Source organism: Mesoplodon mirus, assembly GCF_964341445.2.
Source record: "Mesoplodon mirus genome assembly, chromosome: X".
NCBI classification, from domain to species: Eukaryota; Metazoa; Chordata; class Mammalia; order Artiodactyla; family Ziphiidae; genus Mesoplodon; species Mesoplodon mirus.
In genome coordinates this window covers 63,479,848-63,551,936 of record NC_138981.1, presented here as the reverse complement: position 1 = coordinate 63,551,936, position 72,089 = coordinate 63,479,848, and the positions used below count along the sequence as shown (strand labels likewise).

The following is a 72,089-nucleotide window of genomic DNA, read 5'->3' as shown; positions in this document are numbered from 1 at the left end:
CCACCATCACCTTGATACCAAAACCAGGCAAGGATGTCACAAAGAAAGAAAACTACAGGCCAATATCACTGATGAACATAGATGCAAAAATCCTCAACAAAATACTAGCAAACAGAATCCAACAGCACATTAAAAGGATCATACACCATGATCAAGGGGGTTTATTCCAGGAATGCAAGGATTCTTCAATATATGCAAATCAATCAACGTGATACACCATATTAACAAATCGAAGGAGAAAAACTATATGATGATCTCAATAGATGCAGAGAAAGCTTTCGACAAAATTCAACACCCATTTATGATGAAAACCCTGCAGAATGTAGGCATAGAGGGAACTTTCCTCAACATAATAAAGGCCATATGTGACAAACCCACAGCCAACATCATCCTCAATGGTGAAAAACTGAAACCATTTCCACTAAGATCAGGAATAAGACAAGGTTGCCCACTCTAACCACTCTTATTCAACACAGTTTTGGAAGTTTTAGCCACAGCAATCAGAGAAGTAAAGGAAATAAAAGGAATCCAAATCAGAAAAGAAGAAGTAAGGCTGTCACTGTTCGCAGATGTCAGATACTATACATAGAGTATCTTAAAGATGCTACCAGAAATCTACTAGAGCTAATCAATGAATTTGGTAAAGCAGCAGGATACAAAATTAATGGAAAGAAATCTCAGGCATTCCTGTACACTAATGATGAAAAATCTGAAAGTGAAATCAAGAAAACACTGCCTTTTACCATTGCAACAAAAAGAATAAAATATCTAGGAATAAACCTACCTAAGGAGACAAAAGACCTGTATGCAGAGACCTATAAGATACTGATGAAAGAAATTAAAGATGATACAAACAGATGGAGACACATACCATGTTCTTGGATTGGAAGAATCAACATTGTGAAAATGACTGTACTACTCAAAGAAATCTACAGACGCAGTGCCATCCCAATCAAACTACCAATGGCATTTTTCACAGAACTAGAACAAAAGATTTCACAATTTGTATGGAAACACAAAAGATCCTGAAAAGCCAAAGCAATCATGAGAACTAAAAACAGAGATGGAGGAATCGGGCTCCCTGACTTCAGACTATACTACAAAGCTACAGTAATCAAGACAGTATGGTACTGGCACAAAAACAGAAAGATAGATCAATGGAACAGGATAGAAAGCCCAGAGATAAACCCAGGCACATATGGTCACCTTATCTTTGATAAATGAGGCAGGACTGTACAGTGGAGAAAGGACAGCCTCTTCCATAAGTGGTGCTGGGACAACTGGACAGGCACATGTAAAAATATGAGATTAGATCACTCCCTAGTGTCATACACAAAAATAAGCTCAAAATGGATTAAAGACCTAAATGTAAAGCCAGAAACTATCAAACTCTTAGAGGAAAACACAGGCAGAACACTCTATGACATAAATCACAGCAAGATCCTTTTTGACCCACCTCCTAGGGAAATGGAAATAAAAACAAAAATAAACAAATGGGACCCAATGAAACTTCAAAGCTTTTGCACAGCAAAGGAAACCATAAACAAGACCAAAAGACAACCCTCAGAATGGGAGAAAATATTTGCAAATGAAGCCACTGACAAAGGATTAATCTCCAAAATTAACAAGCAGCTCATGCAGCTCAACAGCAAAAAAACAAACAACCCAATGCAAAAATGGGCAGAAGACCTAAATAGACACTTCTCCAAAGAAGATATACAGACTGCCAACAAACACATGAAAGAATCCTTAACATCATTAATCATTAGAGAAATGCAAATCAAAACTACAATGTGATATCATCTCACACCTTTCAGAAGGGCCATCATCAAAAAATCTAGAAATGATAAATTCTGGAGATGGTGTGGAGAAAATGGAACACTCTTGCACTGCTGGTGGGAATGTGAATTGTCACAGCCACTATGGAGAACACTATGGAGGTTCCTTAAAAAACTACAAATAGAACTACCATATAACCCAGCAATCCCACTACTAGGCATATACCCTGAGAAAACCATAATTCAAAAAGGGTCATGTACCATAATATTCATTGCAGCTCTATTTACAATAGCCCAGATATGGAAGCAACTTAAGTGTCCATCATCAGATGAATGGATAAACAAGATGTGACACATATATACAATGGAATAGTACTCAGCCATACAGGAAATGAAATTGAGCTATTTGTAATGAGGTGGATAGACCTAGAGTCTGTCATACAGAATGAAGTAAGTCAGAAAGAAAAAGACAAATACTGTATGCTAACACATATATATGGAATTTAAGAAAAAAAAATGTCATGAAGAACCTAGTGGTAAAACAGGAATAAAGACACAGACCTACTTGAGAATGGACTTGAGGATATGGGGAGGGGGAATGGTAAGCTGTGACAAAGCGAGAGAGAGGCATGGACATATATACACTACCAAATGTAAGGTAGATAGCTAGTGGTAAGCAGCCGCATAGCACAAGGAGATCAGCTCAGTGCTTTATGACCCACTGGAGGGGTGGGATAGAGAGGGTGGGAGGGAGGGAGACACAAGATGGAAGGGGTATGGGAATAGATTTATATGTACAACTGATTCACTTTGTTATAAAGCAGAAACTAATAAAAAAAACAGAACAAAACAAAAAAAACAAAATGTAAGATATGGCAATAAATTTTAATATAACAGGATAAAAAAATACAGATGACATTTTCCCCAGAACTAAAACAAATAATGTAAACATTTGTATAAAGCACAAAAGACCCTGAATAGTCAAAACAATCTTGAGAACGAATAACCTTGCTGGAGTTATAACCCTCCCAGACTTGAGACTATACTACACATCTACAGTAATCACAACCATATGGTACCTACATGAAAAGAGACATATATGTCAATGAAACACAATAGACAGCCCAGAAATAAATGCAACTTTTATGGTTAATTAATCTAACAAAAGAGGCAAGAATATGTAACAGAGAAAAGACAGTCTCTTCAATAATTGGCACTAGAAAAACTGGAAACCTACATGTAAAAAAATTGAATTAGAATACTCCACCACAACACATACAAAAATAAACTCAAAGTGGGATAAAGACCTAAATGTAATCCTGGAAACCATAAAACTCGTAGAAAAAAACATATACAAGGGAATCCTCTTAAGTCTATCTGCTGATTTTTCTGCAAAAACTTTGCAGACCAAAAGGGAGTGGCATGATATATTCAAAGTGCTGAAAGGAAAAACTTGCAACCTAGAATACTAGCTAACAAGATTACCATTTAGAATAGAAGGAGAGATAAAGAACTTCTCAGACAAGCAAAAACTAAAGAATTAGTCAATAATAAACCTACCCTAAAATAAATGTGGAAGGGTCTTCTCCAAATGGAAAAGAAGAATCTATGGAAAATGGAAAATCCCAATAGGAAAGGCAAATGTATATTAAAGATTAAAGATGACTTAAATAAGCCACCACATAGACTAAAAGACAAAAAAATTGTACAAGCAACTATAACTACAATAAACTATAAAGGTATAAGCATGAAAATATAAAATATGATACCAAAAATACAAAAAGTGGGGGAGGAGAGTAAAAAATGTAGATATTTTAGTATGCATTTGAACTTAAATGACTATCAGTTTAAGCTAATTAGATATAATTATGGGTCAACATAGATGAACCCCATGGTAACCACAAGTCAAAAACCTACAACAGAGACACAGAAATCAAAGAGAAATGAATGCATGCACACTATTAAAAAAAGTCATCAAACTACAATAGGAGAAACAAAAAGAAGAAGAAATGAACAGAGGACTACAAAAACAACTGGAAAAAATAATAAAATGGCAATATGTTGAAGTATGTTCACTCTACACCCACTTTCTGGAGAGTTTTCATCATAAGTGGATTTTGAATTTTACCAAAAGCTTTTTCTTCATCCATTGAGATGATCATATGGTTTTTATTCTTCAATTTGTTAATGTAGTATATCACTTTGATTGATTGGCATATATTGAAAAATCCTTGCATTGCTGGCATAAATCGCACTTGATCATGGTGTATGATTCTTTTAATGTATTATTGGATTTGGTTTGCTAGTATTTTGTTTCAGGTTGTCAACATCTATTACAAACCCACAGCTAACATCATCAACACTGAAAAGCTGAAAACATTCCCTCTAAGATCAGGAACAAAACAAGGATGTACACTCTCATCACTTTTATTCAACATACTTTTGGAAGTCCTAGTGATAGCAATCAGAGAAGAGAAAGAAATAAAAGGAATCCAAATTGGAAGAGAAGAAGTAAAGATAACATGATACTACCATACATGGAAAATCCTAAAGATTCCACAAGAAAACTAGAGCTCATCAATGAATTTGGTAATGTTGCAGGATACAAAATTAATATAAAGAAATCTGCCTCATTTCTACACACTAGCAATGCAATATAAGAGAAATTAAGGGGGAAAATCCTATTTACTGTTGCATCAAAAAGAATAAAATACCTAGGAATAAACCTACCTAAGGAAGCAAAAGACCTGTACTCCAAAAACTATAAGATGCTGATGAAACAAATTGAACATGGCACAAACAGATGAAAAGATCTACCATGTTCTTGGATTGGAAGAATCAATGTTGTTAAAATGGCCATAATACCTAAGGAAATCTACAGATTCAGTGCAATCTCTATCAAATTACCAATGGCATTTTTCACAGAACTAGAACAAATAATTTTAAAATTTGTATGGAAAAACAAAAGACTCTGAATAGCAGAACCAATCTTGAGAAAGAAAAACAGCTCTGGAGGAATCATGCTGTCTGACCTCAGACTATACTACAAAGCTACAGTAATCAAAACAGTATGGTACTGGCACAAAAACAGACACATCGATCAATGGAATAGGATAGAAAGTCCAGAAAAAAACCCATGCACTTATGAACAATTAATCTATAAGAAAGGGGGCAAGAATATACAATGGAGAAAAGACATTCTCTTCAATACGTGGTGCTAAGAAAACTGGACACTTACATGTAAAAGAATGAAGTTAGAACATTCTCTAATACCATACACAAAAATAAGCTCAAAATGGATTAAAGACCTAAATGTAAGATCAGATACTATAAAACTCCTAGAGGAAAACAAAAGCAGAACACTCTTTGACATAAATCACAGCAATAATTATTTTGGATCCATCTCCTAGAGTATTAAAATTTTAAGAAATAAACAAATGAGAACTAATTAAACTTAAAAGCTTTTGCACAGCAAAGGAAATCATAAACAAAATGAAAAGACAACCCATAGAATGGGTGAAAATATTTGTGAATGAAGTGACTGACAAGGGATTAATCTATAAAATATAAAAACAGCTCATGGAGCTCAATATCAAAAAAACCCCAAACAACCATATTACTTTTATGGTCAAAAAAACACAAACAACTGAATCAAAAAATGGGCAGAAGATCTAAATAGACATTTCTCCAAAGAAGACATACAGATGGCCAAAAAACACAGGAAAGGATGCTCAACATCACAAATTATTAGAGAAATGCTAATCAAAACTACAATGAGGTATCACCTCACACTGGTCAGAATGGACATCATCAAAAAGTCTACAAGCAGGGAATTCCCTGGTGGTCCAGTGGTTAGGATGCTGCACTTCCAATGCATGGGGCAGGGGTTCAATCCCTGGTCAAGGAACTAAGATTCCACAAGCTGCACAACGTGCCCCCCCCAAAAAAATGTCTACAAACAATGAATGCTGGAGAGGGAACCCTCCTACACTGTTGATGGGAATGTAAATTGGTACAACCACTATGAAGAACAGTATGGAGGTTCCTTAAAAAACTAAAATAGAACTACCATATGATCCAGCAAGCCTACTCCTGGGCATGTATCTGGAGAAAATCATAATTTGAAAGGATACATGCACCCCAATGTTCATTGCAGCACTATTTGCAATAGCCAAGACATGGAAGCAACCTAAATGTCCATTGACAGATGAATGGATAAAGAAGATGTGGCACATACATACAATGGAATATTACTCAGCCATAAAAAAGAATGAAATAATGCCATTTGCAGCAACATGAATGGACCTAGAGACAATCGTACTCAGTGAAGTAAGTCAGATATAGAAAGACAAATATCATTTGATATCACTCATATGTGGAATCTTAAAAAATTATACAAATTAACTTATTTACAAAACAGAAACAGACTCACAGACTTTGAAAACAAATTTATGGATACCAAAGGGGAAAGGTGGGGGGGATGAATGTAAATTAGGAGTTTGGAATTAACATATACACACTACTCTCCATAAAATAATCAACAAGGACCTACTGTATAGCACAGGGAACTCTACTCAATATTCTATAATAACCTATATGGGAAAAGAACCTGAAAAATAATGGATATATGTATATTTATAACTGATTTACTTTGCTGTACACCCGAAACTAACACAATATTGTAAATCAACTATACTCCAATATAAAATAAAAGTTAAATTAAAAAAAACCCACAGGGGAAGAAACTTAAAAAAATACAAAAGAACAAAGAAGTACACACGCACAAAAAAACAGAACACAGGTAACAAAATGGCAGTAAGTACATACCTATCAACAATCAATTTGAATGTCAATGGAGTAAATTCTCCAATTTAAAGATATAGGGTAGTTCTATTTTTAGATTTCTGAGAAACCTCCATACTGTTTTCCACAGTGGATGCACCAATTTACATTCCCACCAACAATGTACAAGGGTTCCCTTTTCTCCACACCCTTGCCAACATTTCTTATTTGTGTTGTTTTTGATGATAGCCATTCTGACAGGTGTGAAGTGATATCTCATTGTATTTTTTTTTTTTTTTTTTTTTGCGGTATGTGGGCCTCTCACTGTTGTGGCCTCTCCCGTTGCAGAGCACAGGCTCCAGATGCGCAGGCTCAGCGGCCATGGCTCACGGGCCCAGCTGCTCCGCAGCATGTGGGATCTTCCCGGACCGGGGCACCAACCCGTGTCCCCTGCATCGGCAGGCAGACTCTCAACCACTGCGCCACCAGGGAAGCCCTCATTGTAGTTTTGATTAGTATTTCCCTGATGATTAGCCATGTTAAACATCTTTTCATGTGCCTGTTGAACATCTGTATGTCTTCTTTGGAAAAATGTCTATTCGGGTCTTCTGTCCATTTTTGCTAGGGTTATTTGTTTTTTTGATATTGAATTGTATGAGCTGTTTATTTATTTTGGATATTAACCTCTCATCTGACATATCACTTGCAGATATTTTCTCCCATTTAGTAGGTTGTCTTTTTGATTTGCTTTATCCAGCCAGAAACAGAAAGATCACCCTGGAACCTCTGGACTGGAATATGTGCGTCCATAGGTCAAGGTTCTTGGAAGGGAGATGAGGTCAAATACTCTGCACTTTCCTTCCCTTTGTTATTACTTTTATGGTCAAAGCGGGGAGATAAGCACCTTTTTGGTACAGCCAGCTGCTACTTGTTTTTACATGGTAGGTTAGACTTTAGGTTTTACAGTGTTGGGTGTTTTTATTTGGAAAGGCCTCCTTTGCGCAGCCTGGCATTCTAGTCTTGGTCAGGTACACTGTCCCCGTGATCTTTCACAGAGCCCTCAGGAAGCCCGAGGACGTTTTGCAAGTTCCCAGAATTTAGGGATTGATTTCCTGACTGTAGTAGAGGCAAAAATTGCTAAGGAACCATGCTTGTTGTGAACCTTCACTGATAGGCAGAGGCTGGGGAAAATGAGCTGGGGCTTATGTATACTGTTATTCTTTGGGTGTTTCTAGGAATAAGCTGTGGAGGTTGAACAGGAAGGAGGAGAGAGGTTTTTTTGTTTTTTGTGTTTAAGAGAAAACAAATGATTTTCTCTTAGATGCATCTCGAGTTGGGGTTTCTGAGCCAGCACAGACTGCCAATGCTGTTTTTTCATTTGGGGAGCAGGGGTTGGACTGAAATCACTTTAGGATTTTTTTTCTGCAACACTGGTGAATTTTGCCTTTTTTAAAAAAAACACTTATGGGGGCTACCCTGGTGGCACAGTGGTTGAGAGTCCGCCTGCCGATGCAGGGGACGCAGGTTTGTGCCCCGGTACGGGAAGATCCCACATGCCACAGCACGGATAGTCCCGTGAGCCATGGCCACTGAGCCTGTGCATCCGGAGCCTGTGCTCCACAACGAGAGAGGCCACAACATTGAGAGGCCCGCATATCGCAAAAAAAAAAAAAAAAAAAAAAAAAACCACATATGGAGATATGTATATATATATATTTTTTTAATCCTTTTTATAAGAGACTCTCTTCATTAGGTGTGCACCTCCATCCTAGATCCTGTTAGAGACATTGTTTTGCTGTCAGCTGGGTTAAAGGGCTAACCCTGCATGAGTTTGGTTATAAGAGAGTTTTGAAGTTCAAAAAAAAATGGGCAGAAGGTCTGCATAGGCATTTTTCCCAAGTAGGCATGCAAATTGGCAACAGGTACATGAAAATATGCTCTACATTATTATTCATCAGTGAAACGCAAATCAAAACCACAATGCAATATCACCTCATTCTATTAGAATGGCTATATCAAAAATATTAACTAAAAACAACAAGTGTTGAAGATGATGTGGAGAAAAGAGAATTCTGCTTATTGATGGGGATGTAAATTTGTGCAGTTACTATGGAAAACTGTATAGATTTTCCTCGAAAAATTAAAAATAGAACTACCATATGATCTAGCGATTTCATTTTATTTCATATGCAAAGAAAACGAAAACACTACCTTGAAAAGATATATGCACACATGTTCATTACAGCATTATTTACAGTAGTCAATATATGGAAACAACCTAAGTGTCCATCGAGGGATGAATGCATAAAAAAAGTTGTGAGATATATATATATATATATATATATATATATATATATATATATATATATACACACACACACATATGTATATGTTTATATTTATATTATTCAGCCATAAAAATGAGGAAATCCTACCATATGCAACAACATGAATGGAACTTGAACACATTATGCTGTGTGAAATAAGTCAGGCCAAGAAAGACAAATACTGTATGATTTCACTTATAGGTGGAATCTAAAAAAACAAAAAAAAAACTCCCCCAAACCCCACCCAACTCATAGAAAAAGAGATCAGATTTGTAGTCACCAGAGGCGGGGTTGGGGTGAGGGATAGGGAACTGGAGGAAAGCGGTCAAAATGTACAAACTTCCTGTTTAAGACAAATAAGTACTAGAGATGTAATGTACAACATGATGACTCTAGTTAACACTGCTGTATGAGACATAGGAAAGTTAAGAGAATAGATTCTAAGAGTTTCATCACAAGGAGAATTTTTTTGTTTTCTTTTGTTGTATCTATATGAGATGACATATGTTCACTAAACCTATTGTGGTAATCATTTCACAATATATGTAAATCAAACCATCATGCTGTACACCTTAAACTTACAGAGTGATGCATGTCAATTATTTATCAATAGAATTGGAATAAAATAAGAAATGAAAGGGAGCCATTACCATCAACCTTACAGAAATTAAAAGGATTATGAGACTACTATGAAGAAATGTACACCGACTAGATAACCTAGATAAATGGACATATTCCTAGAAACACACAGATTACTTACACTGACTCGGAAAGAAACAGAAAACCTGAGCGCCTATGACAAGTAAGGAGACTGAATCAAAACCTCCTAACAAAGAAAAGCCCTAGAACAGGTGGTTTTATGGTGAATTCTACCAAGCATTGAAAGAAGAATTAACACCAATCCTTCTCAAACCCTTCCCAATAATTGAAAAGGAAGGCACTATTCCTATCTCATTCTATGAGGCCAGTATTATTCTGATACCAAAGCCAAATAAAAATATCATAAGGAAAGAAAATTACATACCATTATCCTTTATGATTATAGATGGAAACATCCTTGACAAAATACTGGTAAACTGAATCAAATAGCATATTAAAAGGATTATACACTCTGACCAAGTGGGATTTATTCCAGAAATGCAAGGGTGGTTTAACATGAGAAAACCAATCAATACCTTATATTGATAGAATGAAGAAAAAAAAACCACATGATTATCTCAATTAATGCAGAAAGGCATTTGACAAAATCTAACACTTTCATGAAAGAACACTCAGAACATTAGAACAGAAAGGAAATTCCTCAATATTATAAAGGGCATTAATGAAAACCCCCAAAGTAACCTCATATTCAATGGAAAAAGACTGAAAGCCTTTTCCCTAAGATCAGGGAGAAGTATTCCCACTTTTGCCACTGTTATTCAACATTGTATTGTAAATTCTAGCCAGAGCAATTAGACAAGAGAAAGAAATAAAAGGCATACAAATTGGAAAGTAAAAAGTAAAACTACCCCTATTTACAGATGATATGATCCTATATAGGGAAAACCACAAGGAATCCACAAGAAAGCTACTAGAGCTAATAAATGATTTTAACAAAGTTGTAGGGTACAAGAACAATACACACAAATCAGTTTTGTTTCTATAAATCAGCAATTAACAATCTGAGAAAAGAAATTCCATTTATAAGAGCATCTGAAAGAATAAAATAACTAGGACTAAATTTAACCACGGAGATGAAAGACCTGTACACTGAAAAACTACAAAACACCGCTGATAGAAATTAAAGAAAACCTAAATAAATGAAGAGACATCAAGTGTTTATTGACAGAAATACTTAACATTGTCAAGACGTCCGTACTACTCAAAACAATCTACAGGTTTAATATAATTCTATTAATATTCCAACAGCCTATTTAGCAGATAAGGAAAAGTTGATCCTCAAATTCATATGGAATTGCAAAGGGCTCCAAATAACCAAACAATCTTGAAAAAGAAGAACAAATTAAGAAGACTCACACTTCTTGACATCAAACCTTACTACTAAGCTGTAGTAATGAAAACAGTGACAGTGTGCTGCTAGGATAAGGATTGACATATAGACAGTGCAATAGAAATGAGAGGCCAGAAACAAGCTCATATGTCTATGGCCGGTTGATTTTTCATAAGTGTGCTAAGTACATTCAGTGAGGAAAGAATAGCCTCTCAACAGATGGTACTGGGATGACTGGATATCCACATGCAAAAGAATGAAATTGGACACTTACCTCAAACCATATAAAAATATTAACTCAAAATGGATCAAAGACCTAAACATAAAGCTACAACCACAAAATTCTTAAAAGAAAACATAGAGGGAAATATTCATGACCTTAGATTTGGCAATGGATTCTTAGATATGACACCCAAAGTACAAGCAACAATAACCAAAAATACATAAGTTGCATGTCATCAAATTGAAAAGTTTTTGTGCATCAACATATATTAGCAATAAAAGCAAAAATATTATCTACAGAATAGGAGAAAATATTTGCAAATCATATAACTGGTAAGGGTTTAATATTGTTTATATAAGTACTCCCACAACTGAATAGCAATCAAACAACCCAATTTAAAAATGGACAAAGAACTAGAATAGACATTTCTGCAAAGAAGATATACAAATGGGCAATAAGCACAAGAGAAGATGATCAAAATCCAGTCATCAGGAAAATTCAAATCAAAACTACAATGAGATATCACTTCACACCCATTAGGATGGCTATTATATATATAATTACAAGTGTTAGTGAGGATGTAGAGAAATTGGAACCCTTGTACATTGCTGTTTGAAATGTAAAATAGTACAGCTGCTGTGAAAATGTTTACCAACTCCACAAAAAGCTAAACATAGAATTACCATATGATCCAGCAATTCCACTCCTACATGTATGTCCAAAAAATTGAAAACAGGGACTCAAACAGATACTTGTATGTTAATGCCCACTGCAGCCTTATCACAATAGCCAAAAGGTAGAAGTAAGCCAAGTGTCCATCATCAGATAAATGAATAAACAAATACTGTTATTTACATACCATGGAATATCATTCAGCCTTAGAGGAATGAAGTTCTGACACATGCTAAAATGTGGATGAACTTTGAAAAATTATGCCAGACACAAAAGGATATATATTGTATGATTCCACTTACATGAAATATCTAGATTAGGCAAATTCATAGAGAGAGAAAGAAGATATAAGGTTACCAGGGTCTGGAGAGAGAGAATGGGGAATTATTGCTTAATGGTTAGGGTTTCTGTTTGGATAACAAAAGATGAAATAGTGGTTTGGTTGTATAACACTGTAAATATAATTAATGCCAGCGAAATGTGCACTTAAAATGATTAAAATGGCAAGTTTTATGTTATATATGTTTTACCATGATAAAAAAACAGAGAAATAAATACATTCCTAGACAAACAAGAAAGAGAGAATATGTTTCTAGCAGCCCTGCTTAATAAGAAATGTGAAGGGAAGTTCTTTGGTATGAAAACAAGTGACCTCAGACAGTAATTCAAATCCCCACACACAAAGAGTACCAGTAAAGGTAATTATAAATATATGTAATATAAATATATACAATTAAAATTCATAATATAATTATAAATGTATAAATGCATTTTTTTCTTTCTTAACTGATAAAAGCAATCGTACAAAACAATTTGTATACAATGTACTGTTGGACCTATAACATATAATAATATTATATATTTGGCAATTGAAGCACAAGGGAGGTAGGAGGGAGCAAAGCCATATCCGAGTAAGGAGATGATACAAGATAGTAAGTTGATCTATACAAAACAATGAAAAAAAAAGAAATGGTAAATAGGAAGATTAATATAACAAACTCTGTGACTATAATTTATTCTTTCTTAGTTTGTTTAAAAGACATAAAATTATACAAAGTAACAATTGTAACTATGAACTTCTGGGTTTGTAACATTTAGATGTAATATATATAACAATAATAGCACAAAGAGGGGGAAGAGGGAATAGAGCTATACAGGAGTAACATTTCTATAGGTCATTGGAATTAAGTTAGTATGAATATAAAGTAGATTCTGGTAAGTTGAGATGTATATGGTAAGCCCTGGAGTCTAAAGTAACCAATAAGAAAATAACACAAAAATATAGTGAATGATAATTAAAGTATAATATTATAAAACTTAATGCAAAAGAAAGTAGGGAAGGGAGAATGGAGGAACAAGAAAGATATAAGACATACGGAAAAGAAAAAGTAAAATGGCAGACATAAACCCAAGTATTGATACATCGATAATAATATTAAATGTGAATGAATTAATCAATACAATCAAAAGGCAGAGATTGTCAGAATGGATAAAATAATATCAAACTACATGCTGTCTACAGGAGAGACAGTTTAGATTCAAAAATAAAAATAGGCTGAAAGTAAAGACATATCGTGCAAAGAGCAACCTTAAGAAAACTGAAGTGAGTGTACTATTATCAGCCAAAATAGACTTCAAACAAAACATGTTAAGAGAGATGAAGAGGTATACATTTTATAATGATACTCAATGATGAAATTCTGAAATTATCCCACCCTAAGATCAGGAACAAGACAAAGATGTCTGCTTTCACCACTTTTATTCAACATTATAATGGAAGTTCTAGCCACAAGAATTTGGCAAAAAAGAAATAAAAGGCATTCAAATTGAAAAGGAAGAAGTAAAATTATTTCTATATGCATATAACATAATCTTATATATAGAAAATCCTAAAGATTACACACACACAAAAAAAACCTTTTAGTGCCAATAAACAAATTCAGCAAAGTTGCAGGATATAAGATCAACTCAGGGACTTCCGCGGTGGTCCAGTGGTTAAGGCTTCGCCTTCCAATGCAGGGGTTGCGGGTTTAATCCCTGGTCAGGGAGCTAAGATCCCACATGCCTCATGGCCAAAACACCAAGACATAAAAACAGAAACAATATTGTAACAAATTCAATAAAGACTTTAAAAATGGTCCACATCAAAAAACTTTAAATAAAAAGATCAACACAGAAAATCACTACTATACCTATACAGTAGCAATGAACATTCTGAAAGGAAATTAAGAAAACAATTCCATTTACAATGGCATCAAAATGAATAAAATACTTAGGGATAAATTTAACCAAGGAGGTACAAGACTTGTACAATGAAAACTACAAAACATTGTTGAAAGAAATTAAAGACACAAATAAACAGAAAGATCTCATGTTCATGAATTGGAAAACAATATTGTTAAGATGTCAACATTACTCAAAGTGACCTGCAGATTCAATGTAATCCATATCAAAATCCCAGTGGCCCATTTTGCAGAAATGGAACAGCTTATCTTAAAATTCATAGGGAATTGCAAGGGATTCCAAGTAGCCAAAATAATCCTAAAGAAGAAAAAAGTAGAACTCAAACTTCCTGATATCAAATCTTACTAAAAAACTACAGTAATCAAAACTGACATAAGGATAGACATATACAACAAGGAAACAGAATTGAGAGTCCGAAAGTATACTCTTACATTTATGGTCAATTGATTTTTGACAGGGTACCAAGACAATTCAGTGGGGAATAAATACTTTTTAACAAATGGTGCTGAGATAACTGGATAAACACATGCAAAAGAATAAAGTCAGGAACTTCCCTGGCAGTCCAGTGGTTAAGACTCTGTGCTTTCACTGCAGGGGGTGCAGGTTTGATCCCAGGTTGGGGAACTAAAATCCTGCATGCCACGCACAGCTCAGCCAAAAAAAAAAAAAAAAAAAAAAAGAGAATAAAGTCGAACTCCTTCCTTACAATATGCATGAAAATCAACTGAAAACGGATCACATATTATACGATTACATTTATATCAAAGTTCAGAATAGGCAAATCCAAAAAGACAGGAAGTAGATTAGTGGTTTCCAGGGACTGATGGAGGGAAAATGGAGAGTGACTACTACAGTAAGTCCCCTACATACAAACCTTCAAGTTACGAACTTTCAAAGATGACAAAGCGAGAGAGTGGCATGGACATATATGCACTACCAAACGTAAAATAGCTAGCTAGTGGGAAGCAGCCGCATAGCACAGGGAGATCAGCTCGGTGCTTTGTGACCACCTAGAGGGGTGGGATAGGGAGGGTGGGAGGGAGGGAGATGCAAGAGGGAAGAGATATGGGAACATATGTATATGTATAACTGATTCACTTTGTTATAAAGCAGAAACTAACACACCATTGTAAAGCAATTATACTCCAATAAAGATGTTAAAAAAGATGTGAATGTATGTTTGCATGTCGAATCACGTAAGTTAATTCACGTGTCTGGCATACGTTGTCACATGTGTGCATCCTCTACAAGTGGTTGTGCTTTTGTGTAGTTTATTGTACAGTACTGTATAGAGGACAGTAGTACAGTATCTTTATTTCAAGCCCAGGATGACGAGAAAAAAAGAGCTACTACCCAGACATCACTGGATTGTTTTTTCAAGAGAGTAGATAGAATTGAATCCAGCAAGGAAGCAGAACCTGTGCCATCAACATCATGTGTGAGTGAAATTGCAGCTTGCTCTCTGTCTCCTGTTGCTGACAATCCTTCAGCTCTACCATCTCCCACCTCCTCTCCCTCCTCCAGTCAGTAACTCTTCTTGCCTGTTCACTCGATGCCTGCCCCTGTATGCCAGCTGTTGTACTGGACTACTGTACTTTTCAAGGTACTGTACTGTAAGATTAAAAATGTTTTAATTTTTGTGTTTGTTTTTATGTATTATTTGTGTGAAAAGTATTATAAACCTATTACAGTACAGTACTATATAGCCTATTGTGTTAGTTGGGTATCTAGGCTAACTTTGTTGTACTTTGTTGTACAAACAAATTGGACTTATGAACAATGCTCTTGGAACGGAAATTGTTCGTATGTAGGGGACTTTCTGTAATGAATACAGGGTTTCTTACTGAGTTGATGAAAATGTTCTGGTAGGCTTGTATCCCCACAGGAAATGACCCTACCTTGAGACAAGGAGGGCCTGGGGAGGCCTTTATGGCATACTCAGAGTAAATTACAGCTATGTGTGACTACTACCCATATAACCTTAGTATGGGGGAGCAAACATTTTTGGGTACAAAACATGTATCCTAATCAAACTCAGGCAATTAGTATGCAATGGCAACAACATGCCTGGTAGATTGGTCCATGAGATAGAAGACATTGGTCATGATATAGAAGAGAGCTGTAGGAGAGATAGGTGCCGGTTTAAGCATCAAAGGGCAAACTCAATTCACTTTTAATGAGTGGCAATCAGAAGAAAAAGTTGTGTTAGTGAGAACAGACCAATTAGAAGGGATACTCTTTCAGAAGAAAGGAAAAGAATGGGAATCAGCCTGGAAAGATGATGCTTTAGTGAACTAGACCAGGCAGATTCAATGAATAATGCTGGACAATGCTAGGCCTTGATGTTGGGAAAGGGCTTGTACCCTAATCCCCAACAGGGTCTCTTGACTATTTTAAAACAGATTAAGCCTGAAGTAGCAATGGAGCAATGACTCTTCACCTAGGGCACAATTATGGAAACTTTTGGACCTTCAGACATATGGAAGTTCTCTGGGGGCAAAGAGTAATTTGCATTGATGCAACTCTGCTAGCCCTCATCCCAAGAATGGATCAAAATCAGATATACCCTGTAATGCAGTCAGCAGGAGTAAGAACCATACTGAATTACACTATTGTCCTTGCCATAGGAAAGAGATGGGCCCTGCTACACAACAGCACATAATGGAAACAGTCTCAGTAAAATCATGTAAATGCCAAAAAGATGACTAGCTTTGTCTCCCTATTAGGGACAAAATCATATGTTGAAGCCTTAACCCCCAGTAACTCTGAATGTGACTGTACAGGAGACAAGGCCTTTAAGGGGGTGATTAAGTTAAAATGGGGCCATTAGGGTGGGCCCTTATCTAATATGACTGGTATCCTTATAAGAAGAGGAAATTAGGACACACAAGGGGAGACCAGGGATATGTATACACAGAGGAAAGACCATGTGAGGACAGAGAAGACAGACATCTGCAAGCTAAGAAGAGAGTCCTCAGAAGAAACTAAACCTGACAACACCTTCATCTTGGACTTCTAGACCCCAAAACTGAGAAAATAAATTTCTGTTGTTTAAGCCACTCAGTGTATGATATTTTGTTATGACAACACTAGCAAATTAATACACATGACTTAGAACCTGGAAATAACCCAATCCTGGCCAGTTGCAACAATACCCATCCATAATAACATCTTGTAAATGAGCAAAGGTCAATTATGCTGGGAAGGTATAATAAGTACCTCTCTTGATTCTTACTGGCCTGTGGAATGAAACAAAACTGGACTATAACCATAGTGTGATACAGTTTAATATTGGCATTGCTCCTAAGATTCAATTACCTCATATGTATATTGATAAGTATATGTATTGGGAAACTGAATTAAAGCCTCGTCAGGATGTGATATCAATGGGAAATGGTTGATGTTAAGAGGAATCTGATGTAGTTAACATCAGTTAATTAATGTGCTAAATAGTTCTACACAAGTTTATCATAAGGTACAAATAACTATAGGCCAAAGATAAATTAATACAAAAATATGGAGACTTATATAATGGCTTTATAGGATGGACTAGTTGCTTCTTGTCTATCTCTATCCTGCACTGGCTCCTCCATGCTGGGCATACTCATGTTAATATATTACTACATCTTTTATATCAATATAAATGCTAAACTAAATGTAGGTACTCAGAAAAATACAATAATTTTCCTGTAAGAGAGCTAAAGGCCAAGAGGGTGAATTTTGCAGAAAGAGTTGACTTAGCAGGTCTAAGTTGCTCAAAATTTGCACATTCCCATTAAGAGTCTGTTTTCAGGGCCTCCCTGGTGGCGCAGTGGTTGAGAGTCCGCCTGCCGATGCAGGGGATACGGGTTCGTGCCCCGGTCTGGGAGGATCCCATATGCCGCGGAGCGGCTGGGCCCGTGAGCCATGGCCGCTGGGCCTGCGCATCCGGAGCCTGTGCTCCGCAACGGGAGAGGCCACAACAGTGAGAGGCCCGCATACCGCAAAAAAAAAAAAAAAAAAAAAAAGAAAAAAAAAGAGTCTGTTTTCATAAATGGCCCTTGTCCAACTACCAGGAATTGAGCTCTCAGAATATTTTAACTCATAAAAGTGTTTTTGCACACTTGGAGGTTTGAAACACAGTCTATCAATATGTCTAGATAGTCTGTAACTAATGTAATTTATGGTGAACACTTGCTTTCCTTAAGGTGGTCTGTTTTGATAACTGTGATCAATCATGCAGGCATTGGGTGCCTATGTGACCAAACCTCAATAAAAACTCTGGAATCTTAAGCAAATGAACTTCCCTGGTAGACTACACTTCACACATGTTGTTACAATCTATAGATAGAGGAATTAAGTGCATCCTGTGCAGTTCTACTGGAAGAGGACTCTTGGAAGCTTGTACCTGATTTCCTCCAGACTTTGCCCCATGTGCCTTTCCCTTTGCTGATTGTGCTTCATATTCTTTTGCTGTAATAAATCATAACCATAATTATAATGAATTCTGAGTCCTAATGAGCCCTGGGAGTGGTCTTGAGGATACCTGACACAGGCACACTAGAAAATATCCAATTAACATAAAAGAAAGCAGTAATGGAGGAATAGAGGAACAAAATAGATATATAAGACATATAGAAAACAAATAGCAAAATGGCAGATGTAAATCCTACTTTATCAGTAATTGCATTAAACATAAATGGAAGAATAACAGCAGACCTATCAATAACATGCCAAGAAAGACAGTGAAGCAACATCTTCATGGTACTAAAAGAAAAAAAACTCCCAAGCTAAAATTCCACACTGGAGAAATATCTTTCAAAAGCAGAGGTGAAATAAAGACTTTTTCATACACACAAAAGCTGAAAGAATCTCTTACTAGGAGACCTGCACTATAAGAAATGTTAAAGGAAGTCCTTTGGGTAGAAGGAAAATAATATGTGATGGAAACCTGGATCTACACAAAGAAATAGAAAGCACCCAAAATGGATAAATTAAAATGACTTCTTTTTTTTCTTATTTCTTTTTACATCTCTTTAAAAGATAACTGTTTAAAGCAAAATATAATAGCGATGAATTGTGGAGTGTAACATATGTAGAAGTAAAATGTATGACAATAATAGCACAAAGGCTGGGGAGGGGGGAATGGAAGTACAATATATTGTTTAAGTTCTGAAATGTGAAATAGATTGTGATAAGTTAAAAGTGTATACCATAAGCCCTAAAGGAACCACTAAAAAACAAAGCATTATATCTAATAAGCTATTAAAAGAGACAAAATGAAATCATAAATATTCAATTAATCCAAAGAAGGTCGAAAAAGAGGAAAAAGCAAATGGGACTAATAGAAGGCAAATAGCAAAATGGTAGATTTAAAAACCAAACATATCAATAATCACATTAAATTAAAATGATCTAAACATCCCAATTACAAAAGAGACTTGGATGAAAAAGCAAGATCCAACTCTAGGCTGCCTGCAGGAAACCCAGAATAAACATAAAAACACAATAGGTTAAAAGTAAAAGGATGAAAAAAAAATACCATACTAACACTATCGAAAGAAAGCTGGAATGTTTATATTTATAGCAGCCAAAGTAGATTTCAGAACAAAGAATATTACTAGGGATAAAAGGAGACATTTCATAATGACAAAGTATCAATCCATCAAGAGGACATAACAATCCTAAAAGTTTATGCACCTAACAACAGAGCTTCAAAATACATGAAGGAAAAACTGATAGAACTGAAAGGAGAAACAGACAAATCCAGAATTTTAGTCAGCGATTTCAACACCCCTCTCTCAATAATTGATAGAATAAACAGAAAATTTGTAAATAAATCAAAGACCTGAACAACACCATCAATCAACATGACCTAATTGACATTTATAGAACAATCCACCCAACAACAGTAGTATACACATACTTTTAAAGCACACAGGGAAGATTTACCAAGAGAGACTATATTATGAGCCATAAGACAAATAAATTTAAAATTGAAAAGGACTCAAATTATATGATGTATATTCTCTGAATTAAATTAGGAATCAATACCAAAAAGAAATCTAGAAAATCCAATAAATATTTGAAGATTGAATAGCACACTTGTAAATAGCCCTAGATCAAAGAAGGAATCAAAAGGGAAACAAAAAAAGTATTTTGACCCAAATGAAAATGAAAACACAACATATCAAAATTTGTGGGGTATAACCAAACCAGTATTTATAAGGAAATTTGTATAATTAAATCCTTACATAAGAAGAAATGTCTGAAAGCAAGTTGTGGCCATCCAACCAGCAACATCAGTATCACCTAGGAACTTAGATATGCAAGTCCTTGGGACCTACTCCAGACCTACTGAATCAGAAACTCAGGGTGTGAGGCCCAGCCATCTGTGGCCCTCCATGTGATTCTGATGCACATTCAACTTTTAATAAACACTCATGTATACTGCTTCTTGTTTTTATTGTGTTAGGGTTTCTTTCTTCAATAAGGAATCTACAGTTTATACTGTTGTGAAGTTCATGTCATTAAAAACAATCTAGTTTTGAATAGAATGTTAATTTTGTGTCATTTAGAAAATTTCCTGGGTTCAAAAGAGTCCTGCAATTGATTAACCCTACAAATAATGCCTCATTTGCTAAAAAGATCCAAACTTCAAAAGACATAGTTACAACTGCTCTTGAAATCTGCAGAAGGGTAGAGGACAATCACCAGTGGGAAATATGACCCCACTGAATAATTCCTACTGCTTACAGTAGGAATTCCGTTTATGTGGGAACCAAATGTAGTCAATTCCCAATCATGTTCAGTGATGAAAAGGAACAGAGACACATTAAATTTAAATGGCTGATAATATAAAATTAATTTGCTTGAAATATAATTTTATACCTATACTCGAATATGAATTTGTCTAATGTTCTGGAAAGTCACTTCAAACAAAATATTGAAACCCTAATATAAGCATTAACTTAGAAGCACCGATTCCTACAGTGGTAGACATCACCTTTCCAAACTAATTCAGTGCATCACCTGAAGCAGATCTGGTCTCTATCTAAATTTGCTGGCTCACATCTTTCCTGGGACAAGGAGATAAAGATCTTGGTTTTAATGGGCTTCAGTTAGAGCTTCTGCTAATCAGGAATAAACAAAATCTACATTGTATCAAAATACTTAACTGACAAATACAGATGATAATTTCAACAAGAACATGAGAGCAACATTTGCCTTGGAAGAATTGTAATATGGGTAATCTATCAATTAATCTCAGTTTATTATGACAGTCTTCAAAAATAAAGGGAAAAATACAGTGAAGTCCTTCTAGGCTCCAAAGGGAAAATGCAGTACATTCTACACCAGCTTTCCTTCCTTTCCCTGAATCTTTGCTGACTTCTGTCAGCTTTGGTTCTTTCTAAGAAACGGGCTTCTGTTCTTTTCTGCTTTTTTTTTTTTAAACAGAAGCCCACAACAGCTGCCTATGGGGCTATAGGAGTATAATTAATCAAGTAATCAGCCAGCCACCATTGTTAAAATGTTTTAATATCAATGTAAAATGAGATCAGGGTTTTACAAGCAAGTTTCAGAACATGAACATCCTTTCCTAAAATGACTTATCTTCCTTTCAGAAGCCTAAATATGAACACATATAAATCTTAGGGATTTTTTTAATATCATGGTATTTTTTCCCATTTTAATACATCTACAATTGACCAACATGTAAAAGAACTAAGTTCCAAATCAAAGGCCTCTAGTAGAAACATCCAAATTAAAAATGAAGCATTTTAATTTACTTATTGGCCATACGCCCAGCAAGAAACCATCCTTTCCCCCACACCTCAGAAAAATCACCACCAATTCATTTCTAGGGCATTGATGGCATTAACAGTATTTAGCCCTTCCTTGTCAGTATCCAGACACCCCTGGTTCAATCTAAGCAAATTAACGTTACAGTTCCAGTTGCTGGAGATGCCCCACCATCATCTTCACTGCATTACACTTGACAAGGCACCTACCAACAATGCACAGGGTAGGAAGTGAGCCATGAAGAACATAATGGCTTGAACGAAGAGCTTACTGTATACCCTGGATCTGCCAACTGAGTGAGGACATTAATGGAAACGTAAAATTCTATGAGGCATTCTTTTTTCATCCTCTCCAAGTTACCAATGTGTATTGTACTGGAAGTAAAGAGTAGAGGAAGGTGACAACAGCCACATACATGAAATCTCCCTAGAACTAAAAGCAAACTAAACAAAATGCAAACTAGAGTGGGCCAATGAACTGACTCCCATTTGGGTTTTATTTGTGGCTGCAAGCAACCTCTAAACTGAGGTTCATAAATTAGGGAACAGTTTCAATGCACTGATGGATCAGCAATTTGCATAAGAACATTATTAAAATATTTCTGAAGAGTTGCGTGTGCTTCATTGCTGAATTTGGTGCCAACGGTCAAGAAATAACTAAATAAAAAAACAAACCTCAAGTATTTCCTTTTAATATACCTACTTCCAAAATTTACAAAGTATCTTTCACACAATTTTCTGTCATTCCTCAAGTGAATTAGTCAAACAGGTAGAAACTCACAACGGTAATATTACACAGTAGAATAATTTTCCTTCAATAACTTAGTCTGTTCCAAAGTATTTCTGTCCAAAATGTGTAGGTGCAACAGGATGAACTTCAGTAGTTAAAATTGTGATCTCTGGAAACTCTTGAATGATTGATTTGGCACCTTCAAAAAATAAAAGAGAATTGTTATTATGGCAGAATTTTTGATAACATTACTTGGAATTCAGTAATTTTATAATCAGTCACTAGGTCAAATATTGACAGACCAAGAGCTATGACCTTTGGACACATAGTCAGACTTGGTTAATCTCTTAGTTTATATAATGTCTGTATCTGAAAAGTTTTGATAGTAGTCAGACTATGTTTCCACCCACTCACTAATAAATTCTTAGAATCAAATTGTTTTCTATCCAAGATTTGAAAAGTATATTCAGTTATAGCAACTTTTCCCCTGAAGAGTCTTTTTTTTTGTTTTATTTTAAAGGCAGCTGGAATACAGAGAATACAGTCCTTTCTGGAAGCAGGATCATACATAAGATGCTGGTTTCTCAACTGGAACACTGTTGAAACAAGTGCAAAGACTTCTTTGTTATGTTAGAGAAAGCTAGCTTTTGAGAAGTTATGACTCTAGCTTGGGTTGGGAGGAGATGGAGGAAGAAAGGAAAGGGACTAGCTAGGATGCCAGTCAAACAAAAAAGCCATTGCAAGGCTGCCACAGAATAAGATCTTTTCATCTATAATGTCAAAGAATTAGTATACTATTCTAATGTATACTATTACAACTAACACGGTTACTTTTCTACTCCCAAAGACAGAAAACCCAATAATTATTTGGTTATCTCAATGTTTACAATGCCACCTCTGTTATATGGATGGATAACCAAGCAAATTACCCTTTGTCACCATCAACATTTGAACTACAGGTAATTTTTTATTATGAATCAGCAAAATAATCAATGGCATACTAAACGCAGCCCTCCCAACTGGTTTCTCTGTAGCCTCTTCAGGGTTGGCTGAGACTTGGAACCTTTGGAAATGAGGAAACGTCCTAACTAGAAGCCACATATTTCTCTTTCTTTCTGATTATGAAACAAATACAAATTCATTGTAGAACATTTGGAAAATAACAAAAAAAAAAGCTTAAAAAAGAAAATGAATCACTTAGAATCCCACCACCCTAAGACAACCACTATTAATATTATGTGATTTAAAATGAAAATTGAAATAGTATTGTGCATCTGTCTAGCCTTTCATGCTGAGGAAAGATTTATTAGGTCCCATCTTAATCCAAGTCTGATTTTGGTAGTCATAATAGTCATAATTTGTATTAGTCATCTCTAAATTTGGTGATGACATTTTATACTATTCTAATGCTGTTGTTTATCCTGCTCTTACATTTACCAGACTTTTTAATGTCATTAAATATATTTTCAAAAACATGATCTAACAGTTATATAATATTACATTCTTTGAATATACAGTTGACCCTTGAACAACATGGGGGTTAATCCACATATATAACTTATAGTTGACCCTCTGTATCTGCAGTTCCTCTGCATACATGAATTCAACCAATGATGGACTGTGTAGTACTGTAGTTTTCAGTATTGAAAAATATCCATGTATAAGTGGACCAACGCAGTTCAAGCCCACGTTGTTCAAGGGTCAACTGTATATTTATTTAACCATTTCCAAGTAAGTCATTTATATACTTTCAAATTTTCTCTTACATGAAATACAGCTCTACAGTGACTATCCTAAATGCTGAATTTCTACATGCCTTTATCATTATTTTCTTAGGATACTTTCACAATCATCTTAGATTACATGGCAAAAAAAACTAGGGTCTTAAATTAGGCTTACCTCTCTCAGGAAATGGAGGACACAAGTTCTTTCACTGTGCCCTTTGAGCAGAAGTCTAACTTTGCAAACTTTTGATCTTTGCTTCACACTGCAAAGCTTACTTCAGTAAGACCACAGGGCTAGCTAGAACCTCGAGTTTCTTGCTGTTTGAGAGCAGTTTTCAGGCTCAGGTGGGGAGCCAGGAGAAATAGTGACCTTTCAGTCATTTGCAAGCTCTACTCAAACAGGGCCACCTTGAAAACAACTGCAATCCCCTTCAATGGAGTTAGTTCATACTTCTCCATTTGAATTTGAACAACAGTAGAATGGTGTAAAGTATTACCAATAAGCTTAGAGATGACAAACACAAGTTATAACTACCAAAATTCAATTTGGATTTAATGTGGAAGCAAATGAACTTTTCCTCAGGATGAGAGGCTGGGCAGATGTACACTTAACCACTCCATGACCATCCAGAGCATGAACTCACCATGAGGAGTGGAGAACAGACTGAGTAGGATAATAACACTAGGTTGAACTCCATGTTCTATGAGAACCTTTACAGCTTCAATTACAGTATTTCCAGTGCCTGAAATAAAATGACAACCAAATGCATTGGCAACTTTAACATTCATCTCAAAATGTCTTTGAGTTTCTTTGAAGTAAAGGCAGTTTAGTAATGTAATATAAGATACTACTAGACACCCTGAGAAGACCATAATTCAAAAAGAGTCATGTACCACAATGTTCATTGCAGCTCTATTTACAATAGCCAGGACATGGAAGCAACCTAAGTGTCCATGAACAGATGAATGGATAAAGAAGATGTGGCACAACCTAGAGGGGTGGGATAGGGAGGGTGGGAGGGAGGGAGATGCAAGAGGGAAGAGATATGGGAACATATGTATATGTATAACTGATTCACAGGAATAAAGGACAGGAATAAAGACGCAGATGTAGAGAATGGACTTAAGGACACGGGGAGGGGGAAGGGTAAGCTGGGACGAAGTGAGAGAGTGGCATGGACATATATACACTACCAAATGTAAAACAGATAGCCAGTGGGAAGCAGCCGCATAGCACAGGGAGATCAGCTCATTGCTTTGTGACCACCTAGAGGGGTGGGATAGGGAGGGTGGGAGGGAGATGCAAGAGGGAGGAGATATGGGGATATATGTATATGTATAGTTGATTCACTCTGTTATAAAGCAGAAACTAACACACCATTGTAAAGCAATTATACTCCAGTAAAGATGACAAAAAAAAGATACTACAAGACAAAGTTTCATTTGAAGGTGCCTGTTTTTTATCAATGATGTTATTTTCAATAACAGACATAACCCATATACTTTTCAGTTTTCAAATGCACAATAAGCCCTAAATTCGTTCAGTATTTGAGATATCAAATATAACACCCACCCACCATCCCCAACCCCAGGCTCTGAGTAAGCTTTGGAAACAGACTAGAATAGGAAAAAAAATATTACCTCCAAAGAGGATAAATCCTTGAGAAAATCATTGCTATACTCATTGGGCTAGAGAAGGGACATATTTCAATGTATTTTCTGTGTTCTATATATTTTGCCTCATTAAATCCTTTGCTTCAATGTGTTGATTTTAAGATAGAAGTTTTTGGAGCTAATAAAGTTTGACTAATGTGTATTCTCTTATTACACAATAAAAATTCCCCAGAGAACTGCCCAGGGAAACTCCAAATCAAACTGAGAAAAACAAAAAACACATTTAGAAACGGTTTTCGCCTTTATAGAAGGGTACCTAGAAGGCAGGCACTAAGTTGAATTTAAACCCTAACCAAAGGTTACAAATTAAACACAAGCCACTCACTGAGAATCGGATACATCAGAAGGACTTTTCTCCTATAAATGTCTGGGGGGAACTTGGCATAATATACTTTGGCTCTTTGTGTCTCCTCATCACTCTGAATCAGGATCTTTCCAATTCGTATGGATCGACAGCAGTCTCGTAAACCTTGTTCCATTGCCTCACCTTGAAGAAGGAAATAAAAAAGAAGGAAAGAGGGATTAGGAGGAGATACAGTGAAAGTCCAAGAACAGGCCAAAGCAGAGTTTTTGACTGTTATTAATACAATAAATAAAGACATTGTCAAAATGGAAGCAATTCTTCTTAAGCTAACAGCTTTTACTTCTGATATGCTCATATTTTATACTTAGTTCAGGTCAACGAAACTAGGATAAGCTAGTTTTATTGCTGGCTTGCAAGTTTTAGAGCTGTCATTCTTCCATGATTACAGTAAATAAAGTGTTTTATTAAGCTGCTCCTTGAACTTTTCTAATATCAGGAACATTTACTCCTATTATTTTAAAGAAACTGTGTTACTTTCATCTGGCAAAAATATAAAATATTTATGGAAGAATGGGGGCTACAGACAAAAGGCTCTCCATTTAGATTAAGCTGGTGTCAAGAGATATCACTTAGACCCAGCGATGACTTCAGTGGCAGAGGCTTTATTGGCAAACAGTGAAAAAGGAATATATGTTCCCTCTCCCCCCTAGAGAACCACAACCAACACCACCACCACACCCTTGGTTTCTGAACACAGAGCTATTTTTGAGTCTGAATTCCTTTAAGGAAGTGTTTGCCGAAAGTCAACCATTTTCATACCATCATCAAGATTTTAGGCCACATCAAAATTCTACTTGTATGGTTATTTACTTAATATTTTTCTTTAAATTAACTGTTTTTGTTTACATTTATTTTAAAAGGAAACTTTATATCACTAGTGAAAATATAAAAACGGTTTCTTTCTATTAGGTATGAAAATCAACCAATAACTATTAAGGTTAAAAACACCCTGTCTAGGCATCACCCCCAAGGTCATCCTGTATACACTAGGGGTGCGAGGATCATGCTGCTGCCTTTAGGGCAGAAGCTGGACTAAAACAGAAGAAATTGTGCCTTAAAAGCCCATCTCCATTGTCTTCACCAGTTTTAAAAGGTTGAACAGCATTGTCCTGAAAATCCTATCTTTGCTTAAGAGCTACCTTCTATAAAAAAGGGAGCTTAAAGCTCCTATTTTATTGGAGATATTCAATTGTTCACAAACAGAACTTCATAGCCAGAGAAGAAAAGGGAATGTTTATATGTGAAATCAAAATCCTGGGACTTCCCTGGTGGTCCAGTGGTTAAGACTCCATGCTGCCACTGCAGGGGACACAGGTTGGATCCGTGGTGGGGGAACTAAGATCCCACATGCCGCGTGGCATGGCAAAAAAAAAAATCTGTTTCCAATGCAAGCAAGTGGGGCTTCTACCATACCTTGGCTCTTGTACAAAGAATAATTAAGGAATTAAGCTGCTGAATGGAAATAATCATCTCCATGTAACAGGTATAGGTCCTAATTACAGGCATGTGATTTTGCTGCACAAAGGTTGGTTCAGAAGGACAATCGGTTGGACTCAAACACAAATATTTATAAGACTAGCAATTGGAAATACCTAGAGTTAATCACAGTTAAGTTCTTTTGCCTACATAGTCACATACTCATCAAATATAAAACTAAAAGTATTAAACAAGCCATTCAGTCCAGCTCCTGACAGGTTAGGGCTGTTCCTCACAAAAGAAATTAAAAAAACAGAACGAAGATTTTCTCTAGTTGGGTGCTCAGAGTTCTGCAGGCCTGAATTTGTGCTGTATTCCCTCAAAATTCAAGCTGCCCTGTTCTCTCCAAGATAGCATCATTGCATCCTCTTGTTCTCCCACCCTCCTTTGAATCTTTCAAAGCTGGCTTGCCCATGGGGATAGGCCACTAGGGAAGATGCTCTGCAGTTAAAATTAGCCAAACTCGGCAATACATAGGCTATGATTCCAAGGCACCATGAGGATAGAAAACACAGGTGGTGAGATTTAAGCTAAGGAAGGCTGCAATTGTGACAGACAAGACCGCCTCTCTCCTGGAAAATAGCAACTGCATCTATGCACGCAAAGAGACAAAGTCACACATATGCAAACCTACCGCTTCTCATTATGCTGACCCCACAGTTTCCCTTCTCAAATTTCACTCCTTCATACTTGTACCCTGTTGGGGAATAAAACCGAAGAATTTATCTTTCATCATTGGAGTGACCTACTTATTTAATAAAGTATCTAAGCTTTAAAGCAGATGGGTACAGAGCAACTCTTGTCCAGACATACTGTATAACATCTTAGGTTCCCTGTGAGAGTAATAAGAAGAGTCATGATTTTTCATATTTAATTTTTAATTCTTCATAAAAAACCTGTGGGAATAATTGGGAGAAGTAGACTTCATCGAGTGGGAACAGGCCTTATGATAGAATGATATTCACATACATGTTCCTCTAACTGAATTCAGATAAGAATTGTACTCCAAGAATGCTAGAAAGCCCATCAATTCAAACTGGGACCCCACTGTGAGCCACAGCAGAGAGCCTCCTCATTCTGGTCCCTTTTTATGAGCCTCCATTCTGCATTAAAAAGCAGAAGAGAAAGGTTGAAGTAATTATCAAGACATGTTCATGCCTTGGTCTCATCCTGAATTTGTATCAATTATGATGCAGCAAGTTCAGCCCCCAATTTTCATAAAATCAACCTTTGGATATAACAGTTTCCATTATTTACTAAAGAACCAAATCAGAATTTCAAATCCCTAAAATAGGGATCCTTGGTTTCTTTCTATTAGAGCAGAACAAAGCCCCTTCTCTAATCCTCATCATTTTTAGTTTTCTTTTTCTTTTTTACTTTTCATCCTTTTACCTGGAGTTTCAATGCCAAACCAGCCCACCCATTTGTTAACACCAGAAGCTTCCCTACAGAAGTGAAGATAAGCTGCCAGCAATTCTTAGCTCTGGTCCCAATGTGCCATCATCAAAGGCAACACCTGCATACTGAAGAATATTTATTAACCTTTAACTTGAACTGACCAGCAAGCCATTAACAAAAGGTCACCCACATAAATTTCTTTGCTAAATATCTCCAAGTTTATTAAGTTGTTTAAAAGAACAGCTCCACATAGACTCCTCATTTTGCATACTGATTTACTCAGACTGCTTTTTTCCCATTTTCCCCCAATTCTATCTCAGAATTTTTATGAGGTGAATATGAGAGTAACATCCCTGGTTACCTGTTGGAGTGGTCACCATGCATTCTTTATATGGTAGCTGATTCAATCCCTCTTCCACAACAAGTCTGATCTAGAGAGTCAAAGGAAGAATAAGTTGAGAACTTGCTAAGAATCTCCTGTTAGCTCTTAGCCTCAGGAGCTGAAAACTAGGCAAAAAGTCAGTAACATACTAGGCAAGGACTTAGCTTAAGGCAGTAGGAAGGGGGCCCCTATCATGTGTTAGATACAGAGATAGAAACAAATGCCAGGCTGCTTGCTGCTAGGTATCCAACCTCGGTTAGGCACATGATTGCCACTAAAAGGCTCAAGTATGCTTTCTGATTCTCATTCAGTCAGTCCAGGCTATATTATGAGAAATGCAAAACTACAGCAAGTGGCAAGAGTCATGGCAGGAACACTTGGAAGTAATATACTTCTCGCTACCCCAGAAATAGTGCTCACTGGCAACTTCTTTGCCTCGTTTAGTACTCTGAAATTGTTAAGTAGGATACTTTTTAACAAAGGCCCACCATAATGCAAAATAAAGCCTGAATTTCTTAGAAGGAAATAAATGAGTGGATGGGGCTGAACCAATTTACTGAACTTGAAGAAGGATCCAGTCGAATGCATTGGGACTTCCCAGCTTAAAAAAAAAAAGGCTCCTAATGATCTGAATATGTGGTACAGAGGAAAGAATCCATCAGAACTACTAGGAATAGCCTCCAAAAACCACCAGTTATGGTATTTCTATGACTACCCAGAACCCACTACAAAAAGGCAGTGCTGAGTCTGCAAAGCACATTTTCTCCAATCAATATTACATTACTGATTAAGAATCAGGAACATCAGGGAGAAATGCCAGGCCCCATGCTCTGTTATCACAACAAAACATCCTGCTGCCATTAAAATGATCAATGCTAAATGGGCCAGCACTTTGTCAACCTGCAGCACCAGAGGGTCAAGGAAGCTCATGAATACTGTGTGTGTGTGCATACTCACCTCTAGCCACCACCTTCTGTGGAGGTTAATGTTTCTTATGAGCAAAAGGTGCAAGGGAAGAAGAGGATCATTTTCTTTGAAGAGCCTAGGTCTCCTCCTAGTAACACTCCTCTAAAGAGTCTTACCTCCTGCCCATCTCCTGCAACTCTGGGACAGAAATTAGTGTGTCCAAGCCTTACAGGAGAACATAAAACCAGAAGAAGGGTGACTAAAATATAAAGAACTCAAGATCTGAGCGCCAGGAGAGCCAATCCTGACAAATTCAGGACAAAATTAATGTCCACTATAACAGGACCCTTGTGCTAGAAGAGACAGTGTACTAGAAATCCTCAACACTAGAAACCTCAACAGCTCCTGTCCCTACCACAATCACAACTGACCCTCCACACCCCCCACTCCCAATATCAGGACCTTCAAATCCAACTGCAGAGAACAGAGAGGTCCTAATTACCATCCTCTGAGGTGAATTATGCCCTGGGTCCTTATTATCTCATTTGACTAAGATATAATGCTTGCCCTTTCAGACAAGCATTTTACAATAACCATGAACTTAATTCCTATGTTCTCCAGAAAAATGGCACAAGGAGAGCAAAAGAAAGAGCAATCATTTTCTACCAGTGAACACCAAGACCTCTGTTTTCCCCACAGCAGCCACTGACACAATTGCCTTGAACTTGTCCCTTTGGTTTGATAAAAGCATAAACACAGAATAACCTAACTATCACTCCAAGAATGTCAACTACATTTATCTTGATGCAATCCAAGGATTATTACTGCCCCTGGAAGCTCAAATAGAAGTGGCCTTTGAACCAAGAATACTTAAAGTCAAAAATAGAACAGGAGTTGTCTACACTCTTTTGGAATAAAGATTTCCCTAGGGAAAAGGTAAATAAAGAGTTTCATGCCTGCTCCCACCAACACCATCACATTCCCTTTAATAGCCTATCTTCTACTATCTGATTATACCTATAAGCTTAATAAGTCACTTTTCTTTCTTTCCCAAACTAAATACTGAGAACAGTATTTAGATTGTAAACCCCGTGAGATCAGGGACCATGCTATATGCTTTACCACTGTATCTCCTCCCCCCACAACACAGTCTAGCACAGTGTCTGACTCACATGAGTTTAATGTATATTTCACGAACAGATGAATACTAATAACCACAGCAGAATATGTCAACCTCATTCTAAGCACTGAACAAATTTAGATATAAACACAAGAAGTAAACAGGGCTTACCCAAGACAGCCCAATTTGGCCTGAGATCCTCTCAGATGACACTAGCCAAACAGAATTGGGCTTGATCAATCCTTAACAGGAAGTCCCTGAGCGTAGATAGTACAACTTAGTATTTCACGTGTGAGGATACTACAGAAAAGAAGAGGCAAAATAGATATCCAACCCCATGTAAACTACAAGCTAGGTATTAGTTTTTGTGCATTCGATGGATCCCATAAGGGTAACTACTAGGTCTTTTACATCTTTGGTTCCCTTTTAATTTACTTCACTTCACTGCCCTAAGAGGAGGCATTTAAGGCCCAGGATCAGGTTACCAAGATCCACTTGAAAGGTAGTGAGTGGTACCTCAGAACTACAGAGAATGAGTTCATGGACAATGCTTTGAGGTGAATGGGACTGAAGCAGAGCTTTAATGCAACAGTAGAAACAACACTTGCAAAGCCTAGCAAGATGTGGGTTACTTGGTAAAATCTCTCTCGACCCCAGAATGCTCTAGAACAAAAAAAGTCCCTTGGCCTACTATGATTGTATCCATAGGAACAACAATTAAATGAAAATGGAAAGCCTCCATCCACCTACCAAACGATCCGCAGAAAACATGAAGTCCCCTCTACTGGCTGTCCTAAAAAAAAAGTACAAGTTTTAGTCTAGATTAGAGCTTTAAAGTGAAATATTACTTAATATATATAGTAACTCTGATATTAAAACATATTACATGCTAAAATCTTAAAAGCTTACCTGTAACAGACCATTATTGAGACAAGATATTTTTCACTAGGTGTAGCAGGGTAACTGAGGACATGGGAAAAGACGTGACCCAACAGTCGGCTCACCTAACAAGCTGGGTGCGTGAGAATGTTGCAGGACTGCAAGCAGTACTGATTGCTCTGGGCACTGATCCACGCATGTCCTTGGTATAATTGGAAACATAAGAAAGTAAGGAGGTGCATTGCTTAGATGTTCAAGGACGACACAGTCTGTGAAAGAACCTTTTTGTTTTGGATAAAACTTAAATAAATATGCTATAGTGGACTGAGGGCTTTGCTGTTTTGCCTGAGCGAGCTGCAGCCTGCTACCACTGTGCTTTAATGCATACATCTCATGTGTTGGACTCATTTTCGTCCCTGACTGAACAACTACAACAACTAGGATACAGGAACCTAAATGGAATGACTTGGTAAATATTATTGAAAATGCTCATTTGATATTAACACTAGAGAGAGTAATTGAAAAGATCATGTAGCCTCCCACTAAACTGCCCAAGTATATACTCTTCAACAAGCAGATGAACAAGTTCCCTCTGGAAGATGGCAGCAAGTCCAGAGCTCAAGTTAAGAAAAAAACCTTGCAGTGAGAAAACCAGGTTCTCCCAATTCTCGCGCACCATTCACCTTGATCTAAAACCCTATTACCAATATTAGTAACCCATCTATTGATACTTTGTCGCTAATCCTTTTTTCTTAACATCTTTATTGGAGTATAATTGCTTTACAATGGTGTGTTAGTTTCTCCTTTATAACAAAGTGAATCAGTTATACATATACATATGTTCCCATATCTCTTCCCTCTTGCGTCTCCCTCCCTCCCACCCTCCCTATCCCACCACTCTAGGTGGTCACAAAGCACTGAGGTGATCTCCCTGTGCTATGCGGCTGCTTCCCAAAAGCTATCTATTTTACGTTTGGTGGTATATATATGTCCATGACACTCTCTCACTTTGTCACAGCTTACACTTCCCGCTCCCCATATCATCAAGTACATTCTCAAGTAGATCTGTGTCTTTATTCCTGTCTTACTCCTAGGTTCCTCATGATACTTTTTTTCTTAAATTCCATATATGTGTGTTAGCATACGGTATCTGTCTTTCTCTTTCTGACTTACTTCACTCTGTATGACAGACTCTAGGGCAATCCACCTCATTACAAATAGCTCAATTTCATTTCTTTTTATGGCTGAGTAATATTCCATTGTACATATGTGACACATCTTCTTTATCCATTCATCCGATTATGGTTGTTTCCATCTCCTGGCTATTGTAAATAGAGCTGCAACGAACATTTTGGTACATGACTCTTTTTGAAATATAATTTTCTCAGTGTATACGCCCAGTAGTGGGATTGCTGGGGCATATGGTAGTTCTATTTGTAGTTTTTTAAGGAACCTCCATACCGTTCTCCATAGTGGCTGTACCAAATCACATTCCTACTAGCAGTGCAAGAGTGTTCCCTTTTCTCCACACCCTCTCCAGCATTTATTGTTTCTAGATTTTTTGATGACTGACATTCTGACTGGTATAAGATGATACCACATTGTAGTTTTCATTTGCATTTCTCTAATGATTAATGATGTTGAGCATTCTTTCATGTGTTTGTTGGCAGTCAGTATATCTTCTTTGGAGAAATGTCTATTTAGGTCTTCTGTCCATTTTTGGATTGGGTTGTTTGTTTTTTTTTGTTATTGAGCTGCATGAGCTGCTTATAAATTCTGGAGATTAATCCTTTGTCAGTTGCTTCATTTTCAAATATTTTCTCCGATTCTGAGGGTTGTCTTTTGGTCTTGTTTATAGTTTCCTTTGCTGTGCAAAAGCTTTGAAGTTTCATTAGGTCCCATTTGTTTATTTTTGTTTTTATTTCCATTTCTCTAGGAGGTGGGTCAAAAAGGATCATGCTGTGATTTATATCATAGAGTGTTCTGCCTATCATTTCCTCTAACAGTTTGATAGTTTCTGGCCTTACATTTAGGTCTTTAATCCATTTTGAGCTTATATTTGTGTATGGTGTTAGGGACTGATCTAAACTCATAGTTTTATATGTACCTGTCCAGTTTTCCCACCACCATTTATTGAGGAGGCTGTCCGTTCTCCACTGTACATAGCTGCCTCCTTGATCAAAGACAAGGTGACCATATGTGCGTGGGTTTATCTCTCGGCTTTCTATCCTGTACCATTGATCTATCTTTCTGTTTTTGTGCCAGTACCATACTATCTTGATTACTGTAGCTTTGTAGTATAGTCTGAAGTCACAGAGCCTGATTCCTCCACCTCCGTTTTTCGTTCTCAAGATTGCTTTGGCTATTCGGTGTCTTTTGTGTTTCCATAAAAATTTTGAAATTTTTTGTTCTAGTTCTGTGAAAAATGCCACTGGTATTTTGATAGGGATTGCATTGAACCTGTAGATTGCTTTAGGTAGTAGAGTCATGTTCACAATGTTGGTTCTTCCAATCCAAGAACATGGTATATCTCTCCATCTATTTGTATCATCTTCAATTCCTTTCATCAGTGTTTTATAATTTCTGTATACAGGTCTTTTGTCTCCTTAGGTAGGTTTATTCCTAGATATTTTATTCTTTTTGTTGCAATGGTAAAAGGGAGTGTTTTCTTGATTTCACTTTCAGATATTTCATCATTAGTGTATAGGAATGCCAGAGATTTCTGTGCATTAATTTTGTATCCTGATACTTTACCAAATTCATTGATTAGCTCTAGTAGTTTTCTCGTAGCATATTGAGGATTCTCTATGTATAGTATCATGTCATCTGCAAACAGTAACAGCTTTACTTCTTCTTTTCCAATTTGGATTCCTTTTATTTCCTTTTCTTCTCTGATTGCTGTGGCTAAAACTTCCAAAACTATTTTGAATAAGAGTGGTGAGAGAGGGCAACCTTGTCTTGTTCCTGATCTTAGTGGAAATGCTTTCAGTTTTTCACCATTGAGGATGATGTTGGCTGTGGTTTTGTCATATATGGCCTTTATTATGTTGAGGAAAGTTCCCTCTATGCCTACTTTCTGCAGGGTTTTTATCATAAATGGGTGTTGAATTTTGTCAAAAGCTTTCTCTGCATCTATTGAGATGATCATATGGTTTTTCTTCTTCAATTTGTTAATATGGTGTATCACGTTGATTGATTTGTGTATATTGAAGAATCCCTGCACTCCTGGAATAAACCCCACTTGATCATGGTGTATGATCCTTTTAATGTGCTGTTGGATTCTGCTTGCTAGTATTTTGTTGAGGATTTTTGCATCTATGTTCATCAGTGATATTGGCCTGTAGTTTTCTTTCTTTGTGACATCCTTGTGTGGTTTTGGTATCAAGGTGATGGTGGCCTCATAGAATGAGTTTGGGAGTGTTCCACCCTCTGCTATATTGTGGAAGAGTTTGAGAAGGATAGGTGTTAGCTCTTCTCTAAATGTTTGATAGAAATCGCCTGTGAAGCCATCTGGTCCTGGGCTTTTGTTTGTTAAAAGATTTTTAATCACAGTTTCAATTTCAGTGCTTGTGATTGGTCTGTTCACATTTCCTATTTCTTCCTGAGTCAGTCTTGGCAGGGTGTGCATTTCTAAGAATTTGTCCATTTCTTCCAGGTTGTCCATTTTATTGGCATAGAGTTGCCTGTAGTACTCTCTCATGATCTTTTGTATTTCTGCAGTGTCAGTTGTTACTTCTCCTTTTTCATTTCTAATTCTATTGATTTGAGTCTTCTCCCTTTTTTTCTTGATGAGTCTGGCGAAAGGTTTATCAATTTTGTTTATCTTCTCAAAGAACCAGCTTTTAGTTTTATTGATCTTTGCTATTGTTTCCTTCATTTCCTTTTCATTTATTTCTGATCTGATCTTTATGATTTCTTTCCTTCTGCTAACTTTGGGGCTTTTTTGTTCTTCTTTCTCTAATTGCTTTAGGTACAAGGTTAGGTTGTTTATTCAAGATGTTTCCTGTTTCTTAAGGTAGGATTGTATTGCTATAAACTTCCTTCTTAGAACTGCTTCTGTTACATCCCCTAGGTTTTGTTGTCGTGTCTCCATTGTCATTTGTTTCTAGGTATTCTTTTATTTCCTCTTTGATTTCTTCAGTGATCACTTCGTTATTAAGTAGTGTATTGTTTATCCTCCATGTGTTTGTATTTTTTACCAATCTTTTTCTATAATTGATATCTAGTCTTGTAGCATTGTGGTCGGAAAAGATACTTGATACAATTTCAATTTTCCTAAATTTACCAAGGCTTGATTTGTGACCCAAGATATGATCTATCCTGGAGAATGTTCCATGAACACTTCAGAATAATGTGTAGTCTGTTGTTTTTGGATGGAACGTCCTATAAATGTCAATTAGGTCCATCTTGTTTAATGTACCATTTAAAGCTTGTGTTTCCTTATTTATTTTCGTTTTGGATGATCTGTCCATTGGTGAAAGTGGGGTGTTAAAGTCCCCTATTATGACTGTGTTACTGTCAATTTCCCATTTTATGGCTGTTAGTATTTGCTTTATGTATTGAGATGCTCCTATGTTGGGGGCATAAATATTTACAATTGCTATATCTTCTGGATCGATCCCTTGATCATTATGTAGTGTCCTTCTTTGTCTCTTCTAATAGTCTTTATTTTAAAGTCTATTTTGTCTGATATGAGAATTGCTACTCCAGCTTTCTTTTGGTTTCCATTTGCTTGGAATATCTTTTTCTATCCCCTTACTTTCAATCTGTTTGTGTCTCTAGGTCTGAAGTGCATCTCTTCTAGACAGCATATATATGGGTCTTGTTTTCATATCCATTCAGCCAATCTGTGTCTTTTGGTGGGAGCATTTAGCCCATTTACATTTAAGGTAATTATCGATTTGTATGTTCCTATTCCCATTTTCTTAATTGTTTTTGGTTCGTTATTGTAGGTCTTTCCCTTCTCTTGTGTTTCTTGCCTAGAGAAGTTCCTTTAGCATTTGTTGTAAAGCTGGTTTGGTGGTGCTGAACTCTCTCAGCTTTTGCTTGTCTATAAATGTTTTAATTTCTCCATCAAGTCTGAGTGAGATCCTTGATGGGTAGAGTAATCTTGGTTGCAGGTTCTTCTCCTTCATTGCTTTAAATATGTCCTGCCAGTCCCTTCCGGCTTTCAGAGTTTCTGCTGAAAGATCAGCTGTTAACCTTATGGGGATTCCCTTGTGTGTTATTTGTTGTTTTTCCCTTGTTGCTTTTAATATGTTTCCTTTCTATTTAATTTTTGACAGTTTGATTAATATGTGTCTTGGCATATTTCTCCTTGGATTTATCCTGTATGGGACTCTCTGTGCTTCCTGGACTTGATTAAATATTTCCTTCCCCAAATTAGGGAAGTTTTCAAGTATAATCTCTTCAAATATTTTCTCAGTCCCTTTCTTTCTCTCTTCTTCTTCTGGAACCCCTATAATTCGAATGTTGGTGTGTTTAATGTTGTCCCAGATGTCTCTGAGACTGTCCTCAGTCCTTTTCATTCTTTTTTCTTTATTCTGCTCTGCAGTAGTTATTTCCACTATTTTATCTTCCAGGTCACTTATCTGTTCTTCTGCCTCAGTTATTCTGCTATTGATCCCTTCTAGAGTATTTTTAATTTCATTGTGTTGTTCATCATTGCTTCTTTCATCTTTAGTTCTTCTAGTTCCTTTTTAAATGTTTCTTGCATTTTTTATTCTATTTCCAAGATTTTGGATCATCTTTACTATAATTATTCTGAATTCTTTTTCAGGTAGACTGCCTGTTTCCTCTTCATTTGTTAGGTCTGGTAGGTTTTTATCTTGCTCCTTCTCCTGCTGTGTGTTTTTCTGTCTTCTCATTTTGCTTATCTTACTGTGTTTGGGATCTCCTTTTTTCATGCTGCAGGTTCGTAGTCCCATTGTTTTTGGTGTCTGTCCCCAGTGGCTAACGTTGGTTCAGTGCATTGTGTAGGCTTCCTGGTGGAGGGGACTAGTGCCTGTGTTCTGGTGGATGAGGCTGGATCTTGTCTTTCTGGTGGGCAGGTCCACGTCTGGTGGTGTGTTTTGGGGTATCTGTGGCCTTATAATTATGATTTTAGGCAGCCTCTCTGCTAATGGGTGGGGTTGTGTTCCTGTCTTGCTAGTTGTCTGGCATAGGGTGGACAGCACTGTCGCTTGCTGGTCGTTGAGTTAAGCTGGGTGTTGCTGTTGAGATGGAGATCTCTGGGAGATTTTTGCCATTTGATATTATGTGGAGTTGGAAAGTCTCTTGTGGACCAGTGTCCTGAAGTTGGCTCTCCCACCACAGAGGCACAGCACTGACTCCTGGCTGCAGCACCAAGAGCCTTTCTTCCACATGGCTCAGAATAAAAGGGAGAAAGGAAAGAAAGAAAGAAAGAAAGAAAGAAAGAAAGAAAGAAAGAAAGAAAGAAAGAAAGAAAGAAAGAAAGAAATGAAGGAAGAAGGAAAGAAAGAAAGAAAGAAAAGAAAGAAGAAAGAAAGAAGGAAAGAAGGAAAGAAGGAAGGAAGGAAAAGGGAGGGAGGGAGGAAGGATGGAGGGAAGGAAAGAAAGAAAGAAGATAAAATAAAATAAAGTTATTAAGATAAAAATAATTATTAAGAAAAAAATTTTAAAAACACGCAAAAAACGGACAGATAGAACCCTAGGACAAATGGTAGAAGCAAAGTTATACAGACAAAATCTCACACAGAAGCATACATATACAAACTCACAAAAAGAGGAAAAGGGGAAAAATCAGAAATCTTGATCTCAAAGTCCACCTCCTCAATTTGGGATGATTCATTGTTTATTCATGTCCTCCCCACATGCAGGGTACATCAAGTTGATTGTGCAGCTTTAATCCACTGCTTCTGAGGCTGCTGGGAGAGATTTCCCTTTCTCTTCCTTGTTTTCACAGCTCCCAGGGCTCAGCTTTGGATTTGGCCCCACCTCTGCGTGTAGGTTGCCGGAGGGCGTCTCCTCTTTGCTCAGACAGGACGTGGTTAAAGGAGGAGCTGCTTCGGGGGCTCTGGCTCACTCAGGCCGGGGGGAGGGAGGGGTACTGAGTGCGGGGCTAGCCTGCAGCGGCTGAGGTTGGCGTGACGTTGCACCAGCCTGAGGCGCACCGTGTGTTCTCCCAGGGAAGTTGTCCCTGGATCCTGGGACACTGGCAGTGTCGGGCTGCACAGGCTCCCCAGAAGGGGCCGTGTGGGTAGTGACCCGTGCTCGCACACAGGGTTCTTGTTGGCGGCAGCAGCAGCCTTAGCGTCTCATGCCCGTCTCTGTGGTCCGCGCTGATAGCCGCGGCTCACGCCCGTCTCTGGAGCTCCTTTAAGCAGCGCTCTTAATCCCCTCTCCTCATGCACCAGTAAACAAAGAGGGAAGAAAAAGTCTCTTGCCTCTTTGGCAGGTCCAGACTTTTCCCTGGACTCCCTCCCGGCTAGCCGTGGTGCACTAACCCCCTGCAGGCTGTTTTCACGCCACCAACCCCAGCCCTCTCCCTGCGCTCCAACCAAAGTCTGAGCCTCAGCTCCCAACCCTGCCCATCCCAGTGGGTGAGCAGACAAGCCTCTCTGGCTGGTGAGTGCCGGTTGGCACCCATCCTCTGTGCGGGAATCTCTCTGCTTTGCCCTCCGCACCCCTATTGCTGTGCTCCCTCCGCGGCTCCAAAGCTTTCCCCCTCTGCCACCAGCAGTCTCCACCCATGAAGGGGCTTCCTAGTGTGTGGAAACCTTTCCTCCTTCACGGTTCCCTCCCACTGGTGCAGGTCCCGTCCCTATCCTTTTGTCTCTGTTCATTCTTTTTTCTTTTGCCCTACCCAGGTACGTGGGGACTTTCTTGCCTTTTGGGAGGTCTGAGGTCTTCTGCCAGCATTCAGTAGGTGTTCTGTAGGAGTTGTTCCACATGTAGATGTATTTCTGGTGTATCTGTTGGGAGGAAGGTGATCTCCACGTCTTACTCTTCCACCATCTTCCCCTCATCCCCCTCTAATCCTTTTTGGAATGAGAATGGCACAAACAAGTAAATCCTCTGTTTCTGACATTGCTTTCAAGAACACATAACCTAATTTCCAAGACCTCTTTCTCAAACTATTGATAAATTTTTCTCTTTGCTTATTTTTCAATCAAATAGTTTATTCCATAGATCTTTCTACCAACTTCCTGTACACTTCCTTCTGGTCAGTTCTTTCAAGATCCTGAGGTACCCAAGTAATAATAATAGAGGGTTGTACCTACCCACAAACTGTTAACCAGCCAAAAGAAGAATGTTTATAAGACTGACATTTTTTCTGTACCTAAAAACCTAGTATTGTTCCTCCTCTTTCTCTCATGTAAGTTAAATGATCTGACAGATTTACAGTTTATGTACTTAAAAATCCCCATCTGCCTATCCATAGCTTACCTAAAATATTCCCCAACACAGCATCGAAATGGCATATGCAAGCATATATTATCTCACTACACCATTAATCATGACTCTTTTTCAAGCTTCATTTACTTTCTCTGACAGGGAAAAGTAATGAAATACCCCTGACACAAATGGCATTAGGTTTCTTAGAGTAACCACAGTTCTATCATTATTACAGATACTAACTCTCTAAAATATGGACCATAATTGAGCAATAGGAAGAATATAGGTCTGTATTCTTTATATATAAATGCTCCCTAAACTCAGAAAACTCTATCCACACACCTACACATAGACAGCCTATTTAAAACAGGCTTTATGTACTGTGGTTTTCAAATGAAACTATACTAATGATTTTACACTTGCACCTTTCATTTCTATAATTAATATTCACAACATGCTTGTCAAAGAAATAAAAGTCAGCGAACTACAAAAAAAAAGAGAAAAAGACTGAAGCCTACTGCCCCATTTGCTAGACCTACATAAACTTGTCTAAGTAGCCAGAACACCATTTTTCAATAGGGAAGATAAGTCTGGATTTGTCTTAAAGAAATATCCAGTAGTATATCTTGGGAACACATCTGAAATGTTTGCCTTTAATTTTTAAACAGTTACACAAATATAGTACAGAGAAAAGTTAGGTTAATTGATCAGAGTTGCCCAAATTCATTATTTTACATTAGAATCAGACATTTTAACATCTTTACACTCTCCTCAAAAATGTCAGCCTCATCTGATGACTTCTGCATGATAAGCACTCTCTACATTCCAAAAAAGGTACACACTATGAGAACCTAATGTGAACTGTTATCCCTTGATAGCTATTTGACTTCCAATTAAAGCAGTCACTGCTCCAGGTCATCCCACTACAAACAGTAATTACTAACTTATCCCCTGCTGTTTTTGACAAGCTTCAGACTGACACTGTTTACTTTAAGTCAATTTAGAAATTAAAGTACAGTTAGAATACAGTAAGTTGGTTGCATTTTTTAAAAACACACAGTGGTCTGCAATATCCACATCTAAATTCCTTACACTGTTAACACTAGAGTTTCATAAGGCAGATATTTGCTTGTTGGATCAATCAAGTTGCACATAATCTTTGGGCCCCTACTTTAGGCCCAACACTGGACTAAAGTATGTGCTAATAAAGATGTTTTAATGTAAACCAGACCCCAGGTCTTATTGACTCCATATACTTTGTTTCAAATCATAACTCTATTCACTTTTGTCTCAAAACCATTTTAAAAAACTCTATCATACTGGAAACAAAGTTTTGAAAGATATTTTAATCATCTTGTATCTGATAACTGTCCCAAATAAAATCTAATGCAAAATTATCACAAAGCAACAAACACACTGACACACAACCCTGGAATATTCTAAAATATATTCAAATATTTAAACAGTGATATCCAGGTGCTCATAATTCAGAGCATAGAAATCAGACTAATGTTAAGCAGAGTATCTTTTAAATTGTGCAAACCCCAAACAGGATTAACAATGCAGACCTAACCATATCTGAGAATACACTTTTCTTGACACTCCCCCCAACAAATGTGTCACACATCTATAGTAACAAAATGAAAGCCAAAGGTAGCCATTTTTTAAAAAAATGATCTTCACACAGAAACAACAAAAGAATGAGAATCATACCAGAAGCCAAATCCTCATTTTAATGTGGATTTGGTAAACCAGACTATTCCCTACTTAAGACTGTCTATAAAGCAGTTTAAAATTTCCAGAGAGGCTACAGCAATTGCATATGTATATATTTTAAAACACGTACATCTCATAGTAAACCCAAACCAAGATGAAATCAAGAGAAATCTCTGACCTTTCTTCCAAAAGGCTAATAAGTATTTACTTATCAACCATAACATATGGAACTATGAGAGGAATGTCTTTATAATATTAAAAAATTAAGACTTCAAGTAGAGATCCTCTCCCCTCTTCTTACTAGACCTCACTACTACTACTCCTGCTGCTGCTATTACTACTACCACCACCACCATCACCACCACCAGAGGGATTCTCTAGTGTGTTGGAAGACATCCTCTCCTGGGGCAATTACACTTCAATTTCTACAGCAGAAACTTCCATTTGATCACTATCTGCTACTTCTCTCTATTTAGAATAAACTTGACAACCTCTCCTCTTCTTTTTTAAAGAAAATTCATTTAATAACTGTACACACACACACACACCCAAGAGTACAAGATTTATTTAGTAGGTTTTTCTTAAAAGGTCCAAAAGTTACAGCAGGTATGTAATATTATACATATATTACTCCCTTCGTTCCCACAGGTCATCATTTATTAAAAGCTTCCTTGGTGCCAAGTATTAAGCATTTTTCATGCATTATCTGGTCTAATCCTCACATAATCTTAAAAGGTAGATTCTATTCTTACCACCTCTTTAGTGAAGAAAGTAGTGAGGCTTACAGAAGTGAAGTATTCCAAGGTTCTTCCCAGCCTGAAGCTCTCTTAAGTCCCTGAGTAAAGTCATTATCTATATTTTGCTCTAATAAGGGAATGTTTACTAAAAGGTAACCAGTTTTTAGGTGTATTTTAATGACATTTCTCTCCCTGTCAATCAGACTGGCATGTACATACAATGCAAATAATGAAATAAAGAGACTGGCAGGCAAATAAAACATCATTAAAATGTTCCTTCTCAAGATGAAGAAGCTGCTATTATAATGTGGCTTGTAAAGAGTATGTAATTAAGGTTAAAATAAGAATACACCCTTTTCAAGTGATTAAATTAAAACCTCTGACTCATAACTTAAAAAGCAATTTAATTTAAATCAAATCCCAGTAGTACTGAATTAGGTGTCTTTTTTTTTTCCTCTAAGTATTTTTTGATTTCCTCTTTGATTTCTTCAGTGATCTCTTGGTTATTTAGTAATGTATTGTTTAGCCTCCATGTGTTTGTATTCTTTACATTTTTTTCCCTGTAATTTATTTCTAATCTCATAGTGTTGTGGTCAGAAAAGATGCTTGATATGATTTTAATTTTCTTAAATTTACCAAGGCTAGATTTGGGACACAAGATGTGACTTATCCTGGAGAATGTTCCATGTGCACTTGAGAAGAAAGTGTAATCTGCTGTTTTTGGATGGAATGTCCTATAAATATCAATTAAATCCATCTGGTCTATTGTGTCATTTAAAGCTTGTGTTTCCTTATTAATTTTCTGTCTGGATGATCTGTCCATTAGTGTAAGTGAAGTGTTAAAAGTCCCCCACTATTACTGTGTTACTGTCGATTTCCTCTTTTATAGCTGTTAGCAGTTGCCTTATGTATTGAGGTGCTCCTATATTGGGTGTGTATATATTTATAATTGTTATATCTTCTTGGATTGATCTCTTGATCATTATGCAGTGTCCTTTCTTGTCTCTTGTAACATTCTTTGTTTTAAAGTCTATTTTATCTGGTAGGAGTATTGCTACTCCAGCTTTCTTTTGATTTCCATTTGCATGGAGTATCTTTTTCCATCCCCTCACTTTCAGTCTGTATGTGTCCCTAGGTCTGAAGTGATTCTCTTGTAGACAGCATATATATGGGTCCTTTTGTATCCATTCAGCGAGCCTGTGTCTTTTGGTTGGAGCATTTAATCCATTCACATTTAAGGTAATTATTGATATGTATGGTCCTATAACTATTGTCTTAATTGCTTTGGGTTTGTTTTTGTAGGTTCTTTCCTTCTCTTGTGTTTCCCACTTAAAGATGTTCCTTTAGCATTTGTTGTAGAGCTGATTTGGTGGTGCTGAATTCTCTTAGCTTTTGCTTGTCTGTAAAGCTTTTGATTTTTCCGTTGAATCTGAATGAGATCCTTGCTGGCTAGAGTAATCTTGGTTGTAGGTTCCTCCCTTTCATCAAATATATCATGCCACTCCCTTCTGGCCTGTAGAGTTTCTGCTGAGAAATCAGCTGTTTACCTTATGGGAGTTTCCTTGTGTGTTATTTGTTATTTTTCCCTTGTTGCTTTTAATAATTTTTCTTTGTCTTTAATTTTTGTCAATTTGATTACTATGTGTCTCAGTGTGTTTCTCCTTATCCTGCCTGGGACTCTCTGTGCTTCCTGTACTTGGGTGGCTATTTCCTGTCCCATGTTAGGAAAGTTTTCGACTATAATCTCTTCAAATACTTTCTCGGGTCCTTTCTCTCTCTCTTCTCCTTCTGGGACACCAATAATACGAATGTTGGTGCATTTAATGTTGTCCCAGAGGTCTCTTAGGCTGTCTTCATTTCTTTTCATTCTTTTTTATTTATTGGTTCTATAGCAGTGAATTCCACCATTCTGTCTTCCAGGTCACTTATCCATTCTTCTGCCTCAGTTATTCTGCTATTGATTCCTTCTAGTGTATTTTTCATTTCAGTTATTGTATTGTTCATCTCTGTTTCTTTGTCCTTGAATTCTTCTAGGTGTTTGTTCTTGAATTCTTCTAGGTCTTTGTTAAACATTTCTTGCATCTTCTCGATCTTTGCCTCCATTCTTTTTCCAAGGTCCTGGATCACCTTCACTATCATTATTCTGAATTCTTTTTCTGGAAGGTTGCCTATCTCCATCTAGTTGTGTTTCTGGGGTTTTATCTTGTTCTTTTTATCTCGTTCCTTGTTCATACATAGTCCTCTGCCTTTTCATTTTGTCTATCTTTCTGTGAATGTGGTTTTTGTTCCACAGGGTGCAGGATTGTAGTTATTTTTGCTTCTGCTGTCCTAGGTCTCATTTTTGAAAATGAGGATTATACACAAAGATTTTCTTTAGCATTGGGGGTGGGAGAAGTTAAGTCTGGGCATAAAGTTGCCAGATTTAGCAAATAAAAATACAGGACACCCAGTTAAATTTGTATTTCGGAAGTATGTCCCATACAATGTTTAGGATATACTAAGAAAAGTATGAATTGTTTATCTGAACTCAAATTTAACTGGGTGTCCTGTACTTATCTAGCAACCTAAGCTAAGGAGGAAGAACTAAATGGACTCAGTTTTAGCTCTAATATGTTCTTGTTTGTTTTTTTAAGCAACAGTTTAAAGGGAAGTAAAAAATAAAAGCTTTTCTTGCAGGTTTAAACCAAAGGAATGTTTCACTTAGAGTTAATGTTTAGTGGAAGCTCTGAAAACATAAGCTCTACTTCCATAGCTACTTTGTTATGTGATCATTAAAATAAAGAAGCTCTAAGGTTTGTCATAGTATGCAGATGATTTATAAATGATTTTCCTCCTCCTTCCTTCCCCCTCAAAAAAACAAAACGCAGTGAAGTACTTGAAGCAAACCTAATCTGATGTGAAAACCAAAACAAACAACAAACAAAAATGAAAATAGCTTTTACTGCGTGCCAGGTGCAAGTCATCAGGGCCACAGATCTTCGGCACCTTCTTAAGAATCTCATAAAATAGTGTCATTAATTGTTTATTTGTACCTCAAAGCAGAGTTCAATGTAAACATTTGAGATCAGGTAGAAAAAGAAGAGAAGCTATCATTTTCCTTTAGAACCCAGGCCTCAGTCATTCAAGTTGATTTATTAATTTTTATAATGATTGGAACATTAATTCCCCTATGTGCTAGGTACTGTGCCAGGCCACACTTTCTTTCTGCCTCCCCAGAGTCCAGACTAGCTGGTAAGAGATTACTAGGATATGCCCAATAAATATTATAACAGGAGTATGTATAAAGAGTTGACTTCCTCACTCCTGGCCTAAAAGCCAGTTAGAAAATTCACATGGTAAACCAAAACCACGTCCATGATTTATTGATAAATAACTTGCATGTCATAGTGTTATCTGTGGTGGACATTTTGGTTTTGTATAAGTTGAAGGGAACAGTTCTGAGATTCCTCCAGTCTCAGGGTGATGCCAGGCCAGGTTCTCTAGGCTGGTTCTGTTTAGTTTAGAATCCTTGGCTCAGCCTATACCCTAAATCCAAAACTAGCCAAATCACCACGCAAGGGAGTATGGCCATTCTCCCATGGGCAGTGGCCCAGCCTGAGCACAGCACAATCACCTGTGGTGTTTAAAAAGCTACAAGTGCTCAGGTTCCACCCAAGACTACTCTACTACTCCACTCTAAGGATGGGTTCCAAAAAAAAAAAAAGACTCCCCAAGCAATTCAAATGTACAGCTTTGGTTAAGAACACTACCTAGCCAAATGACGCAAATCACATCAGGCTACGCTCATATTAGGGCTGCACAGGATGCTCATCCATCCTGAGGTTAATTGTCTCCCCACCAGGTGACTAAAAAAAAGTCACAAGAATGAATGTGTTCTTTCTTTAGTGCTATTTCATGGACTAAAATACTCTAAGATGGCTCAACTTTCAGCCAAGCTGCCTGCTGAGGCCATGGTGAAACCCCTTTGAGGGCAAATATACAGGAAACATTCAATAGCTCATGAAAGAGCTTTACTTTAATGTTTCAGAAGACGAAAGAAAACAAAAACTGGGGAGAGGAGATGATCTTTTAAATACACTGCACTGCCTTATATATGAGGTCATGAACTGTGTTCAAGGGAACAGTGCATTACACTCAGATTTTGCTGGGTTTAGTATATAAAGGAGGCAGAAAGGGAAGGATGTGTGGTTTAAATCCACTGCAACAACAAAAACTGCAAATGAAGCAGTCATTTCTTCCTGAGTTCACCAGTGACCCCTGTGTGACAGAGTAAATTATCTGATCATTTGATGTTTAGATTACTGCATACTCAAATAGAGAAAAAAACATTTCCTTGAAATTCAATAATACCATCAACATTTTATGCTGCAAATACAGCACATTTCAAAAAAATAAGTAAAAAGATATTTTAAATCAGTCCAATGTTCTCAATCTTGCCTGCTTTATGTATTTACAACAACATGCAGTCCTCTGGCTCAACCCCATTTCCCCATGCCAAAGTCAATTCAGAAAGCAATCCCTTCACTAGATAGACACTAAGGACCAGGAACAATAAAAGGAATAACAAGTACTTCAATGGCCTCTATCATCAGACAGTTCCATAGTGCACATATATGATGTCACATCAAAATAGAGAAGAGCATAAGGGTACAAGGAAGACAGACTGATAACTGATGGCACCTTCCATAACTAGACCCCTGTAAATACAGCTCCTCTAACCACAAGCACTCCACACCAGTCCCGGATAAAACAGGTCCTGTTTGTGTGAGGGGATGCCAATTTTTTAAGATAAAGGAACAGAGGCCTCCATTAACAGATTTGATTAACAGAAACAAAACTAAAACTCTGTCTCCACCCTAAATAACTAAGCATCAATTAGTTATTAAAAATTGTAGTGAGTTTTTCTATTCTGTATCATAGCAGGATAAAAATAATCTAGGATCTCTCAGTGTTGTTTTTTAAAATAAGAATGTGCATTCTATGTAGTTAAATTCCTTTTACTGTCTCCCAAAAGCTGAAGAAACCAGCATTTATGGATACAATCTGAACCATGCACAAATCTAAACATAAAGGCTTGAAATGCCATAAATATGCATACTGTTCACAGTTTACAACAAATGTTCATAGACAGTATCTTGTTTTAGCCTCCCAGGAGCTTCATGAGATATTAGGAACATCCTCATTTTACAAATGATAAAGCTGAAACACAGAGATGCTAAACATCTTGCCTAAGATGACTCTGGATCCTGCTGTCTCCTTCCAAACTCAGAAAAAAAAAGAAAAAAAAAGATTTTGCTTACACCCAGGTTTACTACACCATCCAGGCTTTTCTGAGTAATGCAGTAAAATCAGGTATTGATACTGTCATATATGAATGCTGAATGTCATGCCCTCTCCAAGTTATATAGCAATTGTTCACTTTTACATGGTTAGGAAGACCCCTTTGTGAAATCTAATGAAAGCGAAGGAATCCCCACCCCATAAAAAAGCACATATGCAAATGTTCATAGTAGCATTATTCATAATAGCCAAAAACCGGAAACCAAACCACCCAAATGTCCATCACCTGATGAATGGATAAACAAAATGTGGTATAGCCATACAGAGGAATATCATTCAGCCAAAAAAGAAATGGTGTACTGATACAAGATGGATAAAGCTTGAAAACATTATGCTAAATAAAAGAAACTAGCCACAAAAGGCCACATGTCATATGATTCTATTTACATGAAACGTCCAGAATAGGTATATCAATAGACACAGAAGGTAGATTAGTGGTTGTCTAGGGCTCTTGGTGGGTTGGAGGGAAATGGGGAGTGACTGCTCATGGGTGTGGGCTTTCTTGTTGAGCTGATGAAAATGTTCTAAAATTGTGTGGTGGTGGCTGCAAAGCAATAAACATACTTGAAAACCACTGAATTGTACACTTTAAAAGGTGTATTGTATGGTATGTAAATTATAGCTCAATAAAGATGTTATGGGACTTCCCTTGTGGTGCAGTGGTTAAGAATCTGCCTGCCAATGCAGGGGACATGGGTTCGAGCTCTGGCCTGGGAAGATCCCACATGCCCATGGAGCAGCTAAGCCCGTGTGCCACAACTACTGAAGCCCGTGCACCTAGAGCCTGTGCTCCACAACAGAAGAAGCCACTGCAAGGAGAAGCCCATGCACCACAACGAAGAGTAGCACCAACTCGCCGCAACTAGAAAAAGCCCGTGCGCAGCAACCCAGACCCAATGCAATATCTTTGTATTTATTTACAAAAATAAATAAATAAATTTATTTTAAAATACTAAAAAATAAAAATGTTATTTTAAAAAACCATTAAAAATGCACATACAAATAACATTTCCCAAATAATTTCTGAGGGTTTGCTAAAGCCCAGAAGCCCATCTACAGGTACAGCACAAGGTCCAAGACAGCACAGGTCCAAAACACAAGGTCAGTAACTCTTGCTCTATAGAAACAAGAATCATTCTATTTTCTTTGTTTTACAGATTAAGTCTTATTTCAGTTCCCCCCACCACAACTACCAAGCCTATGTCTCCTACTTTTTAAGATCACTACTTCATTTATTGGTTCACATGACCACAGTTTTCAATATTGATTCATTAAAAACCATTAAATACTTACATAAATATAACTTTAACAGCTACAAATAACTTTTAGTAATTGAATGGCTATTGCTTGCAAGGCATAGTTGGAATTCAAAAATGTAAAAGATACAACGTCTGCCCTCAAGGAGCTTAAAATCTAACAAGTGCAATAACAGCGAAACGAATAACAATACACAAAACAGAAGGTGAATCTTGCATTAAAAAGGCCAGGGAAGATCAGTGAGGAAGAATGATTGAAGGAAAGCTTCTTGGCAGAGGTGGACATTTAATGCAGACTGTAGAAGAGTAGGTAGTGTTTGAACATGCAGAGGAGTAAAGTGAATTTGAGATGCGAGAAGTAGGGATGTTTCAGAATAGTTCCTAGGAACCACGAAGATGGGACTTAATGTCAAGCTAAGGATCCTGACTTTATTTGGTAGGCTCAGAGAAGCCAAAGAAGGCTGCTGAGTAGGGTAGTTAGCAAATCAAAGCAGTATATTAAGAAGATGAATTGTTCAGTAATGTGTGGGTACACGTAGAAGAGAGAAATGGAGACAAGGAAACAAACTGGGAGTCTATTAAACAGTATGAAGTGAAAGGGCTACGCTCTCTGCTCTGTGTCTGTTCACGTGGTAAACCTACAACCCAGAAATGGTTACTGCCCACGAGAACAGGCACAGGGCAGATCAGCACATTTACCTAATTGGAATGCCTGAGTATTCCACTCATAAGAGACAAAGAGGAAACAGGAGGTTACCTAAAATGCTTCCTCCCTACACAAAGTGATGTTAAAACACAGGTACTGGGAAAGAGGGTAGGAGGCCTGAGTCAAGTGACACCGCCCCACAAAGAAAATGCCCTGCCGAAATCTCCACAGACCAGCTTCCCTAGGCCAAGAACCTTCGCCCTTTTACTTCCAATCCCCGCCCACCCCCTGAGAGACCCTCCACCTCCCCTTCCCCTTCCGCTCTGGCTCACTTGTCCCGGATGATGGTTTGCAGCTCCCGGATCTGATCATTCATTGGCAGGAGCTTAAGCTGCGCCCCGATCTGCGGAGAGAGTTCGCAGTCCCCTAGGAGGGAGTAGCTGGCTGGCGCGTCAGAGTTGCCAGTGCCACCGTTGCTCTCTGAGTTGAGGGTGGCGCCGCCGTAGGCCTGAGAGTCCCGCTCAGCCGGTACGCTAGAAGAGCTTACTCTCCCCCTGAGGAGAGTCAGCTTGGCCGCGGAGTCGCTGTTTCCCCCGGCATGGTCCGCGATCAGTTCGCCAGGTTGCTGCGGCTCGGGGTTTTGGGTCGAGGCACAGTTTACTTGCTGGTTGTGACAGGGCATGGAGTCCGGACACCGTAACTCCGTGGCCATACACCGGGCACCGGGCCGTCCCCGACCCCTAAGGATAAAGGAGAGCAGGGAGAACGGACCAAAGCTCCTATGCTCTCCTGGTCGCCCCGCCTCCTCGCAACCTCTAACCGCCGCTACCCTCTCACCCCTTTGGCCTCCATCGCTTCCCTTTCGCACGTTACGTCCCGGCCCCGCCCACACCAGACTTACCGCCCGCCTAGACACTCGATTGGCTTCGCTCCCTGCCACTCAGCAGCGAACAGCCTGTTAACCCTTTGCGTTGCCCCGGCTGCGTGGGGTCCCACACGAACTTAGCAGACAAGGTGAGGCCAGGGATATTTGGTTTCCGGGTCTCCCGGGAGCCGCTAGGGATTCTGCATGCAGAACTTTGAGTGAGTGATAGAGCCGGGAGAAAACTAGGGTTGGAGAGTGCTAAAATGATGACACACAAAGACCCATGTTTTCAGACTTTGTGTCTTGGCAGAAAAGTTAAACTTCAGTAACTGCATCTACTGTATGCTTGTCTGTGTAGCCCAAAAAGGAAGTTTAAAAATGCCTAGCAGCATGCTGAAGAGCCTGCCTTCTACTAGACTGTTGTACCAGCTGCAGATTCCCAAGTGTGCTTGACTACTAGAGCTTTCCTTATCTTTATTGGTTGGACCCTACACTGTACAGTTACCATGAGGATTCTGACAGCATTTCAGACCCACTACCGCTTTGCTTCTTTTAAATACTTGGAAAGACAATTTTTTTTTTTTAGCGTGCGGACATAGTATAAAGGCTTGAGCTAAGAATGTCTAGGGCAGTGCTTTTCAACACCTTTGTGTATTAGAACAATTGTAAAGTTTGTTAAAATGCAGGTTGTCATGGCCTACCTTTGAGATTCTGATTCAGTAGATCTGAGATGGGACCCAAGAATCTTTATTTTTAACACGTAACCCAACGATTCTGATTTTTTTTAAATGGTAGCTTTTGAGAACAGTGGCTTACAGGCTCCCTTTTGAAGAGCTACAAAGTCAGAAACCTGCAAATTCTACTAAAAACTTATTGAGCAGCATTTAACAAGTTGCCTCCCGTCTCTGGACTTGACTTTGTCCATCCATAAATGAGATGCATTAACTAGTTGACCCCTGGATGTTCTTCCAATTTTGACATTCTGTAATTCTATTTTGCCTTCCAAAAGCCAATCCTTAAAATTCCCTGTTCCACACCGGAACATAACCAGCATATGCAGAGATTCAAACAAATATGAGTAACGGATAACAGGAATATCGAGGCCTTTGGTGAGACTTGAGCCTTGATCTGGCTCTCTTTTCCATTTTTTTCTTTGTTTCTTTGGTTGTTGTTTTGGTATCAGTATTAATGGTATTTTTCTCCCTTTATTCTCTCCCATATTCTCTGCTTTGTGTCTTACCCTCTAGGTCAGTACACTATTAGCTGTAATTATAGAGAGTTTAAATTTGATTGGATGATAAAAATTGCAGCCTTAAACTGTAATCCCACTCATTTTTGAAAGCCTGTGCATCTTTTCTCCTAGCACACAATGTGACTCAAAGGATCTCTGTGTTTAAAAGCTGAATCTGATAACATGAAGTGGGCAGGAGCAATGAAATGCCTAATTTGCCAAAGAATACTCTAAGGAACACAATGAAATACAGTATTTTTCATTATCGGTACTTTAAATCCAGTAATGAATTTAAAATGGTATTGTGAGACATCCCAGGACCAAAACTGTACTGAAGTCATTTTTGTCTAGTGTTTCATCGGGCAAATGACCTAGTTCTCAGTGCCATAGAATATGAATTAGAACAGTACAACCACCAGTGTGTCTTGTGTTTTCACTCTTATAGGAAACACCCATGCATATACTTACCTATATTAACCAATAATCATCAGCAAATCTATTTATCTAGTCAATTTAATTATTTAAGATGCTACTGAAGTAAAATTCACCGATGATTAATGATAACACCCTAAATTTGGTTGTTTATTTATTTTTTTACAACTTTATTGGAGTATAATTGTTTCACAATGGTGTGTTAGTTTCTGCTTTATAACAAAGTGAATCAGTTATACATATACATCTGTTCCCATATCCCTTCCCTCTTGCGTCTCCCTCCCTCCCACCCTCCCTATCCCACCCCTCCAGTCAGTCACAAAGGACCGATCTGATCTCCCAGTGCTATCCAGCTGCTTCCCACTAGCTATCTACCTTACGTTTGGTAGTGTATATATGTCCATGCCTCTCTCTCGCTTTTTCCCAGCTTACCCTTCCCCTCCCCATATCCACAAGTCCATTCTCAAGTAGGTCTGTGTCTTTATTCCTGTTTTACCCCTAGGTCCTTCATAACTTTTTTTTCTTAAATTCCATATATATGTGTTAGCATATGGTATTTGTCTTTCTCTTTCTGACTTATTTCACTCTGTATGACAGACTCTAGGACTATCCACCTCATTACAAATAGCTCAATTTTGTTTCTTTTTATGGCTGAATAATATTCCATTGTATATATGTGCCACATCTTCTTTATCCATTCGTCTGATGATGGACACTTAGGTTGTTTCCATCTCCAGGCTATTGTAAATAGAGCTGCAATGAACATTTTGGTGCATGACTCTTTTTGAATTATGGTTTTCTCAGGGTATATACCTAGTAGTAGGATTGCTGGGTCATATGGTAATTCTATTTGTAGTTTTTTAAGGAACCTCCATACTGTTCTCCATAGTGACTGTACCAATTCACATTCCCACCAGCAGTGCAAGAGTGTTCCCTTTTCTCCACACCCTCTCCAGCATTTACTGTTTCTAGATTTTTTGATGATGGCCATTCTGACTGGTGTGACATGATATCTCATTGTAGTTTTGATTTGCATTTCTCTAATGATTAATGATGTTGAGCATTCTTTCATGTGTTTGTTGGCAGTCAGTATATCTTCTTTGGAGAAATGCCTATTTAGGTCTTCTGCCCATTTTTGGATTGGGTTGTTTGTTTTTTTGCTATTGAGCTGCATGAGCTGTTTATAAATTTTGGAGATTAATCCTTTGTCAGTGGCTTCATTTGCAAATATTTTCTCCCATTCTGAGGGTTGTCTTTTGGTCTTGTTTATGGTTTCCTTTGCTATGCAAAAGCTTTGAAGTTTCATTAGGTCCCATTTGTTTATTTTTGTTTTTATTTCCATTTCTCTAGGAAGTGGGTCCAAAAGGATCTTGCTGTGATTTATGTCGTAAACTGTTCTGCCTATGTTTTCCTCTAAGAGTTTGATAGTTTCTGGCCTTACATTTAGGTCTTTAATCCATTTTGAGCTTATTTTTGTGTATGGTGTTAGGGAATGATCTAATCTCATACTTTTACATGTCCCTGTCCAGTTTTCCCAGCACCACTTATTGAAGAGGCTGTCCTTTCTCCACTGTACATTCCTGCCTCCTTTGTCAAAGATAAGGTGACTATATGTGCGTGGGTTTATCTCTGGGTTTTCTCTCCTGTTCCATTGATCTATCTTTCTGTTTTTGTTCCAGTACAATACTGTCTTGATTACTGTAGCTTTGTAGTATAATCTGAAGTCAGGGAGCCTGATTCCTCCAGCTCCGTTTTTCGTTCTCAAGATTGCTTTGGCTATTCGGGGTCTTTTGTGTTTCCATACAAAATGTGAAATTTTTTGTTCTAGTTCTGTGAAAAATGTCAGTGGTAGTTTAATAGGGATTGCACTGAATATGTAGATTGCTTTGGGTAGTAGAGTCATTTTCACAATGTTGTTTCTTCCAATCCAAGAACATGGCATATCTCTCCATCTATTTGTATTATCTTTAATTTCTTTCATCAGTGTCTTATAATTTTCTGCATACAGGTCTTTTGTCTCCTTAGGTAGGTTTATTCCTAGATATTTTATTCTTTTTGTTGCAATGGTAAATGGGAGTGTTTTCTTGATTTCACTTTCAGATTTTTCATCATTAGCGTATAGGAATGCCAGAGATTTCTGTGCATTAGTTTTGTATCCTGCTATTTTACCAAATTCATTGATTAGGTCTAGTAGTTTTCTGGTAGCATCTTTAGGATTCTCTATGTATAGTATCATATCATCTGCAAACAGTGACAGCTTTACTTCTTCTTTTCTGATTTGGATTCCTTTTATTTCCTTTTCTTCTCTGATTGCTATGGCTAAAACTTCCAAAACTATGTTGAATAAGAGTGGTGAGAGAGGGCAACCTTGTCTTGTTCCTGATCGTAGTGGAAATGCTTCAGTTTTTCACCATTGAGGACAATGTTGGCTGTGGGTTTGTCATATATGGCCTTTACTATGTTGAGGAAAGGTCCCTCTATGCCTACTTTCTGCAGGGGTTTTATCATAAATGGGTGTTGACTTTTGTTGAAAGCTTTCTCTGCATCTATTGAGATGATCATGTGGTTTTTCTCCTTCAATTTGTTAATATGGTGTGTGACGTTGATTGACTTGCGTATACTGAAGAATCCTTGCATTCCTGGAATAAACCCCACTAGATCGTGGTGTATGATCCTTTTAATCTGCTGTTGGATTCTGTGTCTTGTGCCCGTCTCTGGAGCTCACTTAGGTGGTGCTCTGCCTTCTGTGGGCACATGGGGAAGGAATCTCCTCTCCTCGCGCACCCTGAAACAATGGTTTCTTGCCTCTTCAGCTGCTCCAGAGTTTTTCCTGTACTCCTCCCCAGCTAGCTGTGGCGCACTAGCCCCCTTCAGGCTGTGTTCAGGCAGCCAACCCCAGTCCTCTCCCTGTGCTCCTACCGAAGCCCGAGCCTCAGCTCCCAGCCCCCGGCCACCCTGGTGGATGAGCAGACAAGCCTCTCGGGCTGGTGAGTGCCGGTCACACTGATCCTCTGTGGGGGAATCTCTCCGCCTTGCCCTCAGCACCCCTGTTGCTGTGCTCTCCTCCACGGCTCCGAAGCTTTCCCCCTCCTCCACCAGCAGTCTCCGCCCACAAAGGGGCTTCCTAGTGTGTGGAATCCTTTCCTCCTTCACGGCTCCCTCCCATTGGTGCAGGTCCTGTCCCTATCCTTTTGTCTCTGTTTATTCTTTTTTCTTTTGCCCTACCCAGCTACGTTGAGAGTTTCTTGCCTTTTGGGAGGTCTGAGGTCTTCTGCCAGCGTTTAGTAGGTGTTCTGTAGCAGTTGTGCCACGTGTAAATGTATTTCTGGTGTATCTGTGGGGAGGAAGGTGATCTCTGCATCTTACTCTTCCACCATCTTCCCTGGCTTCATGGATTGGGTTTAAATTTGGTTGTTTAGTCACAGCAGCATGGACATATATACACTACCAAACGTAAGGTAGATAGCTAGTGGGAAGCAGCTGCATAGCACAGGGAGATCAGCTCGGTGCTTTGTGACAGCCTGGAGGGGTGGGATAGGGAGGGTGGGATGGAGGGAGACGCAAGAGGGAAGGGATATGGGAACAGATGTATATGTATAACTGATTTACTTTGTTGTAAAGCAGAAACTAATAAAAATAAATAAATAAATTTGGTTGTTTATAACCTACAAAGTCCTTCTATACATTCTCAACAAAAAGTTTGAGGATTACCAAGCCCCGTTTATAGATGATAACTATGTAATTCTTTTTCCTAAAGTGAGTTCTGCAAGGTCACACATCCATAATGGAGAAAAGCAGAGACAGAAACCCCAGTCTTTTCACTTTAAATCCAGTCTTTTTTGCACATACCTACAGATTCATGAAATCATTTAGTTAACAAATATTGGTTGAGTCCTTGCTAGTTGCCAACCATGTTTCTAGGTGCTAGAACAGATACAAAAAAAATGAATGAAGATCTTAGAATTCTCCATGGTTGTAGAGGTCATGGAGGTAATGGATAATATGGATCTTTGAAAACCAGAGGATAATGTTAGTCAGCATGGAAGCCTATGCTAAAGATACTAACAGCAGAACTGACAAATGTGAATATAGCTCTCTTGCTTCCCAGTTTTTGATGGAGGTACAAAACCAGATAAAGCAAAAAGCTGGAACATTCTCCTGTAATAATTGAGATGACTGTAAACTTCATTTTAGGTTTTGAGTTATAAATTTGAGATGATCCCTAAAAATTATGGGAAGCATTAAACCAATTGCATGTATCAGTAGATATCCTTCACATGCGTCTACATAGTGCCTTTACAAAACACTTTTATATAGGTTATCTCATTCTACATTGTGGAGCAGTTGGCCTCAGTATTATAATTCCTGTTTTACAGGTGAGAAAATTGAAACTTAGGAGCCTAATTTATAGTCACATCATAAGTAGTATAGTTAAGAGAAGGCAGAAGAGTTAATTTATTATTAAATTATTAATATTAAACTCTATTTTCCATGCAGTATGCTTTAGTTATTTCATTTAAGCCTTTCAACAACCTTAGGAGGTAGGCTCTATTTTGTTATCCCCATTTTATAGATAGGAAAACAGATGTAGTGAGATTGAGTATCTTGATAATGCCACACAGGTGATAAGTGCAGGAGCAGGGATTTGAACCTAAGTGTGATCAGATCAATTTGTTTCTATAACCCAGGTCCTTAGAGTAGTCCAGGTTATATTCCTCTACTGTATACCATACTTTTTGCTTGTACTAGATAGTATCTCACCTGCAATACCAGATTTAACCTATGAACCCAAAATTGTACTTTATGACTGAGCTGGGGAATTCCGATATAATTTTCTATTAATGCTTAGTACTCTGATGAACTCCTTGACAATCCCTTTGTGCCATAAACTCCAGCAGTTCTCTAATTGAAGTTGACTTGGTGATGCTTACACCATTGCATTGTAATTTCTTGTGAACAAAAATGTATTAATTTAAAGAATAGCCAATATTCTGAGAAAATAGTGTGATTCACTTTGCTTTCAAAATGAATAGCTGTATCACCTTTCAGATGTATATCTTACCTTTGTTCTGTGGTTCCCAATGACCTCAAAATGTCTATTTGGATATCTTTTCAGAGATATATATCTTTTCTTCTTTATCATTTACTCCCCATAGATTCAAAAATTTTTGAATCACTTTTCAAAACCTTATTTACAGCCTTATGAAGTTAGTTTACTTGTGAATACAAAACTTCCCCTGTAGATCTTAAACAATTCCTGGCAGATGTGTGGGGCAGGACAGGCAGATTTTGTATAAAAGATTATACCGTCTTCTATAAAAGAGTATACCTTGTATAAAAAGTATAAAAGAGAACATGTAAAAATGATATATTAAGAACTGAGGTGTCTCCCTTTGTGTTTTGTTGATTTTTTGTATTGACATGCTTTGATTCCTTTCTATTTTTCTTTTGTGTAAATTCTAGAGGTATTTTTGTTTTGTGCTTACCTTGGGACTTACATAAGATATCTTATAACAGTCTAACTTAAGTTGTTAACAACTTAAGTTCAATCACATACAAAAACTCTGCATTTTAACTTCTCTCCCACTTTAAGTTACTGTTGTCACAATTTACATTTGTTCCTAATATGTATCTTTAAACATATTTTAGTTATAGCTATTTAAAATAATTTTCCCTTTTAACTTTTATATTTGAATTAAAATAGATTTACCTACACCATTACAGTAATAGTGTTCTTTATTTGCCTGAATATTTACCTCTACCAATGAGTTTAATATTTTCTTATGCTATCATGTTGCTATCTAGCACCCTTTTGTTTCAACTTGAAGGACATCCTTTAGCACTTTTTTTCCTGAAGTATTGTTGACTTATAATATTATATTAGTTTCAGGTGTACAGTGTAGTGATTTGATATTTTTATAGGTTATACTCTATATAATGTTACTATAAAATATTGGCTATTTTCCTTGTGCTGTACATTACATCCTTGTGTCTTATTTATTTCATAACTAGTAGTCTGTACCTCTTAATCCCCTTTGCCTACCTTGCCCCACCCCCACTACTGTCCCCACAGGTAAGCACTAGTTTGTTCTCTGTATCTGTGAGTCTGTTTTGTTATATTCGTTCATTTGTTTTATCTTTTATATTCCACATATAATTGAAAACATACAGTATTTGTTTTTCTCTATCTGACTTATTTCACTAAGCATAATAGCCTCCAGGTCCATCCATGTTGTTGCAAATGGCAAAATTTCATTCTTTTTTATGGCTGAGTAATATTCCATTGTGTGTGTGTGTGTGTGTGTGTGTGTGTGTGTGTGTGTGTATACCCCACATATTTATATTGCTACATTCATCTGTTGATGGACACTTAGGTTGCTTTTATATCTTGGCTATAGCATTTCTTATAAGGCAGGTATAGTGGGGATGAACTTCCTCGGCTTTTCTTTGGGAAAGTCTTTATCTCTCCTTTATTTTTGAGGGACAGTTTTACTACATATGGTATTCTTGGCAGTTTTTGTTTTTCAGCAATTTGAATAGTTCATCCTACTTGCTTCTGGTCTGCATGGTTTCTACTGAAAAATCCACTGATAGTCTTATGGAGATTCCCTTGTATGTGGCCAGTCACTTTGCTCTTGATGCTTTCGAATTTCTTTGTTTTGACTTTTGACAATTTGATTATAAAGTGTCTCATGTATTTGGGGGGAATTCATCTTATTTGATGATTTTGGGACTTTTGCATCTGGATATCTGTTTCCTTCTCCATATATGGGGAGTTTTCAGCAACTATTTCTTTGAAGAAACTTTCTGGTACTTTCTCTCTCTCTTCTCCTTTTGGGACTCCCTTAATGTGTATATTGGGTGTCGTGATGGTCTCCCATAAGTCCCTTAACATTTCTTCACTTTTTTTCATTCTTTTTTCTTCTCATTACTCTGACTGGATTATTTACAATGACTTGTCTTCAAGTTTACTGATCATTTCTTTGTTTGATCTAGTTTGCTGTTGAATCCCTATAGTGATTTTTTTCACTTAATTATTGCATTCCTTAGCTCCCTAATTTATATTTGGCTTTAAAAAAATATTTTCTAGCTCTTTGTTGCAATTCTCACTTACAATTCTCTTGACCTTAGTGATCATTTTTGTGACACCTATTTTGAATTCTCTGTCAGGTAAATCATATAGCTTCATTTTATTAGGGTTGATTTCTGGAAACTGATCTTGTTCCTTTGCTTGGAACATCTTTGATTGATTTTTCATTTTTATTGATTCTCTATGTTGATGTCTTTGTGTTAGACAAAGTAAGCACCTCTCCTGGTCTTCACACTGACTTGTACAGGAGACAACTCCTACCAATCAGCCCAGCCTGAGATTCTGGGGTCCTCTATCAACCATTTCCCTCCCCAGGGAGAAGGACGAAGCTGTGGTTTTTGTCAGGTCACTTTGTGGTGAGCCAGCAGGGTGACCTATGGTGTCTTCCAGCCCAAGCTGCCATTTCCATTCTCCCCCCAGGCTGCTTGACTATGGTGGACCTGGCTGAGACTGGCAGGACAGAGGTCAGTACTCTGGGAGTGAGTTCTTGGAGAAGTTGGGGCATTGTACTCAGAGCTTGACTCTTTCCCTCCCCAGGGGGAAGCAGAGAGCTCAACCCTTTTGTCCACATGCTCTGTACTGGGCAGGAGTGGGAGCTATGGTGTCTGCAAGCTACAAGGATCATATACCATGACTAAGTGGGATTTATCTCTGGAATGTGAGGGTGGTTCAATATGCTAAAATCAAATAATACATCACATCTAGAGAATAAGGGATAAAATCAGATGACCATATCAATAGATGCAGGAAAAGTATTTGTCAAAATTCAACAGTTTCCTGTTAAAAACTTCCAGCAAAATAGGAGTAGATGGAAAATACCTCAACATAATAAAGATCATATATGAAAAACCTACAGATAACATCATGCTCAATGGTAAAAACCTGAAAGCTTTTCCCCTAAAATCAGGAACAAGACAAGGATGCCCACCTCTCACCACTTCTATTTAACATAGTATTGGAAGTCCTAGCCAGAGCAGTTAGGCAAAAAAAGAAATAAAATCTATCCAAATTGGAAAGGAAGAAGTAAAATGATCCCTGTTTGCAAGATGGTATGATCTTATATATAAAACCCCAAAGACACCATTTTAAAAAAACTATTAGAACTAACAAATGGGGACTTCCCCGGTGCTTCAGTGGTAAAGAACCCACCTTCCAATGCAGGTGACATGGGTTTGATCCCTGGTAGGGGAACTAGGATCCCACATGCTGTGGAGCAACTAAACTCGCACGCCACAACTACTGAGCTTTTGTGCCTCAACAAGAGAGCCCGTGTGCTGCAAACTACAGAGCCCACACACTCTGGAGCCCACGGGCCACAACTACAGAGCCCATGTGCCCTGGAGACCGTGCACAACAACTAGAGAGAGAAGCTACATGCCACAACTAGAGAGAAGCCTGTACGCTGCAACGAAAGATCCCACATGCCGCAACTAAGATGCGATGCAGCCAAAAAAGTAAAGAAAATAAATAAATTTTTAAAAAATGACCATGGGTTCCTTTAAAAAAAAGTAACAAATGAATTAAATAAAGTTACAGGATACAAAATCGACATACAAAAATCATTTGCATTTCTATACATTAGCAACAAACTATCTGAAAAGGAAATTAGGAAAATAATCTTTTTTTTTTTTTTTTTTTTTTTTTTTGCGGTACGCGGGCCTCCCACTGCTGTGGCCTCTCCCATTGCGGAGCACAGGCTCTGGACGTGCAGGCTCAGCAGCCATGGCTCACTGGCCCAGCCGCTCCATGGCATGTGGGATCCTCCCGGACCGGAGCACGAACCCGTGTCCTCTGCATTGGCAGGCTGACTCTCAACCACTGCACCACCAGGGAAGCCCGAAAATAATCATTTTTTATAACAGTACCAAAAAGAATAAAATACTTAGGAATAAACTTAACTAAGGAGGTGAAAGATTCATATACTGAGAACAACAAAATATTGATGAAAGAAATTAAACAAGACACAAACAAATGAAAAAACAACTTGTGTTCATGGATTGCAAGACTTAATATTGTTAAAATGTCCATACTCCCCAAAGAAATCTATGAATTCAATGCAACCCCTATCAAAATTCCAAAGGTATTTTTTAGAGAAATAGAAAAAACAATTTTATAATTCATATAGAACCACAAAAGACCATGAATAGCTAAGCCTATCCTAGAAAGAAGAAGAAAGCTAGAGGCATCACACTTCCTGACTTCAAAATATAGTATGAAGCTACAGTAATAAAAACAGTATGGTACTGTCATAAAGACAGACATATAGACCAATGGAACAGAATAGAGAGTGCAGAAATAAACCCATGCATATATGGTCAACAAATCTTTGAGAAAGCTGCCAAGAATACACAATGTAAAAAGGATTGTCTTTTCAACAAATGGTGTTGGGAAGACTAGATATTCACATGTAACAGAATGAAATTGGATCCTTATCTTACACCTTACACAAAAGCCAACTTAAAATGGATTAAAATCTTAAATATTTTTAATAAAATAAGCTACAAGTATATATTGTACAACATGGGGAATATAGCCAATACTTATAATAACTATAAATGGAGTATAACCTTTAAAAATTGTGAATCACTATATTACACACCTGTAACATATAATGTACCACTATACACTTCAATAAAAAGATAAAATTTAAAAAACCTTAAATATAAGACCTGAAAATGTAAAACTCCTGGAAGAAAATATAAGAGAAAAGCTTCATGACATTGGTTTTGGCAATGATTTCATGGATATGACAAGAAAAGCAAAGGTAAACAAGTCATACTACATTGAATTAAAAAGCTCCTGTACAACAAAGGAAACAACAGAATAAAGGCAATCTGTGGAATGGGAGAAAACATTTGTAAAGCATATATCTGATAAAGGCTTAATCTCCAAAATATAAGGAATTCATACAATAAACTAATAACCCCATTTAAAAATGAGCTAAGAAATTGAATATACATTTCTTCAAAAAACGACTATGACTGACCAACAGGTATATGAAAAAAATGTTCATCAGCACTAATCATCAGAAAATACAAGTCAAAACTAAAATGAGATACCACCTCACACCTGTCAGAATGGCTATTTTTTAAAAAAAAGACAGGGCTTCCCTGGTGGCACAGTGGTTGAGAGTCTGCCTGCCGATGCAGGGGACACGGGTTCATGCTCCGGTCCAGGAAGATCCCACATGCCGCGGAGCGGCTGGGCCCGTGAGCCATGGCCGCTCAGCTTGTGCATCCGGAGCCTGTGCTCTGCAACAGGAGAGGCCACAACAGTGAGAGGCCAGCGTACCGCAAAAAAAAAAAAAAAAAAAAAAAAAGACAACGAATGTTGGTGAGGATGTGGAGAAATTGGAACCCTTGCACACTGTTGGTAGAAATGAATAATTGTGTAGCTGTTATGGAAAACAATATGGATGTTCCTCAAAAAAATTCAAAATAGAACTGTATGATCCAGCTATCCCACTCCTGGGTATATATCCAAAATAATTGAGATCAGTATCTCAGAAAGATATTAGCACTCCCATGTTCATTGCAGCATAATTCACAATAGCCAAGATATGGAAACAACTTAAGTGTCTGTCAATGGATGAATGGATAAAGAAAATGTGGCATATACATACAGTGGAATGCTATTTAGCCTTAGAAAAGAACATATTTATTGGAGTATAATTGCTTTACAATGGTGTGTTAGTTTCTGCTTTATAACAAAGTGAATCAGCTATACATACACATATATCCCCATATCTCTTCCCTCTTGCATCCCACCCTCCCTATCCCACCCCTCTAGGTGGTCACAAAGCACGGAGCTGATCTCCCTGTGCTATGTGGCTGCTTCCCACTAACTATCTATTTTAAGTTTGATAGTGTATATATGTCCATTTTTAATTGAAGCATAGTTGATTTACAATGTTGTGTTAGTTTCAGGTGTATAGCACAGATTATAAAACTGAATCACTGTGTTGTACACCTGAAACTAACATAGTGTTGTTACTCATTAACATATATATATATGTATATATTTTCTTTTTTCAGATTCTTTTCCCTTATAGGTTATTACAAAATATTGAGTATAGTTCCCTTTGCTATACAGTAGGTCCTTACTGGTTATCTGTTTTATATATAGTAGTGTGTGTATGTTAATCCCAACCTCCTAATTTATATCCCCCCTTTCCCCTTTGGTAACCATAAGTTTGTTTTCTATGTCTGTGGGTCTATTTCTGTTTTGTAAATAAGTTCATTTGTCTCTTTTTTTTAGATTTCACATATAAGTGAAGACATTTGTCTTTCTCTGCCTGGCTTCCTTCACTTAGTATGATCATCTCTAGGTCCATCCATGTTACTGCAAATGGCATTATTTCATTCTTTTTTACAGCTGAGTAATATTCAATTGTATATGTATACCACATCTTCTTTATCCATTCATCTGTTGATGGACATTTAGGTTGCTTCCATGTCTTCATTTCTCCTTCACTTTTGAAGAATAATTTCACTGGGTGAAGAATTCTAGAGTGGTGGGTGTTTTTCTCAATACTTTATTTCACTCCACTCTCTTCTTGCTTGGTGGTTTCTGAGAAGTTGAATGTAATTCTTTTTTTTTTTTTTTGAGGTATGTGGGCCTCTCACCATTGTGGTCTCTCCTGCTGTGGAGCAGAGGCTCCGAACGTGCAGGCCCAGTGGCCATGGCTCACGTTCCCAGCCGCTCCATGGCATGTGGCATCCTCCTGGACCGGGGCACGAACCCGTGTGCCCTGCATCGGCAGGTGGACTCTCAACCACTGTGCCACCAGGGAAGCCCTGAATGTAATTCTTATCTTTGCTTCTCTATAATTAAAGTGTTTTCCTGTGGCATCTTTCAAGATTTTTTCTTGACCTTTGATTTTCTGCAGTTTTGTTTTTTATTGTGGTACGGGGGCCTCTCACTGCTGTGGCCATCCCCCACCGCAGAACACAGGCTCCAGACGCACAGGCTCAGCGGCCATGGCTCACGGGACTAGCTGCTCTGTGGCATGTGGGATCTTCCCGGACCAGGGCACGAACCCGTATCCCCTGCATCGGCAGGCGGACTCCCAACCACTGCGCCACCAGGGAAGCCCGATTTTCTGAAGTTTTAATAAGATATGTTTAGGAGTAATTCTTTTGGCATTTATCCGGCCTGGAATTCTCTGATCTTGCTGGATCTGTGGTTTGCTGTCTGATATTAATTTGGGGAAATTCTCAGTCATTATAATTTTGAATATTCTATTCCTTTCTCTCTTTATTCTCCTTCTGGTATTCCCATTATGTGGATGTTACACCTTTTGTAGTTGTCCCACGGTTCATAGATATTCTGTTCTACTTTTTTGGTATTTATTTTTCTCTTCGCTTTTCAGTTTTGGAAGATTCTGTTGATATAGTCTCAAGCTCGGAGATTCTTTCCTCAGCCATACTGAGGCTACTAAGGAGCCCATCAAAGGCACTCTTCATTTCTGTTACAGTGTTTTTGATCTCTAGCATTTTTTGTTCTTTCCTAGAATTTACATCTCTCTGCTTACATTGTCCATGTTCTTGCATGCTGTCAACTTCACTCATTAGAGCCCTTAGCATACTTATAGTTGTTTTAAATTCCTGGTTTGGTAACTTCAACATCTCTGCCATATCTGAGTCTGGTTCTGACACTTGCTCTGTCTCTTCAAACTGTGGAGTTTTTACCCTTTATTATGCCTTGTAATTTTTTCTTGATAGACAAATATGATGTAGTGGGTAAAAGGAACTGCTATAAATAGGCTGTTAGTAATGTGGTGTGAGGTGTAGGGGGAGAGGAAGCATCTACAGTCGTATGATTAGGTCTCAGTCATTTAGTGAACCTGTGCCTGTGGACTGTTAACTTCACAAGTGCTTCTCAGTCCTGTTCCCCTTAGGTGGGACAGGATAGCTAAAGTAGACTGGAGTTGTGTATTTCCCTTCCCCCACATGGAAGGTTAGAGAGGGCTAAATTTGGGTATTTTCTCTCCCTCAGGTCAGTTAGTCTCTGAAAAAGCCTTAATAGTTTAGAATATGGTTAAAAAAAAGTTTCTCTTGAGGACAGACTTTGTTAAGAAGAACAGTATGTTCTGGCACATTTTTAAATGTTTACCTTTTCCCTTCCCCTGCTGGAATTATGAGGAGATTTTTCTCCAGTATTCATTTTGAGGACTTGGTTTGGCCTTTGGAGGTAAAACTCACAAAAGCATACCCCCCCCACCCCATGGCTGTGTCTCCCTGGAGTTTTTAACTATCAGACTTATCCACATTGAGCCTCCAACAATTCATCAATTATAGTTCAGGTTTTCCTACCTAAATACTGGTTCTTGCATAGGTTTCTGCTCATGGGTTTCTGCTCTGGTTAAATTGTGATTCTTTGGATTTGCCTCTCCATCTCTCCAATTTGGTGGGCAGTGGTTTGCCCTGTGACTTCACTTCTCTAAAGTATCTAAGAAGACTTGTTGAATTTTCAGTTTATTCAGCATTTAACTTGTTTTTAGGATGGAGTGACTAACTCCAAGTTCCTTACATGCCGGACTGGAAATTGCTAGTGTTTTTAATTCTATTGCTTTGTATTTTAATCATTTCCCTAAGGATTACAATATCTAACTTTACATAGTCAAATTGAGTTAATATTTAACCATTTCTAGTAAAATGTAGAACACCTGCAGCCATGTGTCCCTGCATCGACCTATTACTGACCTTTTAAAAAATATATAGTTGTCATATGTTTGACATCATTATACATTGAAAACCCCATAAAATGATAAGTATGGCTTTCAACATCATACGTATTTTTTAAATCTTAAAAGGAAAAGATCGTTTTAATATTTACTTAGATGTTTATTACTTTGCTCTTCCTTGATGCCTTAGAACAAAATCCCTTTGGTATCATTTATATCCCTTTAACCCAAGTAACTTCATTAGCATTTTTGGGAACAGGTCTGTTATCAATGATTTCTCTTAGTTATTCTTCCCCTGAGAATTTCTTTATTTTACCTTCATTTCCGAGTATCTTCCCTGGATATAGAATTCTGTATTGACAGCTCTTTTCTTTTAGCACTTTAAAAATATTGTTTCACTCTCTTGTGGCCCCTATGAAAAGCCCAGTTATTCAAATAATGATTCCACTGCATCTAATGTGTCCTTTTAAACTAGCTGCTTTCCATATTTTTTTCTTTTTTTTTTACTTTGTATGAAAATTTTGCATTTCTTTTTCTTTTTTTTTTTACATCTTTATTGGAGTATAATTGCTTTACAATGGTGTGTTAGTTTCTGCTTTATAACAATGTGAATCAGTTATACATATATATATGTTCCCATATCTCTTCCCTCTTGCATCTCCCTTCCTCCCACACTCCTTATCCCACCCATCTAGGTGGTCAAAAAGCACCGAGCAGATCTCCCTGGGCTATGCAGCTGCTTCCCACTAGCTATCTTATGTTTGGTAGTGTATATAGGTCCATGCCACTCTCTCTCTTTGTCACAGCTTACCCTCCCCCCCCATATCCTCAAGTCCATTCTCTAGTAGGTTTGTGTCTTAATTCCTGTCTTACCGCTAGGTTCTTCGTGACATTTTTTCTTTTTCTTAAATTCCAAATATATGTGTTAGCATACGGTATTTGTCTTTCTCTTTCTGATATACTTCACTCTGTATGACACACTCTATGTCTATCCACCTCATTATAAATAGCTCAATTTCATTTCTTTTTATGGCTGAGTAATATTCTATTGTATATATGTGCCACATCTTCTTTATCCATTCATCCAATGATGGACACTTAGGTTGTTTCCATCTCCGGGCTATTGTAAATAGAGCTGCAATGAACATTTTGGTACATGACTCTTTTTGAATTATGGTTTTCTCAGGGAATATGCCCTGTAGTGGGATTGCTGGGTCATAAGGTAGTTCTATTTTTAGATTTTTAAGGAAACTCCATACTGTTCTCCATAGTGGCTGTACCAATTCACATTCCCACCAGCAGTGCAAGAGTGTTCCCTTTTCTCCACACCCTCTCCAGCACTTATTGTTTCTAGATTTCTTGATGATGGCCATTCTGACTGGTGTGAGATGATATCTCATTGTAGTTTTGATTTGCATTGCTCTAATGATTAATGATGTTGAGCATTCTTTCATGTGTTTGTTGGCAGTCTGTATATCTTCTTTGGAGAAATGTCTATTTAGATCTTCTGCCCATTTTTGGACTGGGTTGTTTGTTTTTTTGCTATTGATCTGCATGAGCTGCTTATAAATTTTGGAGAATAATCCTTTGTCAGTTGCTTCATTTGCAAATATTTTCTCCCATTCTGAGGGTTGTCTTTTGGTCTTGTTTATGGTTTCCTTTGCTGTGCAAAACCTTTGAAGTTTCATTAGGGCCCATTTGTTTATCTTTGTTTTTATTTCCATTTCTCTAGGAGGTGGGTCCAAAAGGATCTTGCTGTGATTTATGTCATAGAATGTTCTGCCTATGTTCTCCTCTAAGAGTTTGATAGTTTCTGGCCTTACATTTAGGTCTTTAATCCATTTTGAGCTTATTTTTGTGTGTGGTGTTAGGGAATGATCTAATGTCATACTTTTACATGTCCCTGTCCAATTTTCCCAGCACCACTTATTGAAGAGGCTGTCCTTTCTCCACTGTACATTCCTGCCTCCTTTGTCAAAGATAAGGTGACCATATGTGCGTGGGTTTATCTCTTGGCTTTCTATCCTGTTCCATTGATCTATCTTTCTATTTTTGTGCCAGTACCACACTGTCTTGATTACTGTAGCTTTGTACTATAGTCTGAAGTCAGGGAGCCTGATTCCTCCAGCTCCGTTTTTCGTTCTCAAGATTGCTTTGGCTATTCGGGGTCTTTTGTTTTTTCAAACAAATTTTGAAATTTTTTGTTCTAGTTCTGTGAAAAATGCCAGTGGTAGTTTAATAGGGATTGCACTGAATCTGTAGATTGCTTTCGGTAGTAGAGTCATTTTCACAATATTGATTCTTCCATTCCAGGAGCATGGTATATCTCTCCATCTATTTGCATCATCTTTAATTTCTTTCATCAGTGTCTTATAATTTTCTGCATACAGGTCTTTTGTCTCCTTAGGTAGGTTTATTCCTAGATATTTTATTCTTTTTGTTGCAATGTTAAATGGGAGTGTTTTCTTGATTTCACTTTCTTATTTTTGATCATTAGTGTACAGGAATGCCAGAGATTTCTGTGCATTAATTTTGTATCCTGCTACTTTACCAAATTCATTGATTAGGTCTAGTAGTTTTCTGGTAGCATCTTTAGGATTCTCTATGTATAGTATCATATCATCTGCAAACAATGACAGCTTTACTTCTTCTTTTCTGATTTGGATTCCTTTTATTTCCTTTTCTTCTCTGATTGCTGTGGCTAAAACTTCCAAAACTAAGTTGAATAAGAATGGTGAGAGTGGGCAGCCTTGTCTTGTTCCTGATCTTAGTGGAAATGCTTTCAGTTTTTCACCATTGAGGATGATGTTGGCTGTGGTTTTGTCATATATGGCCTTTATTATGTTGAGGAAAGTTCCCTCTATGCCTACTTTCTGCAGGGTTTTTATCATAAATGGGTGTTGAATTTTGTCAAAAGCTTTCTCTGCATCTATTGAGATGATCATATGGTTTTTCTTCTTCAATTTGTTAATATGGTGTATCACGTTGATTGATTTGCGTATATTGAAGAATCCTTGCATTCCTGGAATAAACCCCACTTGATCATGGTGTATAATCCTTTTATATGCTGTTGGAATCTGTTTGCTAGTAGTTTGTTGAGGATTTTTGCATCTATGTTCATCAGTGATATTGGCCTGTAGTTTTCTTTCTTTGTGATATCCTTGTCTGGTTTCAGTATCAAGGTGATGGTGGCCTCGTAGAATGAGTTTGAGAGTGCTCCTCCCTCTGCTATATTTTGGAAGAGTTTGAGAAGGATAGGTGTTAGCTCTTCTCTAAATGTTTGCTAGAATTCGCCTGTGAAGCCATCTGGTCCTGGGCTTTTGTTTGTTGGAAGATTTTTAATCAGAGTTTCAATTTCAGTGCCTGTGATTGGTCTGTTCATATTTTCTATTTCTTCCTGATTCAGTCCTGGCAGGTTGTGCATTACTAAGAATTTGTCCATTTCTTCCAGGTTGTCCATTTTATTGGCGTAGAGTTGCTTGTAGTAATCTATCGTAATCTTTTGTATTTCTGCTGTGTCAGTTGTTATTTCTCATTTTCCATTTCTATTTCTATTGACTTGAGTCTTCTCTCTTTTTTTCTTGTTGAGTCTGGCAAATGGTTTATCAATTTTGTTTATCTTTTCAAAGAATCAGCTTTTAGTTTTATTGATCTTTGCTATCGTTTCCTTCATTTCTTTTTCTTTTATTTCTGATCTGATTATTATGATTTCCTTCCTTCTGCTAACCTTGGGTTTTTTTTGTTCTTCTTTCTCTAATTGCTTTAGGTGCAAGGTCAGGTTGTTTACTCGAGATGTTTCCTGTTTCTTAAGGTGGGATTGTATTGCTATAAACCTCCCTCTTAGAACTACTTTTGCCGCATCCCATAGGTTTTGGGTCGTCGTGTCTCCATTGTCATTTGTTTCTAGGTATTTTTTTATTTCCACTTTGATTTCTTCAGTGATCAGTTCGTTATTAACTAGTGTATTGTTTTGCCTCCATGTGTTTGTATTTTTTAATAGATCTTTTACTGTAATTGATACCTAGTCTCATAGCATTGTGGTCAGAAAAGATACTTGACACAATTTCAATTTTGTTAAATTCTCCAAGTCTTAATTTGTGACCCAAGATATGATCTATCCTGGATAATGTTCCATGAGCACTTGAAAAAAAATGTGTATTCTGTTGTTTTTGGATGGAATGTCCTATAAATATCAATTAAGTCCATCTTTTTTAATGTATTATTTAAAGCTTGTGTTTCCTTATTTATTTTCATTTTGGATGATCTGTCCATTGGTGAAAGTGGGCTGTTGAAGTCCCCTACTATGAGTGTGTTACTGTCGATTTCCCCTTTTATGGCTGTTAGTATTTCCCTTATGTACTGAGGTGCTCCTATGTTGGGTGCATAAATATTTACAATTGTTATATCTTCTTCCTAGATTAATCCCTTGATCATTATGTAGTGTCCTTCTTTGTCTCTTCTAATAGTCTTTATTTTACAGTCTATTTTGTCTGATATGAAAATTGCTACTCCAGCTTTCTTTTGGTTTCCATTTGCATGGAATATCTTTTTCCATCCGCTTACTTTCCATCTGTATGTGTCTCTAGGTGAAAATTGGGTCTCTTGTAGACAGCATATATATGGGTCTTGTTTTTGTATCCATTCAGCCAATCTGTGTCTTTTGGTGGGAGCATTTAGTCCATTTACATTTAAGGTAATTATCGACTTTTATGTTCGTGTTCCCATTTTCTTAATTGTTTTTCGTTCGTTATTGTAGGTCTTTCCCTTCTCTTGTGTTTATTGCCTAGAGAAGTTCCTTTAGCATTTGTTGTAAAGCTGGTTTGGTGGTGTTGAACTCTCTCAGCTTTTGCTTGTCTGTAAACCTTTTAATTTCTCCATCCAATCTGACTGAGATCCTTGCTGGATAGAGTAATCTTGGTTGTAGGTTTTTCTCCTTCATCACTTTAAATATGTCCTGCCAGTGCCTTCTGGCTTGCAGAGTTTCTGCTGAAAGTTCAGCTGTTAACCTTATGGGGATTCCCTTGTGTGTTATTTGTTGTTTTTCCCTTGTTGCTTTTAATATGTTTTCTTTGTATTTAATTTTTGACAGTTTGATTAATATGTGTCTTGGCATATTTCTCCTTGGATTTATCCTGTATGGGACTCTCTGTGCTTCCTGGACTTGATTAACTATTTTCTTTCCCAATCAGGGAAGTTTTCAACTATAATCTCCTCAAATATTTTCTCAGTCCCTCTTTTTCTCTTCTTCTTCTGGAACCCCTATAATTCGAATGTTGGTGCATT

The 72,089-nt window shown here is 37.6% G+C and overlaps 1 protein-coding gene across 1 annotated transcript; it reads right to left on the bottom strand.

The window, feature by feature from the left end:
• Positions 1-21,516: 21,516 nt before the first annotated feature.
• UPRT (uracil phosphoribosyltransferase homolog) lies at positions 21,517-51,510 on the bottom strand. Its single transcript, XM_082610503.1, has 7 exons — positions 50,836-51,510; positions 32,322-32,364; positions 29,525-29,594; positions 28,400-28,462; positions 26,251-26,412; positions 24,896-24,994; positions 21,517-22,726 (listed from the first exon to the last, which is right to left on the bottom strand). Exons 1-7 carry the CDS (start codon positions 51,213-51,215, stop codon positions 22,620-22,622), a joined length of 924 nt encoding a protein of 307 aa, XP_082466629.1. The 5' UTR covers positions 51,216-51,510; the 3' UTR covers positions 21,517-22,619.
• Between the last annotated feature and the right edge of the window lie 20,579 nt (positions 51,511-72,089).

Excerpts from the sequence above, each read along its gene's own strand:
- UPRT (XM_082610503.1), bottom strand. The coding sequence starts at position 51,215 with ATGGCCACGGAGTTACGGTGTCCGGACTCCATGCCCTGTCACAACCAG. Across the intron at positions 29,595-32,321 it reads TGTTTTCTGCGGATCGTTTG|ATCAGACTTGTTGTGGAAGA; the intron begins GTAGGTGGATGG and ends TTGACTCTCTAG. Across the intron at positions 24,995-26,250 it reads TCTGATGTATCCGATTCTCA|GCACTGGAAATACTGTAATT; the intron begins GTGAGTGGCTTG and ends ATTTTATTTCAG.